The sequence below is a fragment of the Plecotus auritus genome, assembly GCF_963455305.1.
Source record: "Plecotus auritus genome assembly, chromosome: 3".
NCBI classification, from domain to species: Eukaryota; Metazoa; Chordata; class Mammalia; order Chiroptera; family Vespertilionidae; genus Plecotus; species Plecotus auritus.
Window position 1 is genome coordinate 172,634,592 of NC_137772.1, and position 60,948 is coordinate 172,695,539.

The 60,948-nt window shown below is 53.3% G+C and overlaps 3 protein-coding genes across 9 annotated transcripts; all 3 read left to right on the forward strand.

Annotated features, from left to right (window-relative positions):
* Positions 1–7,310: 7,310 nt before the first annotated feature.
* On the forward strand, positions 7,311–29,267 carry ITGA5 (integrin subunit alpha 5). Its single transcript, XM_080659329.1, has 30 exons — positions 7,311–7,554; positions 15,001–15,131; positions 16,424–16,536; positions 16,671–16,791; positions 16,990–17,051; positions 17,142–17,187; positions 17,448–17,573; positions 17,807–17,851; positions 17,976–18,019; positions 20,134–20,190; positions 20,365–20,417; positions 20,708–20,916; positions 21,147–21,338; positions 21,563–21,608; positions 21,780–21,881; positions 22,077–22,132; positions 22,273–22,427; positions 22,715–22,852; positions 22,984–23,051; positions 23,415–23,565; positions 23,650–23,742; positions 23,885–23,964; positions 24,081–24,161; positions 24,269–24,374; positions 24,759–24,911; positions 25,820–25,903; positions 26,004–26,117; positions 26,734–26,835; positions 27,401–27,523; positions 28,167–29,267. Exons 1-30 carry the CDS (start codon positions 7,328–7,330, stop codon positions 28,248–28,250), a joined length of 3,162 nt encoding a protein of 1,053 aa, XP_080515455.1. The 5' UTR covers positions 7,311–7,327; the 3' UTR covers positions 28,251–29,267.
* Positions 29,268–32,983: 3,716 nt separating this feature from the next.
* On the forward strand, positions 32,984–54,113 carry ZNF385A (zinc finger protein 385A). Of its 7 annotated transcripts, none has more exons than XM_080661047.1 (8): positions 32,984–33,076; positions 39,242–39,378; positions 47,324–47,434; positions 49,046–49,208; positions 51,172–51,414; positions 52,175–52,344; positions 52,576–52,671; positions 52,812–54,113. In XM_080661047.1, the coding sequence occupies exons 1-8, from the start codon at positions 33,067–33,069 to the stop codon at positions 53,040–53,042; spliced, it is 1,161 nt and encodes a 386-aa protein (XP_080517173.1). In that variant the 5' UTR covers positions 32,984–33,066; the 3' UTR covers positions 53,043–54,113. The 7 variants fall into 7 exon arrangements, with proteins under 7 accessions (XP_080517173.1, XP_080517169.1, XP_080517167.1 ...); XM_080661041.1 differs by lacking the exon at positions 32,984–33,076 and adding an exon at positions 38,061–38,171; XM_080661042.1 differs by lacking the exon at positions 32,984–33,076 and adding an exon at positions 38,457–38,476.
* Positions 54,114–58,229: 4,116 nt separating this feature from the next.
* On the forward strand, positions 58,230–60,396 carry GPR84 (G protein-coupled receptor 84). Its single transcript, XM_080660836.1, has 2 exons — positions 58,230–58,356; positions 58,971–60,396. The coding sequence occupies exon 2, from the start codon at positions 58,979–58,981 to the stop codon at positions 60,185–60,187; it is 1,209 nt and encodes a 402-aa protein (XP_080516962.1). The 5' UTR covers positions 58,230–58,356; positions 58,971–58,978; the 3' UTR covers positions 60,188–60,396.
* The last annotated feature ends 552 nt before the right edge of the window (positions 60,397–60,948 follow it).

Genomic DNA, 60,948 nt, shown 5'->3' on the forward strand with positions numbered 1-60,948 from the left:
GGGAAAGAAACCTGGAGAAGAGGGACAAGGGAGACTGGCCTGCAGTGTGATGAGTGAGGAGGAAGTTGCCTTCAGAAATCTGTACACAAGAGGTGAAGCAAGGGAGGGCAGGGAACCAGAGAAGGAAGAGAGGCAATTCAAGGACCCAAAAAATGGCAAAGGGCACCGAAAGCTGCATCCTAAATGGGAAGGGGGTGGGGAGCAGACCCAGTGGCCTCCAGGCTTCCTGCTCACTTCAAACTGCCTCTCACTGGCCAGCAAAGAGTTCCCAACCCAGCAGGAAGAAAGGATTGCCCCCGGCCCATTTCTATCCATCTCCCACACTCCATGACCCCACACCTCTGCCTGCCCCTCTCTCTCCACACCCCCCTCTATCCCCCACTGAATTGGGTCAATGGTACTGATTATGTGCCTTGTGCAGGTCTAGGCACTTTGGAGTAGACAGAACTTTATTGGTTACAAAGGTTGGCGCCATGGAAGGTTTTGAGCTGAGAACATCATCAGAGCCTTGGTTTAAGATTAATTTGCCTGCACTGAGTAGGGTGAATTACAGAGAAAGCAAACCCTCTTTTTCATTTCTTCTCGCCCTCTCCAACTGTGTGTGGGGTTTTTAAAAACACATTTTTTATTGATTTCAGAGAAAGGAAGGGAGAGGGAAAGGGAGAGAGAAACATCAATGATGAGAGAATCATTGATCGGCTGCCTCCTGCACGCCCTATTCTGGGGATTGAGCCCAAAACTTGGACATGTGCCCTGACCAGGAATGGAACCATGACCTCCTGGTTCATAGGTCCACGCTCCTTGGCTGGGCCACACCAGCTGGGCATTCCTCTCCAACTGTTTATCTCCCACTCTTCATCTTCACAGGCTTGCCCACCTGCCCACCCTTCCATGAATCTCCCCCTCCTTCCTTCAGGTTTTCTTCCCTGTACCCTCTATCTCCCCTTTCTCCTTTCAGCCCCCACCCTTTTCCTCAGAACATCTGTAAGCAATCGGCTTGGGGGGTAGGGTTGAGAGCTCTTCCCAATGCAGGCTGGGTGTGAGGGTGTGGCCTAAAGAAAGGGCTGAGCTGGTAGTAAGGGTTTAGAGCTCCATCCCACCTTTCCCTCCCCCAGCCACTCAGCTCTCTACCCAAACCCCAAACTTCCCAGGCCAATCTCTACCACACATTTCTCCTCTATCTTAGAGACCTGAAGGCCACAGTCCTACAATTCTGTCAGCTGGGACCCTCTAGCCAAACCTATATAAGAGACTGGGACACAGAGGTCTGTGGTCTCTGAGCTGCTGGACAGCTATTGAAAAGGCTCTGAGCCAGAAGATCGGAAATCTCCTCCCCTTGGTGTCTCCCCTTGGGGTTTTTGAAATCCAATCAAGGATGAGGCCAGAGATGATAAGAGATGGAGGCTCAAAAGGCATAGCCATTAAACTTACACTGCAGGTAAGGCAGGAAACCCAATTTTGGTAAATTAGACCCAGCAATAAAACACTTGTGCCCACCCAGTGTGGCTCAGTGGTTGAACATCTACCTATGAACCAGGGGGTCACAGTTCAATTTGAGATCAGGGTACATTCCTGTGTTGCAGGCTCGATTCCCAGTAGGGGGCATGCAGGAGGCAACCAATTGATAATTCTTTCTCATCATTGATGTTTCTGTCTCTCTCTCCCTCTCCCTTCCTCTCTGAAATCAATGGGGATATATATATATATATATATATATATATATATATATATATATATATATATATATATATATATTTAAAGACTCTTTTAAGGTTTGGTTCCCCACCTCCTCAAGCCAAAGCTGTGGAAGAAAGAGAGAGAGCTTTGCTCCTCAAGAGTGCTCCATATCAGTAAGCCTGAATCTCAGCCCCAGAGACTTTCCATTTTACCCTGAGGGGCTGGCTGCTGGGGATCCCTGGGTCCCTTGCAGAGGTCACTGTACCCCCACTTACCTCCTAATTCTGCACTCCAAATGGCTAGATCTCCCTGAGGGGAAGGGCAAGAGGATGGACCTATTCTTAGCCCTGTGCATGATCCTGGAAAACGAAGTGCTCATTACAAGGTGCTGATGGACAGGGAGGAATGTGCAGCTGAGGAAGGAGTATGTGTATTTGTTTGTGGGTAGAAGGGTGAGAAGTGCCAGAGGTCGAGAGAACTCATGGGAACTCATCGGGAGGACTTAGGCCTTTTCATGAAAAGCAAGGGGGAACATGCTGGTTCCCATCCCCAACCATAGCAAATATATCATCGTGTTAAGGACAAATGGTACACTTAAGCTGTACACACACACACACACACACACACACACACACACACACACACACACCCTGGTCCCCACCTGATCAGAGATGCCGATCAGAGATGCCGTCACTTCTATAGTCAGAAAGAGATGAAGCTAGTGAAAAAGTATGTCTGGATTTGGGTGCAATCCCTGGCCCTCTTGCCATCCTCCTGGCCCTTTCCAATGCCCTAACTTCCTGTCTAGGATTGATAATCCTTCCTAAGAGAGGACTAGAAATGGCAGGCAAATTTGTGGGGGTGAGTGGGAATGCCTGTCTCATCCTCAGAGCCTCACAGCCTCGATCAGATGTGTATTGAGAATCCTGATGCTCCAGGTCCCTCCCTGATGGGCTCCAGATGTGCTTACATCTGTGAAGACAATCCCAGGAAACTGATGCTCCGGCCCACAGCTCCCACCCCGGAAGATCTCTCCTCCAGTTTCCAGGCCCTTGAGTCCAGAAGCTTCAGGCCCTCCTTTCCTCTCCAAAGGTAGGTACATGGCCGACAAGCGGAGAAAAAGAACAGAAAATAATGGGGGTGGGGTGGATGAGCAAATCAAATGATGTCAGCGTTAGGACACCCCAGAGAATCCTATTTCCCTTTTAACTTCCTATCTGGGGTTGTTACATTCTATTGCTGAATTCTATTGCCAAAAAGAAAAATAGAAAAACTGAAGAGGGTTTGGAAGAGCAGGCACTAGCTGGAGTAAGGAAAATTCCTTCTAATTGATCTGCTTGCTTTGGAGCCCTGGGTCTTATATTTTTTTACCCCAGTGTCCTCTTAGCCCTGCCCCGCTCCAGTCAGTGTCCTTCCCCTAATCCCTGTCCTTCCGTCCCTCCCTAGCCTAGCCCAGCCTGGTCCTTAGAGAGATATCAGAGTCCTGGAGCACCAAGTGAACCCAAGCATCTCATCCCCCAGGCCTGATCTTGTCACCCTGGCAAACATCCTTCATCCATCCCTCCTGTGCTCTGAGCAAAGTGGGGGGTGGGAAGGGGAGGGAGTTTGGGTTTATTTTAGGTCTGGGACATGGGGTCAGACAGGAAGTTTAAGTGCTGGGTGGTGACTCACATATGATGGAGACATCAGTTTCCCTAGACTGAGACCTTGAGTCAGGGCAGCAACAGAGCCCCAGGGTTCAAATGACCCACTCCTGTACTTTCCAATTTCTCTCTCTTAGGCACACACACACACACACACACACACACACACAGCACAGCCCCAGCTTTAGCTGGCTCTGGACCCAGACTCCTGGGATAACTGGGCTCTTGTTCTCCTTCCAGGAATCCCCTTGCAGCTCTATAATCTTCCATTAGTAGCCCTCCCTCCTTCCCTCTTCCCATTCATCACCCCACCACAGGGCAGGAGTGGGACCCCAGGCCCAAAGCCAGGAGCCACAAGCCAACAAGCCCCTCTGGCCCCTTTGTCCAGCGAACTCTTCCCAGTTTTTTTGCATCATATCATATTGACGTTATATTTGTACAGTCCTCTGGAATAAGCAAGAGAGGTCGCTCTGGCCAGAAGCCACCAGCCCGGGGTCTTTGGCCGGCTGCAGGGACTGAGGGGATTGACGGGATCTCAGCACACCTACACCCTATTTGTATAGCTACTACACCCCGGTTGGGAAGTTTAATTTCATGAAGATTTCACTCAGCTAATGCCACCCAGCCAGGCTTTTTACAGGCTCAACAAGGCTCAAGCCTATTCCTGAGATCAAGACATCCAGCCTTAGAATTTCCAGGCATTTAAGAATCTAAAAGAAGCAATCGAGTCTCACTCCAGAGAAATTACGTACACACACACACACATTTCCATCCAGTTTCAGAGGATGAGTGGATTGTGCACCCAATCTTCCCTCCACCCCACACTAGGAATAATGGACCTGGGTTAAAAATCTCTGCTCCACAATCTTCCCCCTGTAGAAACCCAGCCTAGTTTAGAGGACTAAACTAACAGTGCATTGGGAAAAGCAATAGGCTTTGGAAGCAACTGGGAATGAATTTGGATTCCACCTCTGCACCTTTACTTCTATTGATCTTGGCTAGTCACTTCATTCTCCGGGACTCAGTTTCTTCACGGTAAAATGAAGATCATAATATTTTTAGTGCTAGATAGTTGGGAAGATTAAATGAGATTAAAGGCAGGTTACATGTAAAGGCCAGAGCCAGGCATATGGCATATGCTAAATAACATTATTAATACTCCCACCCTGTTGAAACTCAGCATGGCTCCTGGCTTTAGAATTTGCACCTCTATGGAAATCTGTATGGAAATTCACTCTTCTGGTTCTAAAGCTCCAGCCTTCTGGGCAGGCAGGCTGGTGACAGCAGGAGCCTGGTGAGTGTCCCACCCTTGCCCTTCACCCCTTCTGTTCCTCTGTCAAGCAGACCATGATTAATAATAGTCTGTCATCACAGCAAATCATTCCTACTGAGAGATGAAGAGACCGAGGATACCAGAGAGGTCATGTCCTAGAAAGAAAACAGAGATACTTGGAGACACACAGGCTGGGTCAGAGACAAGCTGAGAGATACACAAGACAGAAAAAAAACTGAGAAGATGGAGCATTTCGAGGGCAATGAGCTGAGAGGAGAAGGCATTGGGCTGAGTCAAAACACTTAGGTTCTAGACTAGCCACTAACTGGCTAGCCATGTGACCTTGGACAAGTCACTTAAACTTTCTACACCCACTTCCTCCTTCTGAAGCTGGGCTGATGACCTCTAGGGACCCTCCTGGCTGATGTTTCTAGGCCAGCTTCCAGACCTGGAGGGCTATGCTGAAGCAGCTCCAACTAGGAGGAAACCCCAAGTTCAGGCCTGGCCTGGAGCAGGCATGGTGAGAGGGAAGGCAAGAGGTGTTGGGGCAACTGGGAGAGGACTTATAAGGGCAGAGAGAGCCAGGAGAGGAGGGATAGTGGAGAGAGTGGAAAAGCCAGCCAGAGAATGACTAAGGGGCTACCCGTGTAAACAGGAGCAAGGAATGGACAGGGAGGGGGCCTGTTTGAGTTGGCCAAGGCTGGGGGGCGGTGGAGTTGGGAAGAGGACTGGAGTAGGACGCTATGTCCCCTGTTCCCCACCAAGGCTCCTGGGAGGGGCTGAGTCACACACCTCCCTTCTCGTACCCCTCCCCCCTCCACCCCAAGCTCCTAAATCCTGGGAAAATCCAAAGAGCTTGTGCCTATGCTGAAAAGGAAGAGAACTGGGCTCACACACATGCGCTTTGCTGGACTATACAGCAGTCAGGCCTCAGCCCCTCTCCTCCAAAGGGGGTTCTCAACCCGTGGCTTGAGTAGTTTTTGCCTAGAGGTTATCTTTGTGGTAGGGCTGTGCTTAAGATCCTGACCCAGCGGTTGCTTGGGTTCCTCACCTAAGCAAACATCAGGACCTGCAGATGTGAGAGTGGGCTGGGGGCCAGCATCATCCCACAGTCTAACCAGCTGGCTTCTCCCTTGGGCTGCAGCTGGCTCTAGAGATGGGCTTTTAAAAAGGGGGGTGGGGGGGAAGCTGGGTGATTTGGGACAGAAAGTAGAGTAGCAGAACAAAACTCAAAGCGAAAGAAAAAGCATTGATTATGGGCACTTTTATTCTGAGTCCCTGAGGCAGAGTGGGGCAGGGGCCTGAGGAACAGAGGGAGCAGGGCTTGATTCAGAGAATTATTTTCTTTTTATTTTTTTTAATTGATTTTTTACAGAGAGGAAGGGAGAGGGATAGAGAGTCAGAAACATCGATGAGAGAGAAACATCGATCAGCTGCCTCCTGCACACCTCCTACTGGGGATGTGCCCGCAACCAAGGTACATGCCCTTGACTGGAATCGAACCTGGGACCTTTCAGTCCGCAGGCTGACGCTCTATCCACTGAGCCAAACCGGTTTTGGCTGATTCAGAGAATTATTGTTCTGGAGGGAAAGAAGTCCTGGAGGGAAAAGGCAGGACGGGGGCTGGAAAGGAGAAGAGGTTAGGAGAGAATCTAGGCCCCTAGGTCCCCCTCCCCCAGACTAAGATAAAGATTAGAATCCTGAAAGGTGATCTCATTACACAGAGCCAGGGTTGGAGGAAGGGGTGGGCAGGGGATCACTGCCTTCCCTTGCTGCAGAGTTCCTTCCTCTACATCCCCAGGGCATCTGGGAAGAATGGGGTGGCCCCTCTGCAAGATAACACCCGCCCCCACTCCCCCGACCCCATGCTACAATTCTCCAGGTTTATAGGAGTCACGTGGGTTTTATCAAGAAGACACCGAGGGGCCATAACACCACTCTCCCTATCACTCCCAGGCTCTTGGTCAACTGCCAGATTCTAGGACTGAACTCAACAGAGGTTTCCATACCCTACAACCAAGAAGGCTGTGACTGGGAGCAGAACCCTCCTGGTGAGTGACCCCAAACTCCTTGGAGTGAGGGGCAGCAGAATTCCAGGAGCCTGTGGAGGCCCTCTATCAGATCGGGAGCACTCTGTCCCTCAACTCCTGAGTCCCAAATCCAGCTGGCAGGCACCCAGGCACCCGGTGGCCCCGGAAAGCAAGGGGGAATCCCAGTTGGCCAGATGCCAGAGGTGTCTCCTGTCTCTTTCGACCCAAAAGTCTCCTCCCTGAAGAAGTGAGGGCGACCCCACACACATACCCAGGCTCCCTCCGCCCTCCAGAGGTGATTCTTTTCCTCATTAGGAAATTCTCGGCTCCCTTTTTCCGACTCCTTTTCCGAGCGTTTACGTTGTACATCTGGAAAGGAGGGGGGAGAAAGGAGGGGGAAGCGGAGAGAGGAGGGTGAAGAGCCCAATCCCGCCCAGTCTGACCCAGTACAAACTACCGGCCTCCAGCTGGGGCTGGGAGAGGGGAGTGGAGAGGTGCAGCCCCCCCACGCCCCTTCGGGGTGGGGGGCTCGGGTTCAGCGTTCCAAGGACCCAGGAATGCCCCCCCGCCCACCCCCTCGGCGGGCGGGGGGAGGGCTCAGCCGGGAGTTTGGCAAACTCCTCCCCGCGTTGAGTCATTCGCCTCTGGGAGGTTTAGGAAGCGGCTCCGGGTCGGTGGCCCCAGGACAGGGGAGAGCGGGCGCTATGGGGAGCCGGACACCAGGGTCCTCTCTCCACGCCGTGCAGCCACGCTGGGGCCCCCGGAACAGATCCGCGCCGCTGCCGCTGCTGCTGCCCCTGCTGCTGCTGCTGCCGCCGACACCCAGGGTCGGGGGCTTCAACTTAGACTCGGAGGCCCCAGCTGTGCTCTCTGGGCCCCCCGGTTCCTTCTTCGGCTTCTCCGTGGAGTTTTACCGGCCGGGAACAGACGGGTGAGTAAGGAGAGCTGGCGGCGGGATGGAGGGGGTGGGGGGGACGCCTGGAAAGTGGGGGCGCGGCTGAAGTCTGGAGGGGACCAAGGCTTGAGTTTGAGAGGCGGAGTTTGGAAGGACTGGGGCTGGAGTTGGGGGCCCACGCTAAAGTTGGGGGCCTGCGCAGGACTAGGGAGGAGACAGGGGCCGGCGTGGAGGGGGGCCTGGAGTTAAGAGATCAGTGGGGAGACATGTGTGGGGTGGGGAGAGGACACGAAGCTGGAACCTGGAGAAGTCTGGGCAGGGGACTCGGGGCCAAGGGAGAGGCGGGCGCGTGGATGGAGAGCAGAGGGTCTCCGGCTGAGACCTGTGAGCCGCCGGGACCCCGGCGGATGCGGGCGCAAAGGGGGCGCGGAGGCCGGGAAGGGCTTTTTGGAGCGCTGGTGGACCTCAGGTCCCCGAGGGCCATTGTGCGGAGAGAAAACCGGTCGAAGCAGAATGAACTGTGTGTAGTGAGAGGGGAGTCGGAGACTGAGAGGGCCCAGAGGTTACATGGGGGCCAGCCTCATCTTCCCCTCCCCCCTCAACTCAGACTGGGAAAGACCCGGGAGGGGACGGCGGCTCTCTTCCCTTTCTCCTCGGTCTCCTACTCCGCCTCCTCCCCCAATCTCTGTTCTGACGAGGGGATCCTGGAACTTGGGGAGAGTGCCGGAACCCTGGCAATGGGGGCGCCGGGGCTGGGGGTGGGCTCCGCCAAGGGCGGGTGCTCGGATGTGTCGGGAGGGGTGTGTGTGCGCGCATGAGGGGGGTGGGCGGTTTCCCTCTTCCTCTAGCTCTGGGGAGGAAGAGAAAAGCTGGTTTCCTGTAGCTTGTGGGCTGGAACTGAACTGAGACCGGAATTCTGGGGCTGGGGTCGGAAGCTGGAGAGGCGCGGGCTCGCTGGGCCCAGGAGCGACAGACTCGGGGCATCAGAGATGAGGGAAGGCTCAAAGGAGGACCCTCATTCCCAGCTCAGCAGGGCGACCATCAGACCGGACCCTGAGTGCCTGGAAAATGGGGAGGCATGGGGAAACCGAAGTTGGAGCTGAGGCAACACTGGAACTAGGGTTTTCATTTAAATGTCCGGGGTTGGGAAGAGGGAAGGTAGCTGTTCCTGGGCAGCATCCAGGGACTCCCAGATGCCAGATTCCTGATCCTCCTCAATTATCCTCTTTCCCCTGCCTCTCTGGGCTCTGAGCTTCCCACGGCCCCCCACCACCACACTCGGGGGTTTGATAGGACCTCTGCCGGAGGGGAGCTGTTTTTACACCTGATACAGTTAACTGATCACTACTCATTTTCTTTAATTTTTGGAGAAAAGGATTAATCTAGCTATTTCAGTTGTGTGTGTTGGGGGGGGGGGTAAGTTTCTCTATTGTCTAGAGGACGTGGGAATGGAAAAAAGATAGTTAGGCCCTAGCTGTTGGTTCTGGGCTATTCAAGGTCCCCACCCAGCCCCCACCCCACTCCCCTGGCCTCTTGCCCAAACCCCATTGCATCACCCTGGCCTGGAACCTCTGCCAGACCTGGCCTCCCCCAAGGCCCCCTTAAACTGCTGCTTACCACAACCCTAATGGAGTCAAGAAGAGGAAGGGAAGGAGAGGTGGGGATCCTCCCCCATATCTGGGTAACCTTCCTCTTACCCTGCCCCGCACTTAACAAGAGTGTCATCTCCCTTTTAAAAGAGTCCTCTCAAACATCTGGACTTGCACATACTTCTGGTTCACGAAAAGCAATGGGAAAAATATCCTTTGGTGAGGTTTTTAAAAGATCTGCCTCCTGACCAGTCTGTGTGGGCCCTAGTCTGATCCCGCAGTCCCTAAAGCCCTCTTCTAAAACAGGACCCAGCATTTTCATCCCTCCCCCTTCCCCTTCCCACCATCTTTCCTTCCAAGAGAGCCAGGTGTCTCACTTGCACGCCCCCTCTCACTTTCTCTTTACAATACCCTCTTAGAGGGGGACTCTGAACATTCCACCTCCCCAGTGACCTCCTTCCACTGCAGCGGGACCTTCAACCCCCTCCTCCACCCAGCGGACCAGCATAGCCCTCGCCTGGGGCCATGGCTGGAGAGGGAGGGCCTCTGTGTTCTTGGTCCCTCTGCATCACCTCTCACCCTGGACATCAAAACAGCATCAAAGGGCAGGGTGAACACAAGAGAGTTTGCATGGTAGGCAAGGGCCAAGCCTTTAGTCAGGCAGAACTGGGTGTGCACCCTGGCCCCAGCACTTGCTCTGTGTGTGACCTGGGGCCTGGTACTTAAGGTCTTCGAGCCTGGTGTTCTTATGAAAATCAGACACCTAACTTATGAGGCTGTTCTGAGGACTAAATGAGACGATATAGATAAACGGCACCTGGCCCATAGAGGGTGATAAATACCTGGCAGGCATGATTTGCATGAGGTAGCTGTTTTTCGGTCCCTGCTTCTCTCCTCCCTAGATACCACCTAGTTCTATTTCCAAGTTTTCCCCCATTTCTTACTTGCTTTTAATATTTGCTTATAGCAGTTTTAGTAATAATAGTCCCTCACATTCCTTAGCAGTTTCATATCAGTTTTTCCATTGGATCATTACAAGATCTTTGTATTAGGCAGAGGAGACATAATTGCTCCATTTTATTATATATATATATATATATATATATATATATATATATATATATATATAGTGAAGCTTCAGGAGTTATAGAAGTTTAGAACTAGAATTTATTTTAGGGACCATTCAAGGGCAACCCATCACTTTATGGGTAGAGAATCCAAGGCTTGGAGAGGGAAAGTGACTTGGCCTAGGACAGTGGTCGGCAAACAGGGGCTCACAAGCTACATGCGGCTCTTTGGCCCCTTGAGTGTGGCTCCTCCACAAAATACCACGGCCTGGGCGAGTCTATTTTGAAGAAGTGGCGTTAGAAGAAGTTTAAGTTTAAAAAATTTGGCTCTCCAAAGAAATTTCAATCGTCGTACTGCTGATATTTGGCTCTGCTGACTAATGAGTTTGCCGACCACTGTCCTAGGACACAGACTTAAAAGGTGCACTAGCCTTAGTCCAGCTCTTTATTCCCTTCCGATACTTAGTTGGCATAGGTAGAGGCAACTCTCCCTCCTGGCCAGCCAGGCATTTTCTTTGGGAATACACTGTAGGACCCAGAGCTAGGTGTCCTCCTCTGGCCTGGCCAGGGCTGCTGTAGGACCTGCAGGGACTGGGCCCTGGTCCCCTTGCTTCTGTCCGCCCCTGACCTTGTCAGGCCAACAGAGTCAAACAGTAACCATATATTGAACAGGATCTTGGTTAATCAGAAGCCTGGCTGGGGAGATAGTGGAGAGGAGATAAATTGGCAACAGGGTAAGCCAGAACCCTGGCCTAGGAATCAGGATTCCTGGCTTCTGGTTCTTATGTGGAGAAGGATTCAGAGTGACCCTGGACATGTTACTTCACTTTTGTGGGACTTAGTTTTCCCATGGGACTCAGTCAGCAGGTATTTTTAATTAAAGTTTTTTTTCTTTATTTTTTTAAAAATTCAGATGATATCTTACCAGGACATTCTATACAAAAAGGGAAAAGAGGTTGTCCTAAAGGAAGATGAGGAGTGTCAGGACCAAACTGCCTTCCAACTCCATGTGGCAGCCCTGAGGCATCTACAAGAAAGTCCTCACACCAGTGGGTGCCCTCGGCCGTGCCTCCAGCGGTGGCATCTGTGTCTCCAAGAACCAGCTCTAGAGTTTCAGGGTTCTAAGGCTTCAAAATAAATTATGGCAATTATTTCTTCCCTTGAACTCTGTATTTTAGAAGGGATTATCTGCCCAACTGCATTTAGTAAGACATAATGAATTCCTTTTTCTCATTTTTTATCAGCTAGAAGTGAGAACAAGAAGACATCCATAGCTGCCAATCAGAGCTTGTGACCAACGTGAGATAGTCAGGCTCTCTGTATGAGTTGATATAATCCCAGCCAAAAGTAAATATACTTGAGGTTTTAATTAGCCTGGGCTGCCTTATCAGGTAAATGCATGTTTCCATTAGGCTTTCTGAAAAATTGAAAATAACCCAGAGTCCCTGGCCAGTGTGGGTCAGTGGTTACGGGGCACTGGCCCACGCACCAAAGGGTCTTGGGTTCAATTCTCGGTCAAGGGCACGTGCCTGGGTTGCAGGTTTGATCTCTGGCCCTGGTTGGGGCACATGCTAGAGGCGACCAATCGATGTGTCTCTCTCACATCAATGTTTCTCTGTCTCCCTCTTCCCCTCCCTCACTTCTACTCTTTCTGAAAAGCAATGGGAAAAATATCATTCGGTGAGGTTTTTAAAAGATAAAGAAAATAGCCCAGCTGAAACCGGTTTGGCTCAGTGGATAGAGCGTCAGCCTGCGGACTGAAGGGTCCCGGGTTCGATTCCGGTCAGGGGCATGTGCCTTGGTTGCGGGCACATCCCCAGTGGGAGGTGTGCAGGAGGCAGCTGATCGATGTTTCTCTCTCATCGGTGTTTCTAGCTCTCTGTCCCTCTCCCTTCCTCTCTGTGAAATATCAATAAAATATATATATATAAAAAAAAAAAAAAAGAAAGAAAATAGCCCAAGGACCTTCCATTGTTACCTTCTTGGACCCCTAAGGGGCCCCAACTGCTCCAGGATTTAGGAAGCAGGAACTAAAAGTGGGAGAATAAGGATAAGCTATGTGAAGTGCCATCCCTGACACCAGGTGCCTCCCTTGGCACATAGGCAGGGGCACTAGTTATTAGACTGACTCAGAGACACTGGGTTAGAAGGGCCACCGAACCCTTGGGTATAAGCCATGGGTGGCGGAGGCAGGTCTGGATCGGAGTCTGTGTCCCTTACCTGCAATGCCAGATCTGCTGAACCTTCATACAGCCACGCACATGCCCCTGGCCCATGAGCTCGTGGGGTTTACAATCTTTGTAAGGTCTCTCTCTCACCTTCCAACCCTGTCAGACAAACTCCAGGCTTCTTCCTTGGGCCATCCCAGGAGAACTCGGGCTCAGCTCCTCCTCCAGAGCCGGGCGTGTTGTAAAAATTGGGAGTGGGCCCTAGCAGGTTTGGCTCAATAGATAGAGCACCAGCCTGTGGACTGAAGGGTCCCAGGTTTGATTCTGGTCAAGGGCCCATGCCCAGGTTGGGTTGCAGGCTCGATCCCCAGTGGGGGGCATGCAGGAGGCAGCCAATCCATGATCCTCTCTCATCATTGATGTTTCTCTCTCTCTCTCCCTGTCCTTTCCTCTCTGAAATCAATATAAATATATTTTTTTTAAAAAATTGGGAGTGAGAACCTGGTCCCTTAGCCACAGCCTTGTGTTCTCCTGGAAATAGACTATCAGAGCTCCCCAAGACTTTGACATAATCTCTGCTCCCAGAGAGAGGGGAAGAGTATGGCTCAAGTCCACACGGAGCCAGTGCCTGCCCCTCAGCCAGTGCTGGCTCCTGGTCCAGTACTCTTTTCTTAAAAAAACTTTTTTTATTGATTTCAGAGAGAAAGGGAGAGGGAGAAAGAGATAGAAACATCAATGATGAGAGAGAATCACTGATCTCCTGCCTCCTGAACACTTCATACAGGATCAAGCCTGTAGCCTGGGCATGTGCCCTGACCAGGAATCAAACTGTGACCTCCTGGTTCATAGGTCAATGCTCAGCCACTGAGCCACACCAGCCAAGCCGGTCCAGTGCTCTTTTGACTGCCTCCTGTACCACAACTTTTCTGGGGCTGCCCCAGCTAGGGGAGGGTTGTACCCCTCTCTCCTCGCCCAGCCTAGGACAATGCAACCTCACCCCACCACCTACCTTACCTCCTGGGCCTGGTAACTGACCAGGTCACCATCCATCGCCCACCCCCCAGCTGTATGTAGTGCCTGAGTGAAAAGGGTGGGGCCCAGCTGGTGGGAGACAAACGGAGAAGTGAGAGGTTGGAAACAGACAGGAAGCCACAGGCTGTAAACATTTCCTGTCCCCAGAGTAACTAAGGCTGGCACCCCACCCCCCATCACTCCAGGAACTCTCTCACTCTCGGCACCCCCCCATTCCCCTGGACCCTGGCCTCTCCCTCCATTCTCATCCTCTGGACTGCTCACTCCCCACTCCAGTCCCTTGGAGCTGTTTCCTCTGTGGTTGCCATCCCCTATTTCTCTTGGACCCCACCCCTTTCACTCCTTCCCCACCCGGTCCTCTTGGAAGGCAAACCCAGCGTTTGTGACCTCTAACATAATCCCGCACTTGGATGCTCTTTCCGGGTAAGAAAGGCTGAAGAAGGTATCCTAAAACAGGAAGGAGTGGGTACTGGGAATGCTGAGGCTGAAAGAGGACAGGAATCAACAGATATGGAGAAGCCTAAGTTCTGAGATCCAGAGAGAGAAAACTCAAATATTGAAACCAAGAGAGCAAGCAGTCATAGGGGCAGAGGATCAGAGGTTGAGAAGCAGGAACAGAGGCAGGTATGGGAGGAGAGCAGAGGCCAAGGTTTGCAGGGACACTGGCCCAGGGCCAGGGCCAGCCCTGGTTGTCAGATGCAGTCCTCATGGAAGATCCTGGAGGAGAAAGCCAAGAAGACTGACTGCTGTGCAGAAGCCTCAGAGGCAAGGGACCAAGAAATGGCAGAGACAGAGCCCAAGATGGGAGGATTATCCAGGACCTTAACTATGACCACCCCATCACATAGGCCCCCCAGCAAAGGCAATCTTCTCCTCGTGGTTTCAGGGGGGACTGAGGGACGGTGTCTGGAACTAAGACTCCAGTGCAGCAGGGTCTGAATTCAGACTCCTAGAGATGGTGTGTGGAAAAGGGTTCAGGGGCTGAGAGAAAGACCCAGCCCCGGTGGGGAAGTCCACACCAGAGCCCAAGGAGAAGGCGGGCCCAAGCCCAGGGGAACGCTCTGTTTTCACCACCATCCAGCTCTTCTCTCCACTTCTACGGCCTGATTTCCAAGACTCACATTTTCCTCCTACACGCCCCAGGGCTGGGCAGCTGGACAGCAGGGCAGCCGGATGCCTGGGTCTTGGCCCAGAGAAAGGCTTTGGCTTGGGACAAGAGGGTACGGGCTAGGTGAGAGGACCCTGGCTTCCAGAGGCTGCACATCCAACCTTGGCAGGTCCGTAGAGGGATGGAGGCGCTGAGGCCAGAACCTCTGGCCCCTCTTTCCCTTCCCAGAACTGACTCTGGCTCCTCCTCTCTTTAATAACAGGGGAAGAAGGTAGGAGAGGAAGGAGAGTGATGGGAGGAGGGGAGGGGTTGTGTTAGTGACAGCGGCACATGGGGACCGCCTGACTCCAGCCTGTGCCTCTGGCATCTGTGGCATCTTTTGAGATATAAATACAACTCAGGGGGCATCCACCCCACCCCCAGCCAGCCCCTGGCCCAGAGGCCTGGGTCCTTCCTGCCTTGGGAAACCGAAGAAGGGCTAGGAACCTCCCTGAACTGCTTCTCCATTCCCCTCACAGGGTCAGCGTGCTGGTGGGAGCACCCAAGGCTAACACCAGCCAGCCAGGAGTGCTGCAGGGTGGTGCTGTCTACCTCTGTCCCTGGGGCACCAGCCTGGCACAGTGCACCCCTATTGAGTTTGACAGCAAAGGTAACCAACCCCCTTGGTAGGCCTGGGAAGGTCAAGGAGGGACTGGGGGTGGGGCCCGGGTGGGGCCTGGAGTGAAGGGGAGAGCCTGCCCAGTTCCCTGGCCACGTGCCCTCCCAGCTCTGATGGTGGTGCTCCAGTTCTGTGCAGCGAGCAGCGGCTCCCCGTGGCACTCACACCACGTTCCCAGTCCAGCCCAAGGAGGGCGGGCATGATTCAGAAACATGTGGCTCTCATTTCCCCTGAATCACCCACAACTCAGGGAGGCCAGGCCAATAACACAAAGACAGGGAGAGTCACACAGGCTATTTGATGCATTTAACTGAGCACTGACTAAGTGATAGTGCTTGCCAGGCACTGTGCTTGGGCTGCGGGGGGTCGAAGCATGATTTAGCCACTGCCCTCAAAGAGCTCAAGGCCCAGGGTAGATGCAGGGATAGAGCGGGGAAGACAGACAGAGACCAGAGATAAACAGTAACAACAGCTAACATTTCAAGAGCACTTGCTCTGTGCCCAGCACTGCTATAAGCACTTTATAAATATTAACTCACTTAATCCTTTCAACAACTGTATGAGATATTATTATCCCCATTTTATAGCTGAGGAAATAGAGGTTAAGTAACTTGCTCAAGGTCACACAACTAGTAAATGGTGGAGTAAGGATATGCGCTGCTGAGCTATATCTGGCTTCAGAGATAAGGACGGGGTGAGGGGACAAAAAGAGGAGCGAGTGCATAAACAGATGGAGACCGTGGGGGGTGGGAGATAAGATCATGAAACAGATGGGTTTGTGTGTGTTTTTAACCTGAAAGACAGGTAAGAATCAGAGGAATAAAAAAGGATGTCCTGTATGATGTATATATCCATACCCCATGGACACAGACAATGGTGTGGGGAAGGCGGTGGATAGAAGGGGTCCATGGGGCAGCAATCCAGAGATGTGAGAAAGATCAAGAAAAGAACAAGGTGCTTAGAGATACGGCCCAGGTACAGACAGAGAAGCGCAGCCAGAGGGTTACCATTCTTCCCCCACTACCTCCTGCCCCGACCTCACTGCAAGCACCCTTGGCCCAGCTGGACCAGAGCGAGGCAACTCCAGAACCCCAGGAGTGTGCCTAGAGGAGGGGTGAGTCAGGCTACACAAAGTAGAGTCTGAAGACCCTTTGTCATTCCCCTCCCAGTTAAGTCCTGGGCTTTAGGCTTGCAAGTGCTTGGGCGCCCCCAAGCTGAGAATAGGGGCTGTGCTGGGCTCGGGTGCCCACTACCCGCATGACTCCCTTTCTCCCTTCCCCAAGGCTCTCGGATCCTGGAGTCCTCACTCTCCAACCCAGAGGGAGAGGAACCTGTGGAGTACAAGTCCTTTCAGTGGTTCGGAGCCACAGTTCGAGCCCATGGCTCCTCCATCTTGGTGAGGGGCCAGCAGGCTGGGGTGGTGGTGGCCAGGGTAGGGGCGTGGTCGGGCACAATGGAACACAGGCCTGGAGGGCGGAGAGGGTTTCTGTTGGTCTAAACCTAAGGCTGCCTCCTCCCGGGCCTTCCCAGGCCTGTGCTCCGCTGTACAGTTGGCGCACAGAGAAGGAGCCACTGAGCGATCCCGTGGGCACCTGCTACCTCTCCACAGACAACTTCACCCGGATGCTGGAGTATGCCCCTTGCCGCTCAGGTAGGGCAAGAGCGGGCCTGCGCCTTGTCTGCCTTCTCCGTATGAGTCGCTAAACCCGCACCTTATTCGTCTTGTGCTTACTGTCCGGTTCAGGGCGGCCCTTCCTCAGGGTCCTCTCCCACCTCCTTCCCCAACCTCTCTTCTTTCCTGCTTGGCCCATCTGCGTGGGCCTCCTTCCCACCACCTTCTCCCTCACAGATTTCAGCTGGGCAGCAGGCCAGGGTTACTGCCAAGGTGGCTTCAGTGCTGAGTTCACCAAGGTGAGAGGGTGACCTGGGAGGGACGTGGCTGTGAGGGGTGGACACAGGGGGATCAGGACCATAGGTAAACTCACCTCCTTCCCCCAACAGACTGGGCGTGTGGTCCTGGGTGGACCAGGGAGCTATTTCTGGCAAGGTAAGTCCTGCTGTGCTGACTCCTAGGCCCCTGGCACAGGCCTGTCATCCCGCTCCCAGCCTGAGGTCACCATCTCCCCTCCTGCTGGCCATCCAGTTCTCCTCTCCCTTTGTTGAGACTTATGTGTCCTCCTCCACCACCCTGCACAAGCTTGCCTTCCTTGAGCCAGACTTCTGAAATCCTACCCAGTCACACCCACCCCCAGTTCTCTCCTCCCTGCCCGTCCTCCTCCATCCCTCTCCTCCTCATCCCCTTCCCAGGCCAGATCCTGTCGGCCACCCAGGAGCAGATTGCAGGGTCCTATTACCCTGAGTACCTCATCAACCTGGTTCAGGGGCAGCTGCAGACGCGCCAGGCCAGTTCCTTCTACGATGACAGCTATCTGGGTGAGTGAGCAGGTGGGAGGAAACGAGGGGGCAATCTCAGGCGCTCTTGTCCTGTCCTCACACATTCCCCTGCCTCCTCTTTTCCCACTCGGGCATCCCCAGCCCCGCTGTCATGCTTGTCGTCTGCAGGCTGACTGTGAAGGCCTGCAGGGGTGGGGGACGGACTGGAGATGGGCCTGGGCAGATGGGTCCCCGAAGCAAGAATACTAATACCCACCCACCCTGTCCCCCAGGTTACTCTGTGGCTGTGGGTGAATTCAGTGGTGATGACACAGAAGGTGAGTGTGTCCCTAGGCTAGGGCCAAGGGAGGGAGTGGATGGAAACCCAGGAACTGAGACACTTACATTCTTGTGACTCCTTGTTTCCCACCCTTAGTCCACAACTTTCTCTTCTCTTTGCAGACTATGTTGCTGGCGTGCCAAAAGGGAACCTCACCTACGGTTATGTAAGACCCTGCTTGACACTCCCTCCCTTTCCTCCCCACACCCCCCCACCCCCGCTGGGGGCCTTCGACCGGCTGATCACAAAAAAAAATGTGCCCTAGATGGTTTGGCTCAGTGTATAGAGCGTGGGCCCCATACTGCAGGGTCCCGGGTTCCATTCTGGCACTGATCCGGGAGCATGCGGGAGGCAAGCGATCGATGTGTCTCACATTGAAGTTTCTCTCTCTCTGTTTCTCCCCCTCCCTTCCACTCTCTCTAAAAATCAATGAGAAAATATCCTCGGGTGAAGATAAAAAAACAAAAACATGCAGGGCAGTTTGTGAGAATTCCGAAAGTGGATCAGAACACGGGCTCTGGGGTCAGACCTGTGTTCAAGTTCTGGCACTTACTCTAGATGCATCCTTCTGTTATTTTTATTTATTCATATTCTACTTCATTCTGTAAATCCTTGGGCCTTCTTAACCCCTCTGCTCCTCATTCTTCTCTGCAGAATGGGATAATAATAGTTCTGACTCCAGGGCTCTTGTAAGGATGAAATGAGGTAATGCATGTGAAAGTGCTTAGTGAACTGTTGAGCAGTGTACAACTGGTAGCTGTTATTATTAGACCATGACAAGTGCTTTAAAAAGGTTACAGATAAGAGTGCCATAGGAGTTTGTTCAATTAACATTTATTAAAGCAAGGTAAGAGATAAGATGAATGAGACATCACACCTCATCTCATAAGGTGCCTCTGATCAACTATGTAGGATAAGACACATATAATTACTACCTAAGGGACAGCTACTGTTCAGGAGCCCCTCAGTGTGTCAGGCACAGTACACTCATGATTCTATTCAAGCCGGTGGGAGTAGATGTTACCATAAGTTGTTTAAGGTCACACGGTTAGTAAGTGGCTGGATAGAGATTTAAAAGCAGGTCTGTCTTATTCCAAAATTGGCGTCCTTCTTGCACTACGGTCAATTTCAGGAAGTGGGTAGGATGGTTATCAGTTTAGGGAGAGGAATAACCTCCTTTCCAGGCAGGGGTGGATCAGAGAAGGTTCTGTGAAGGGTCAGTGGAGATGAGGCGAGAGAGTATCCGATGCGGGAGCATGAAGAAAGGCATGGGGAAAGGGAAAAAATCAGGCCTGTTTAGCAGGCTCGTGGGCTGAGGATGAGGAGAAGGAGGAAGGGCTGAGCAGAAGCAGACAGGCTGGGGCCAGATATCCAGAGCCTCACAGAACCAGCGAATAAGTCGAGGCTTGGATAGTGGCTGCAGGGAAACACTGTGGGTTGTTTTTTATGTGTGTGTGTTTTTTAACCCTCACCCAAGGATATGTGTTTATTGATTTTTAAAGAGAGAGGAAGGAGCGGGGAGGGGAGAGAGAGAGAGAGAGAGAGAGAGAGAGAGAGAGAGAGAGAGAGAGAGAACATAAGTCAGTAGCCTGGACTGGGGATCAAACCCACTACCTTTTGGTGTATGGGACGATGCTCCAACCACCTGAGCCACCAGCCAGGACACTACTGTGGGTTTTCAAGCCGGTGGGGGTGGGGGGTCCCTCCTAGGCTCTGCTGCAATGGGGAGAGTGCTGAGAGGAAGAGACAGCCTGAGGCAGGGAGGCGGGCAGGAGGCTCTCCCGCAGTCCTGTGAGAGGACTCTCAGCAGAGAGCGGGGAAGAGAGCAAGGAGTCAAAAGACTTGGTGACTGACAGGACCAGCCACTCAGAGGGGAAGATGTGAGTGTGGTTTGGGAGGGCTGGAGGATGAAGAATGAGTGTGGTCATTCAGTTAATAATCATTGAGCCTCTACTACTTTAGGCTCTGGGGAAAAAAGCAAAGAACAAAACCAAGCTCCTGCCTGCATTGATCTTGCACTCTAGTGGGTAGACATGGGTAATAGACAGATAAATATTCGATCTGACAGTCATTGATAAGTGATACGGAGAAGAACAATGTTGCTGTGGGACTGAGCTACTGGCATAGAAGTAGGGATGTGAGGGCAAAGCTCAGGAGGGAATTAGGGGACAAGTAGTCTGTGTCTCCAGGGAATGCCTGCCTTTGGGTAGTCTGTACATATCTGCCCTCCGTCCAGGGGCTGGGAGTCCAGGACCCATGGGCATCTCTCCTCATTCCTAGGTCACCATCCTTAATGGCTCAGACATTCGATCCCTCTACAACTTCTCAGGGGAACAGGTGAGGACACCCCCAACCCCAACCCAGTTTGGCCCTCCGCCCACCAAGCCCCAGCTTTGACCCAATAAGCTCAGCCCCCTTCTCCCTGGAGTCTCTGACCTCCCCCATAGCCCCTGTTGATTCTGTTGATTGAGCCCCTAGTTCTGACCCAGAGCTGCTCCTCTGTCCTCCCAGATGGCCTCCTACTATGGCTATGCAGTGGCTGCCACAGACATCAATGGGGACGGGTGAGTAGTGGGAAGAGGCACACCATGATGCCCCTCCCAGGAAGGAAGAACGGGGACAGAAAAACACAAGGAGTGTTTTTCTCCAGGCTTCTCCCCTGAGTTCTCCTCACTGTCCCCACATCCCTTCGCCCTCGGGCAAGGAGAGAGCTGAGCACCGAGACCTCAGCTCTTCTCGCTCGGGTGGGAGGGAGCCCAGGATCCAGGATGCCCGGAAGTTCCTGGCACTGGACTGGGCAGGGGCGGTGGCCAGGCAGGGTGTCAGGATGCCGGGATTGTTCCCCTGCCCCCAGGCTGGATGACTTGCTGGTGGGAGCACCGCTGCTCATGGAGCGGACAGCGGATGGGCGGCTCCAGGAGGTAGGCAGGGTCTACCTCTACCTGCAGCAGCCAGCCGGCATGGAGCCCACACCCTCCCTCACCCTCACTGGCCATGATGAGTTTGGCCGATTTGGAAGCTCCTTGACCCCCCTGGGGGACCTGGACCAAGATGGCTACAATGGTAAGTACAGAGAGCTGAGGAGGAGTCGAGAGTCAGAAGGGGTTTAAAAAGAGAGTGGCTAAGATACCCAGACCCCCAGTGTCTTCCCAAGATGTGTAGGTCTTGAGGCTTCGAAGAAATTAGAATATTGGGGATGACAGCTGGGAAAAATAGGATCCTGGGTTTTGGTGGTAAAGATTTGGACTCTTGGATCTGGGCCTGCTGACTGGTGTGTGTTGTGTGTCTTGCAGATGTGGCCATTGGGGCTCCCTTTGGTGGGGAGACCCAGCAGGGAGTGGTGTTTGTATTCCCTGGGAGCCCAGTGGGGCTGGGCTCTAAGCCTTCCCAGGTGCTGTTGCCCCTCTGGGCAACTGGCCACACTCCAGACTTCTTTGGCTCTGCCCTTCGAGGAGGCCGAGACCTGGATGGCAACGGATACCCTGGTGAGTTGTTCCCTAAGCCCTGTTCCACTTACAATCCCCTGGGCTCTGGCCCCTTAACCCCTCTCTGCACGTTCCTGAGGTCCTTGGGTGCAGTTCTGGGATACTGCCACCAGGTGGCGATGTTCCCTCACTTCGGCCTCCTCGAGCAATGAAACTAGAAGGGTTAGAAAGGAAGGATCCTAATTTGGGGCTTGCTGTAAAGGATAGTTTCTTACTTCTTGCAGATCTGATTGTGGGGTCCTTCGGTGTGGACAAGGCTGTGGTATACAGGTATGAACTCCAGGATGGGCAGCCTGGGAGAAGTGGAAACTGGGGCGTTCCTCAGTAGGGCTGACGTTGGGAAAGTGTACAAAGGATGGGGATCCTGGGGCTTGAGCATCAGCTTCTTGCCTGGGTTCCCCAGGGTCTTAGTTCTATTGTCCCCACATCCACTCTTGGCAGGGGTCGCCCCATCGTGTCTGCCAGTGCCTCCCTCACCATCTTCCCTGCCATGTTCAACCCAGAGGAGCGCAGCTGCAGCTTGGAGGGGAACCCTGTGGCCTGGTGAGCTGGGGCCCAGGAGATTGCAGGGGCCAGTCTGGGTGACCTTGGTCTGTGCCTTGGAGGAAGGCAGGGAGGCCAGGTCTGCAGCAGGGGGCAAGTGAGGGTGTCCTAGTCTGGGTCTGTCTGGGAGATAGGCAGAGGACATAGGATCCCTGTCCAGTGGGTACATCAGCTCTCCCCTTGGTCTTCCTCCAGCATCAACCTTAGCTTCTGCCTCAACGCCTCTGGAAAACACGTTCCTGATTCCATCGGTAAAGGAGATTCCCTGAATCGCTCGGGCACTGGGAGGGGAAGGAGGGACTGGGGACGTGGGCACTGCCCTTCTCTCTGAATAGATGGAGAGGGAGAGGCAGAATCTCCTAACAACCCCCCCCCCCGCCCCCCACTGCAGGCTTCACGGTGGAGCTCCAGTTGGACTGGCAGAAGCAGAAGGGAGGAGTACGGCGCGCGCTGTTCCTGGCCTCCAGGCAGGCAACCCTGACCCAGACCCTGCTCATCCAAAATGGGGCCCGGGAGGACTGCAGCGAGATGAAGATCTACCTCAGGGTACGGCCTCCAGGGCAGGTCTGGATGGGCCTGGGGAGGGTGGCCATGGAGAACTGGGGCCTCTCCTGAAGGGAGAGAGATTGGGAGGTTCCAGGCAAAGGCTCGGGACTTTGGTGGAGCTGAGGAGGGGGACCCTTCTGTCAGAGCTGGGAGCCAGGCTGCCAGGGCCTCTGAAGCAATGAGGATGGTCACATTTGGACCCCTGAATTCTCGAAGGCCTTGAGTGGACAGAAGGAAACATGAGAAGCACTGTCCCCTGACTTTGTGAACCCTCTCCCCTGCCCCAGAACGAGTCAGAGTTCCGAGACAAACTCTCCCCGATTCACATCTCCCTCAACTTCTCCCTGGACCCCCAAGCCCCCGTGGACAGCCACGGCCTCCGGCCAGTCTTACATTACCAGAGCAAGAGCCGCATCGAGGACAAGGTGAGGACAGGGTGGGGGGAAGCCAGGAGGAGAGGGGCCTGGGCACCTTCGGCAGGACCCTGTGGGGGGAGCCGACCTACAGCCCAGGAGAGGTTCTAAACTCCCTCTCTGACGGCCTCCCTGCTTCCCAGGCTCAGATCTTACTGGACTGTGGAGAAGACAACATCTGTGTGCCAGACCTGCAGCTGGAAGTGTTTGGGTAAGTGAAGACGAACATCGGGCTGAGGGTTCCAGATGCCACGGTCTGGAAGCAGGACACATGGAACCTGGAAGGCCCTGGCACCTGAAAAAGCACAACAGGGACATACTAGCTAGCTGTGTGACCTTGGGAAGTTACTCAAATTCTCTGAGTTTCCGCTGCTTCATCCGTGTAGTGGGAATAATAGCATCTATTTCCCTCGCCTTTTGGAAGAAGTAAATGAAACAATTTACAAAAAGCAGCTAGTCTAGTGCCTGCCATAGAGTTGGAACTCAGTAAATGGTGTCTGTTATTATTATATCATATTGTTGTCCTGGTTTGGAGATGAATTCCCATGTCCCTTACCTTGTGTGCCCCCTCCAGGGAGCAGAACCACGTGTACCTGGGTGACAAGAACTCTCTGAACCTAACTTTCCACGCCCAGAATGTGGGTGAGGGTGGTGCCTATGAGGCTGAGCTTCGGGTCACGGCTCCTCCAGAGGCTGAGTACTCAGGACTCGTCAGACATCCAGGGGTATGAACGGGACTGTCGGGGGTTGGGGAGCAGCCCTGCCAGAGGGGCACCAAAGCCTTACCCGCGCACCCGCCCCACCTCCAGAACTTCTCCAGCCTGAGCTGTGACTACTTTGCCGTGAACCAGAGCCGCCTGCTGGTGTGTGACCTGGGCAACCCCATGAAGGCAGGAGCCAGTGTAAGTCGGGCAGGAGAGAGGACCTGAGGGGCAGTGGCCAGCCCGCTCAGAGCAGTGCTGTGGGGCAGGGAAGGAGGGCTGGGACTGGGATAAGGCAAAGGCCCGACCTAACAGCCTTCCTGACCTCCTGCCTGTCCCGCAGCTCTGGAGTGGCCTTCGGTTCACAGTTCCTCACCTCCGGGACACGAAGAAAACGATCCAGTTTGACTTCCAGATCCTCAGGTAGGGTGCTGGGGCGGGAGGTGGGGGGGCGGGGGGGGTGTTGGGAAGCGGGGCCTGTGCCAGCGGACTCCTCTCTGGCTGGGCTCCAGCACCAGCTCAGTCTCTCCATCCCACAGCAAGAACCTCAACAACTCGCAGAGCGAAGTGGTTTCCTTCCGGCTATCGGTGGAGGCTCAAGCCCAGGTCTCCCTTAACGGGTCAGTGCCCAGGGGGCAGGGGGCCTCACTGGGAGTGGGGAGACTTCTAGGAAAGTATGCATACAGCGTCCCTTCCACTGTCCTCTAAAAACCACCTTCCTTCTTAGTGTCTCCAAACCTGAAGCAGTGCTATTCCCAGTGAGCGACTGGCATCCCCCAGACCAGCCTCAGAAGGAGGGGGACCTGGGCCCTGCTGTCCACCATGTTTATGAGGTGAGGAGGGATAGAGGCAGGGAAGACAGGGACCAGGAGGGGTGGGGCCACAGTGCATGATCGGGAAGGAGGAGCTGGGATAAGTGACAGATGGCTGGGAGCAGAATGAGAGAAGGAAAGGTGCGTGGAGGGAGGAGGAGTGCTATGTAAGGCCTGGGCAGGGTCAGCTGGAGATACAGAGAGGAGGGACGGGCCAGTTGAGTGACTTGGGAGGGATTATGGAGCTACCTCGAAGGATATTGGTTGGAGAGGATTTCGTCTCTGCCCACTGCTTTCCTCTTTAACTCTTGAGACCGGAGACTCGCAGCAGGTATGGGGCCAGGGTCTCGATGGAGCAGGGTTGTTCCCTTCCTTCTCGCGATGACTGTGCTCTCCTCTCCTCAGCTCGTCAACTGGGGCCCCAGCTCCATTAGCCGGGGCGTGCTGGAGCTCAGCTGTCCCCAGAGCCTGGAAGGCCAGCAGCTCCTCTACATGACCAGGTTCACAGGGCTCAGCAACTGTACCTCCAGCCACCTCCCCAACTCGGAGCACCTGGAGGTGAGGCCTGGAGACAGGTGGGGGGTGGGGAACCAAGGCTGAGAGGTTTGGGGAAGGTCACCAGGGGCCTGGAAGAGCGGGATGAGGATGTGCCTGAAGCTAGGACTGAGGCCATGGGAAGGGCGTCCAAAGGCCACAGACACCTCGAGGCCCTAGGCAGGAAAAAGACTCTGTTATGCACCGCACTTCTGTCATTCTACCTGAAATCTCCCCCCTTATTTCAGCCCTGGCACGCTCTGAGAACCTAGCTCCAAGCCACCTCCTCTGGGAAGCCTTCCAGTTCTGTTCCTCTGGGCTCCAGAGGAACAGTCTCGCTGTCCTCCTGCATCAGAACCTGAACCAGATCGTGGGGAGCCTTATGTTTACTCATTAACAATATTTAATTAATTGAGTGCCTTCCATGAACCCTGTTATAGGCTCAGGAAATATCACACTGAACAAAATTAACAAGGTCTCCACTCCCATGGAGCTTACATTTTAGTGGAAATAAAAATTAAAGAGAGAGATTAACCGGTATTGAAACGTGATAAAAGCACAGCGCTAACTTTCTGAGTGGGAAGCGAACTGGAGACTGACCCATCAGGAAAAAAACCTGGAGGCCTGAAAGATAAGGATGAACCTATTTGTGAAGACTTTGGGGAAGAGCATTCCAGGAAGGAACAGCCAATGCAAAGGCCCTAAGGCAGGGACAGGGACCTAAGTATTTATTTACACATCTCTTCCCTGTAAACTCCAAGGACCAAGTTCATTTCCATGTTTCACACTGAGCTGAGCTTGGTGATTGCCACCGGAGGTGGTCAGTGGAATGAATAAAAGAACAAATGAAGCTGTTCTGGGCCCAGGTGCAGGCTGACCTAGATGCTGTAATGAGGTGGAAGAGGCAGCTAACAGTCCCTTTCCTCTTCCAGCTGGATCCCGAGGGCTCCCAGAACCACAGGCTGCAAAGACGCGAAGCTCCAGGCCAGAGCCCTGCCTCTGGGCCTCAGATCCTGGTAAGTCGCCCTGGGAATGAGGTCTGGGCCCAAGCGCTGAGCACCTGTTTGAGTTCTCAAAGGGCAGAATTCCAGGTTCAGGCTTCCTCGTTCTTCCCAGAAATGTCCAGAGGCGGAGTGTTTCAGGCTGCGCTGTGAGCTTGGGCCACTCCACCGGCAAGAAAGCCGAAGTCTGCAACTGCATTTCCGAGTCCGGGCCCAGACCTTCCTGCAGGTAAGGGAGCTTTTCCTCAGCCCTGAACCCGCCTTTGGATCTGCCTGGACTGACCCTCCCTTTCCCCACTGTCCTAGCCGCATCCTTTGGGAAAGGGGCCCCGGGCATTCCCCTCCCCTCCTGCCCTTGTTTAAACAGAGCAGTGTCCTTGGCGCCACCTAGTGGCCACACTGAGAAGAGTGACAGCTTCCCTTTCCTGGCCCATTCAAAGAAGGTGGTAGGGCTGGAGGGTGATCCGTGTGCAGAGAAGGTAGGAAAACAGAGATGGAAGATGAATCTCTAGGGAGAGACAAGCAGATGTAAGAGTAGTAAATAAAGAGCAGTCATTTATGAAGTGCACACTAGGGGCCAGGTATTGTCCTGGGTGCTTAACCCACATGAATAATGATTTTTTAAAATTATTTTTTATACTCAATCATCTAATTATGTATTATTTCGTTATAACTATTCAATTACACATTTATTATCTCACGTAAGGGACACAGAGATTCAGGAGAGAATGAGCCCAAAATAGAGCAAGATCAGACCTGAACCAGACCATGGGGAGCCTTATGTCCTCTATATCCCAAGGAGAGGGGTGGGGGGACTGCCCTGAACACCTTTCCTCCACCCACAGCGAGAGCACCAGCCATTTAGCCTGCAGTGTGAAGCTGTGTACGAAGCTCTGAAGATGCCCTACCGAATCCTGCCTCGGCAGCTTCCCCGAAAGGAACTTCTGGTGGGTCCAGGGCCAGAGGTCTGGGCCAAGGAAAATGGGGTCAGAGTGCTGGGCCGGGCACTAGGACTGGGACATCGATGGGGGATGGCCTTATGATTGTAACAAATATTTGTTGAGCATCTACTATGTCCTGTTCCAGGGATATAATGATAAGCCAGATGGACAGGGCATCTTTACTCCTAGAGTTCATGGCCTCGCAGGCACTAAGAATACAGTGTGTGAGTGCCAGGATATTTGTGGGAACACATCATAGGGACACTAGAACACAGTATTGCAGGGTCAGGAAAGGCTTCCTGAAAGAAGTGATGTTTCAGCTGAGGCCTGAACTACCAGGCTAACCACTCAGGAAAGAAATGTTCCCTGGAGAGAGGAAACTAGCAAGTGCAAAGGCCCAAAAGTCAGCGACAATAACGCGCTTTTTAAGAATTTAAATTTTGAAGTTCAGAATTCTGTTAGCCCAAGATGGGAGGTGAGAGGTGGGTCTAGGTCCAATGGCAAGTGGGAACCAAGTGTAGGTGGGAAGGGCTAATGGCTTTCCAGTGACCTCGCCTGCCTTGCTCCCTAGGTGGCCACAGCTGTGCAATGGACCAAGGCAGAAGGCAGCCACGGTGTCCCACTGTGGATTATTATCCTCGCCATCCTCATCGGCCTCCTGCTCCTCGGTCTGCTCATCTACATCCTCTACAAGGTCCGACACATCCTACCCTCTCATCAGGTTCTTCCCTTGACCCAGCACAATCCCAAGCATCTACCTCCAAACCAATGCTCTAGCCACATGCCCCACCTGTGCACTGGCCACAGGCATCCCATCCTGACCCTGCCTGCAGGACCCTTCCCTTCATTCTACAGCCCCTGTCTTAGAAAGAGTCTCTTGAATCAACCTGATAAGTTTGCCTCTACTTGCAAAATCAGTGTTACTCGCAGGTGGCAAATTTGGCATTTGTGCTGTCACTTCCTCCAAACACCCATGGTAGCTATCACCAATTGGTCAGACCCTAGCAGTGGCCTCAGAATCCTCCTCCAGAGGCAGCCAATGCTAGGCAGTCAGACTTGGAACTTGAATTCAAACGTATTTGCTATTCCTGGCTCACCTGGGGGCACTTTTATGGCACTGATGAAAGATCCCTTTATACCAAAGCACCCCCAGCTTTAGCCCTCCTGGCCCATTGGACCTCTTGGAGAGGTAGACATGACAGCTTGAATTTAGGCCACTTTTGCAAGATAGGGAGATTGGAAGCACTAGAGAGTCCTCTTCATTCCCCCTTGGCATAAGATCTGGGGAGAAATGGGAGCCACAGTATCTAAACTCTCCCTCCTTTCCCCATCATTAGCTTGGATTCTTCAAACGCTCCCTCCCTTATGGCACCGCCATGGAAAAAGCTCAGCTCAAGCCTCCAGCCACCTCAGATGCCTGACGCCTAATCCCAGACTCCAATTCTGAAGGCTCAGTCCCCCCACCCTCAGTCTACTGACGGGGAGGGGGCTGGGTGCTTCCTGAAGGTGCTGAGGGCCAGGGAGACGCTCCTCTCCCAGCCCAGAGACATACTTGAAGGGCCAGAGCCGAGGGGTGAGGAGCTGAGGATCCCCACCCCCCATGCACTGTGAAGGACCCTCGTTTACACATGCCCTCCCCATGGATGGGGGAACTTCGATCCAGGGACAGAGGCCTAGCCTCCCTGCAGCCTTTGCATTTTGGAGAGAGTTTCCTGAAAACAACTTGGAACCAGAACTGGGGAATCCACTCCCAGTTCTCTGGGCCAGACTTGCCACCAGGACTTCCTGTCCAGCTCCAGCCTGCAAAGATCTGTCCTCAGCCTTGCCAGAGTTCCACAGGAGGCCCCAGCTAAGAACCTGGAACCTGGGGAGTGAGACCTGGCAGCTCTGGACAGCCCCCACCTCGGTGGGCAAATTAGGAACACTAACTGTGGATGGTGCCCAGGACCAGCTCAGGACAGATCCCAAACAAGGATCAAGGCTGGCCCAGAACCAGCTCCAAGGAGAATCAGAACTCTAATAGGGCCAGATTGAACCTGGGGCCTGGGGTTGATCTGGGACCCAGACTCAGCCATTGATAACCTAACCAGGCAGATTCAAGACAACATTTGAACCTGCACCGGACACCTGGGCCTGGAGGCCCAATCCACCTCTGACTCGGGAGAAGTCAGGAATTGCCCAGGACTCTGAAGGGGCCATGATGGCAACAGATCTGGAACCTCAGCCTGGCCAACGGCAGGCCCTCCCAGTCCCCCAGAGAAAGGGAGCCCACTCTCTCGGGCCTGCAGGATTTGGCTTCTGCCCGCCAGCTGCACTGACGCTGCCCTTCCTCTCTTTGCCCAACCCTCCTCACCCCTCCCCTCGGCTCGGGACACCCGGGACTTATTTAAACTCTGTTGCAGTGCAATAAACCCGGCCCGGTGCCCCCACTGACCACAGCTGGAATCTCTTTTATACTTTTTCCAAACCCATCCTGGAACCAGACAGCTTGGTGGGTAGGAAAAGCCTGTGTTTCTCACAGCTTCTTTCCCCGGGGGGCCAGGATTATAGCCCCCAGGAACTGGGTAACTTGTTTTGGGGTTCCCTTCTCTTAGGTGAAAGAAATGATGGAAGGAAGACTTGACCCCTGCCCATCTCTCAGCCCCACATACCTGGTCCCTAACACCTCCAAGAGAGAAGGAAAGAAACCCCTTCTCCTTGAGGGTTAGGGAAGAATGCAAAGGGGGAGGTCCAGGTTGAAGGTAGGAGAAGATGGTCCAGAAGATTCACTTGGGCTTCCCTAAATCAGAATAATGAAATGGGTTGAGAGAAAAAGCCACAAAACTAAATCAGAAGAAATCAGCTAGGATTTTGTTTTGTTTTTTTTATTGTTTATTGTATGGTGGTGGGTAGAGGGGGGGGTGTTAAATATTCTACATTACCCCTTTAATTTCTGTAAATAATCCTGTGAAGTAGGAACAATTAACCCCATTTACACAAGAGGAAATTGAGGTCCAGAGAGGTTATGTAACTTGCCCAACTCACACGGTGAGTGCCACAGCAGAGTCAAATTTAGCCTTGTCTGACTGTGAAAGCACTCCTCCTTAACCAACATGCCATAAGGTTCAGGTCTTTGAAGAGAAATGAAAGTGAGGGAGCCCCTCAAGGTCCTCTGTCTCCTTAAGGCCTGTGCTAACATGCAGCAAGAGAAAGGAGAGGCCTGTGCTAAAAGCTAATGGGATTGTCCATGTCATGCTAGACCAGAATTGAGCCACCAGAGGGCAGCAAAGCTACAAATTTATGGAAATTTGGGGAAGGGAGGCTATGAGGTCCATCTCGCCCTCTTCCCACACCACCAGGACTTTTTTTTACGGGAGAGAGAGAAACATCGATTTGTTGTTCCACTAATTTATGCATTCATTGGCTTCCTGTATGTGCCCTGGCCGGAAATCTAACCCATAACCAAGGTTCTAATCAACAGAGCTACCCGGCCAGGGCCAGGAATTAGTCTTATTACCTTGGGCTCCTGCCTAGCAATGCCAGCATCACCTCATAATCTCTCTCCTGAAAGACCAAGGTTGCTCCACACTCCGATCTGTGACTTCTCGATAATTCTGTACCTCAGGAACTTCTTCCCAGAGCCTATAAATGAAGAGGGACTAATGGGGAAGAAGAGACCTGATGAAGTAGAGCCACCCAGCATTTCCAAGAAGAGCAGCTGTGGCATAGCAAGGCACTGGGAATTCTCAAGGAAAGAAATCCCGTGCTCCCCCCTCTTGGGGGAGGGGTGGGAGTGGCATCAGTCAAACCTCATGGGTGAGATCTGAGACTTCTTACACTATTGTGAGAAGAAAGTGAGGAGGGGAAATGGGCTTTGAGTTTGGGGTTGGTGTCATGGGTGTGTCTGTGTCGTGCCTGTAGCTTCGAGTCTCAGAGAATGACAAGGTCTCTCACAATATAAGAAAGCAATTCCTTGGGCTCAGAAATGCTGCAGATGTAATCTAGCACCAGCCTCTCTGTCCCTGGACTGTCATTCTCAGGCTCTGGTCTGCTTCCCCTTCCCAATCTCCCAGCCCCTCCAGCTCTGTCTGCCTCCCACCATAGAGACTTGAGTGATCCACAGGGACTAGGGTGGGGGACTGGGAGGCCTGAGTCCTTTCTTTGTCTGTTGGTAGAGATGGAAAGGAGGCCCTGGGAAGGGAACAGAGCAGCTGGGGGTGCAGGGAGGGGGAGGGGCCCAGGAGAGGCAGCTGGCAGGCGGGAAGCTGATCTGGGGGTCTCAAGTTTCTTGACATCAATTAGAGCAGCCGGCCTGGGCTCATTAGTAGCCCGGGGTGCAGGGCTCATCAATAATGAATTCACCCCACACACTACACCCCCCCCCCAACCCCCAGCTGCCTGCAAGGTCACCCCGCCCTTTACCAGCTGCCTGCCCTTGGTAAGCTAAGACACCCCTGCAGAGACCTTCCTAACTCAGAGTCCCTAGGACAGTGTGGGAAGGTGGACAAGGCAAAGGGGTCTCTATCACCAATCAGCCACGCCTGGTTCTAGGAGTCCACCCAGGAGGAGAAAGAGTGGGAAGAGACAAGGAGGGGTAGATGTAGGGGGTGAGAAGCAGCCTTTGTGATGCTAGGGTTGGATGGCATAGTGGGAGGTCAGATCCAGAGCAAGAGGACCTCCTCTGATGGGCTCAGAGACCCACATTCTCCCCCAAGGCTAGACTTGAACAGCAGGGCCACAGTACCCTAAGATCTCTGGCATCTAGATCAGAACAAGCTCAAGGCATTGGCAACCCCAGTATTCTCGTGCCCTTGAGTTGGAGCATCTTGGCAGGTGCAGAAACCTCTTTCCTTCAAACCAACCAGATCAGCGCAGTGAGGGCAGGAGACTGCTAAGCCTCAGAAACAGGAACTTGAACTTCCTGTACTTTAATTAGCCATCTAGTCCCAGCTTCCCTGCAGAACCCAGGAATGCTGGTCCCCATTCTCCTCCCCTTGCTAGAGTCTTCTAAGATTCCAGTCCCACCACCTTTCCACCGACCTATTCCTTCCTGCTGCCACCCTCCCTAAATCTTACGTGTTCTGATTCCCAGTCACACCTCCTTTCCCTCCGTCTGGGGTTGGCCTGATGCTGGCTGCTTGGCATTGTGGGAAGGCCTCCTGCCACCCTCCTTCTTGGGGCAGGTACAGACAGGTCCAGGCTGCAGCAGCTGCATCTTCTCCAGACACCTCACAGACTCACAGACTCCAGTCTTATGATGGCGTCCCAGTTGTCTGCCTTCAGCCAAGTCCCTTTGTTGGTCTTTAGGGTACATCCAGTGTCCCATACTCCACCCTGCCTCTCTGGACATTGTCCCCAGCCCATACATTCTGTCCTTCCTCCGTCCTCCCCTCCACCTCACCAAACACCTCCCACCAGTCCTCTTCCATCCAATTCACCTTAGTGGGGAGGGCCCTGAGTTCAGGCCCTGGATAGATACTCCTATCCCCACCCCAACCCATGTCATCTCTACAAGGCTGAGCCTCAGTTCTGGATCTTCTGGTTCCCTAATGATCTCAGTTGCCAGCTTCTATTTCCACCTTTTTGGATCCATTGATTACAGTCTGTTCACTGGAACCTTCCCTAAGGACCTAGGCATTTGGATTCCAGTCACAGATCAACTTGGCAACCATCTTCAACCCCACAGTTCACCTGAGACCCAGCCCCCAGGTACCCTGTTCTGAGGTGAGAGAAACAAGTAGGACCCAGACATTCTCTGTGCCCCACCCCCGCCACCGCCCAGCCCATCATTTTGGAGAGGATCAAGGTGACCCACCCAACTCGGGGCCCATGCCTCCCCAGAGAACTTAGCCATCCTCCACCGCAGGTCAGCCCCATGACCAGACTTCCCGCCCTCAGACTCAGCCCTTCCCAAGGACTCGGGCATCTTAGTTTCCAGCTTCCTCCATCACCTCACACCGCCTTCCAGATGTCTTGTTCCCCAGCCCTGGCTGCAGTGACACCGCAAATCCAGGAGACCCGGGGGCAGCAAATAGGAAAGAAAGCGGGAGGGAGAGAGGAGCCGCCAGGACGCCCCCTCACGGAGCCCTGGGTGCCCGGATCCCCCCTCCTCCCGTCTTCACCTGCTGCGGGCTCCGCCCCCGCTCCGCCTAGACCGGCCTCTGCTCCTCCCCCGACTCCTCCCCCCGTACCCCCAGCCCGGCCAGAACGGCCCCCGGGACAGAGCGACGCGGAACCCCGGGCGCCTGGGTCCCCAGCATGATCCTCGGTGAGTGGGCTCTGCAGCTCCAGGCTCCAGGCTCCTGGGTCCCTCTCAGTAGGTCACCCCCCCACCCCCCAGCCAACCTCCCGGCACCGCGGTGACTGCGGCCGCCCGTCAGCGACCGGTGCCCCCTCCCCCTTCTTCGGGCTCCATATCTGGGGTCCCCTCTTCCCCTCTTCCTTAAGATGCTGCTTCTCCCGGTAATCTAGGGAATGCTAAAGGAGCAGACAGTTAGGTGAGACCCCCTCCCCATAATGAAACATTGCGTATTCATGAGGCTCATGAATATTATATGACCGTCTACAGGAGGCTGGGGGAGGGGGCTGGTCCCCGCTGGGGGAGTTGAAGGGAAGGTTCTGACCGCCCCCCCCTCCCCCCTTAGCTCTGGCCCTCCGACCTCCTTCTGGGCCCAGGGTTAGAGGAAAAGGAGGAAGTAGGGGGCAGGCGAGGGGAGAAGATGGTGGGTGTAGCTTCGAGGTGTGAGTGGTGGGAGGTGGAGATCAGGGGGCTGGGGAGAAGACGGGGTGGGAAACTGTCCATCCCAGGGCCCCTGCGGTTCAGATCCTGCCTCCGCAACCATCCTGCCCCAACACGCCAGGACCTGCCCCCTCTCTCCTGCGCTGGCTGCCTGGGCCCTTCCTTCCCGGCTCCCTCTTCCCTCTTCCCCTACCCCCACCCCCACCTGCCTCGGGGGGCTGGGGAGACCCGGAGAGGAAGGGGCAACGGAAGGGTACGGATGGGGGAGGGGAGCTCCCGCGGGGCTCTGACAGCCCTCAGCCACAGCCACCCCATCCTCATGACCTACATCGGAGGGAACCCCGAGGGGGAGAGGGGGGAGAGGGGCAGATGAGCTAGCTGTGTGCTGGACTCCTCATCAGCTGGGCTCCAGGCCCCTGCCTCCAAATAGTGTGCAGGCCTGCTCTGTCCTCTGACCTCTGACCTCTGCCCTGGCTAAGGCAGTTCCTGGGCCCTGCTTAGGGTGGGAGCCCTACTATCCAGGTCCAGACACCTGTGGTCTCCCTGCCCGCCCGCCGCTGGGGACACCTGGCTCCAAGTTGGTGCCCCAGGCTGGGCCTCAGCCCTCTGCTGTTTGTGTCCTTGGCTCTTTTGCTTTTCTTCTTCCATTTGACCCCTGTTGACTTCCCACTAACTGTCTTTGTTTCCTGCTTTGCATCTTCCTCCATCTCTTTCTCTCCCGCTCCTGAATCTCCTCACTCCCTCACCACTTTATCTGACCATCTCCACCTGGCCCTCCATCACAGCTATTAAATGAACGAGGGAAAGAGGGCATGGCGGACGGTCGCCTGCCTCCTTCCCACGGGTGTCCCCAGCAGGGAAGAGAGTCCCACCCATCTGTGACGACTATCCTAGAGTGGCCCTCACCACCACAGCTTGGACAGGTCCCCAGAGCACAGGCTCCACATTCCTGCGTCCTGTGCAATCCCTGTGCCCTGGCCCCACCCTGGGAACGAGCCCCACCCTAGGTGTGAGGCCAGGGGCAGCATCGTGTTTGTCCAGAGCAGGCCAGTGTGAGCCATACTCTCCCTGATCAATAGTTCCTAAAGAGGGCTTCCAGGACCTGCTCAAACCGGACAAGAGCCCACCACAGGAAGAATGCCTGGATCCACCAATGGGACCCCACCACATCTCCCTGGAGGACACTGTAATTAACTCCCTCCTTATGCCCACCCCACAGAGGGGCGGGAAGCCTGGTGGCCTGGGCCCATGCATCTTTGCCCTCTTTGAGGAAAGAAAGGGCTTGGGCTCAGGGCCTATACTGAGGTTTTCTCTGCATGTGGAGATCTGTGGAGTCAATGTGCAGCCGGTAAGGCCCAGCCTGCTGGGCCCAGGTTTAAGGTGGTGGTTCTGGGCTCAGTTCCCTGGTCCAGGTCTCTCTTACTGTCCTCTCCAGCTGCGCCCCTCGTGTGGTAGAGGGGGAGCCATTGAAAGAGGCCCTTTCCTGTCCGATTGGGAGGATGTCCCAGGGTTGTTTTTTCTCTCTTCCCTTCCTGGCCACCTTCTCCCTTTGGCCCTGCCCCCACCCACATCTACCCCGGGGTTATTAGGACTGATGTTTGAGTTATTGTTCATAACCATCCCCTTGTTGCTTTCATCTTCGACTTCAAAGCCTTTCCAGCCCTCAGCCTGCCTCTTGCCAAGATGGGGGAAATTGAGGCAAAAGGGAACATTTTTATGGGACTTGCTCAAGAAGGCAAGACCCAGGGTTTCAAGGCTCCTCTCGATCCCCAATATTAGGCATTTCTGGAGAAGAGGCCAAAAGGCCTGAAGAGAAAACGAGATGAATTAGAGAAAAAATACTAATTCAGACTCGAATCCAACTTCTCCTTGGCCCCAGAGTCTAATTCCTCTGCTTTTCTCCACCGTGGGCCCTAACACAACCTGCAGCCGTAACCCGGATACCTCTGACTAATCTGCATCTCCTCCTGGCCCATTCTCCAGACCAACACTAACCCAAGCCCTAGCACCTTCCCGGCTCCTGTTCCCACGCAGCCACGCCCTGCGCCAGCTCATGGCGGACACTCCCATTCTTTACCACAAGGGCTTCAAGCCCCAGACCCAACCTAAAATAGCCACGGCGCTGGGACTCGGACTAGGCCAGAACTTCTGGGGAGCAGAGGAAGGAAAAGATGAGATCTCAGTGGGACTGAAGGAGTCAGCTGTGGTTGGTGCTGGAGGGGAAACCTGAGCAGGATCCAAGTGCCTAGGGCAAGGTAGAGCACAGAAATGGACAGATGGACATCTGTCCAAGGGTCTGAGAGTTCACCCTCTAAAGTTCATTGGGAACTGTCTTGAATAAAGCATTTGGCAGTTCCCCACAGAGATGGGTGAGGCTCTATCCACAGGAGGTAATTATGTACTCTAATGAGCTAGGCTCTGGAGTGGCCTGCCCCAGCCAGGCCCCAGTTCTTCCCTGCCCTGCCTGAGGTGTGTGACACACACACACACACACACACACACACACACACACACTCCAATTTGCTCTCCACCCCCTTCCCCAAACCTGCCTGAAGCTCTCACCTAGCCGAATAGCAGAAGACCTAAATTTCCTACCTCATTTCCTGCTTCCCCAGTCCTTACTATCATTCCTGCCTTTCCCCCGTCCCATCCCTAGTCTACCCAGAAATGTGTCGTGCTTGAAAGCCAGACACACAGATTCAAATCCCTCACTAGTTGTGTGACCTTAGTCAAGTAACTCCCCTTCTCTGAGCTGTTTGTCATCATCTACAAAATAAGGGTTCATCTATTTAGCAAACATTTATTTATTGAGCTCCCTTGTGGCATGCCAGTACTTTCCATGAATTTGTTCAATCCTCTCAACAACTCCATGAGGCAGGTACTGCTGTTCTCTTTTGATAAATGAGAAATGAGTCCAAGAGAGTCCAAGGAACTAGCTAGTCACCCAGCCAGTGAGCAGTGGCTCCATCACAGAGAGACTATATACGTAAAGTGTCAGGCATATAGTGGCAACTCTATCCCTCCAAAAGTAGCAGCTATTCTTATTCTCCCAAAAGGGGTGGGGGAGGAACTGAATCTTGGACCACCTGAAACCAAGGGCCCTGCTTCTGCCCATTCGTCCTATCAGCTGCCATCTGCCCACCTTGTGTCCTTTCCTCACTCCATCCTCATTTCACCCCTTCCTCCCACTTCCCCATCCCTCTCTACTCCCTACCCCCAGGGCTCCTGTCAGTGGGAAAGATGAGTTGCTGGCTGTAGGAAACTGAGTGGCTGCAGCCTGTTTTCTTCCAATCCCAGCAAGTGCATGGAACTTGCTCTCGCCTTCCTCTCCTTGAACAAGATGGAAGGCAGCGCTCAGATCTCTGCTTCAGAGTTAGATGGAAGTCCTTTGGGGTTATGTAGCAGAGAAAGAATTTACAGAGCGCGACAGATCTTGATTTAAATCCCAGCTCTGATACTTATAAGCTGTGTGACATCAGTCAAGTTTTCAACTTCTCTGATCCTCCTTTTCCTCCTATGAAAAACGGGAAAAATAGGATCAACTACCTCTGTAGAACTGTCACTACCTCGGAGACTCAATGTGATAATACTCAACCGGAGAAAGGGTCAAGGAGCTGAGCTGCTGCCTCTGGTGCTCGGGCGGGCAAGTGCCAGCCCCAAACCAGCTGCTAAGGTGGCTGCTGGGTGCTGGGACTCTGGGAGTGCTCAGGTTTCTCTCACCATTCCTGATGCCACCCAGGCCTCGTTAAGGCTGCCCTGGCCTTGTGTGCCAGGCAGGAGGGTGGGGTATAGAGAAGAGAAGCTATGAGGGGACAGACTGGGAAGGGGAGATGGTTGAATTACCCCATCAGTCCGTCTGTCCCTGTCTGTCTCTCCCTGTCTCGCTGTGCTTTCTGTCCTTTGGCCTCTCTCCTAGTCTCTAGCTCTGTATCCAGCTTTTCAGCAGTGTCCCTGTTTTTCTCTCTCATTTCACTCTCTTCCATCTCTCTGTTGTTCTCGGTCCTTTTCTCGCTGTGTCTATGTTCCATTTCTCAGTCACTTATTCCTGCTTCTGTGTCTTTTCCATTCCCTCTTACTCATTCATGTCTGTCTGCCTCTCTCCCTCCCTCCTCTCCTCCTACCCCATCCCAACTGCAAGGGAAGGGACACAGGGTGTACAGAAAAAGAGGGAATGGACTCAGGGTATACAGACCCCTAGATGCCCGAGGGCTAAAGCCAAGCATCCTGCCCTTTCCTTCAACCTTTAGACACTGGAGTCCAAGCTTCCCGCAGTCTTGACCCCTCTCTGCCTCAGGCACCATGGCTACCCAGTCCTAGCTGTGGGTGGAAGAGACAGACCCCTCCAGCCCTTTCTGGACCAGCTCCCTGCCCCCAGCTGTGCCTGAGCCCTCCCCGCCCCCTCCCTCTCTTCCTCCTGATTCCCCTAATCCCTGCTCCCCCGCCCTCCCCTCTGCCCCACTTTTGCAGGACTCTGATTGGCTGATTCTACTGACTGGACTGGGGGGGTACTGGCAAGGGAGAGGGCAGGGGGCAGAACCAAGTGAAGGGGACGCTGTCAGGCCCGGGCCCCTGGGGGGCCAGGGGCAGGCCACTGCCTGGGGGCAGCGGGCACCAGAAACTGAAGGTATGAAAAGGGGCAGTCTCTATGGAGGGAGCAAGAAAGGATCTGAGGGACCCTGTGCCCCGTAGGTCAAGGGAGGACAGGGCCAAGCTCGCAGCCTACTGGGCGTGCCTTTGTTGCTGGGAACCCCTGCTGCTGACAGGGGCTTGCTCACGCACTGAAGAGCAGCCGGAGTTTCCCAACTGGTGGACAGGGCGGTCGAAGAAGGGAGCTGGGCCAGCGGAAGCCCAGAAGGGTCCTGAGGGCCTTTGGGCCACCCCTTTGGAGCCTGGCGGGGTTCCTCCCAGGGCTCTGGAGGGAGGAAGAAGGTTTGAGTGGGGGCTGGGGCCAGTGGAGTGGCTGGCCTGGACTTTCATTTCCCATTTGGGTTAGACCAAGGCATTCCCCTCCCAGAGGGCCTGGTTGTAGTTCCTCCTGCAGAGCGGGAGCGGAACACTCCCGGTTAGACCGAGGGCCATGGGAAGACAGGGGGGTTGGGAGAAGGGGCCGGAGAAGGACCCCAGCGAGTCCACCTCCCAGAGCCAATGCCACGCACCTATGACCCCCGGAGGTGTCGACAGTTCATTAAGAATTACGATTGGGACAAAATCATAACTGTTTGGATCTCCTGAAAGGTTCCGCGGCCTCCTTAAACCTAGGCCTCAGTATTCCGCTCTGGGCAGTGGGATGAATCACCCACGGGACTGTTCTCCCTGAGGTGAAACTCGCTTTTGGGATTCCCTGGGGAAAGCAAAACCAGAAGAAGGGAGTGGCCAGGGGCTCAGGGTTCCCAAGTCCTGCTGGTCCAGCAGGCAGTCTGCCGAGGTCTGCGCTCTCCCTGGTCTGTTTAATGCTGAATGGTCTTGGAGGAGGGAGGCTAGAGAAAGGGGAAGTGAAAACCACCCAGAAGGGAAGGACTGGTCTGCACCCTCCCCCAGACCCACAGGGACCGTGCTCCATTGCTCTGGAGCCAGCAAGCAGGGGAAGTGTGTGTGCATGGGCCTCACACTTCTGAGTATGGGGGCCCCAGCTGGGGAGTGGGACTGACAGGCTTCAATCTTCCTGCCTCACACAATGCTTTCTCTGCCCTTCAGGCAGCCTGAGCCGGGCGGGGCCCCTCCCTCTGCTTCGGCAGACCCCCATCATGCAGCCCCCGCTGGACCTCAAGCAAATCCTGCCTTTCCCACTGGAGCCGGCCCCCACCCTGGGCCTCTTTGGCAACTACAGCACTGTGAGTAGCAGCAGCCTGCCTCCCAACCCTCCAGTGACCTCAGCTCTCCCTCCACCCACCCTTGCTCTTTTCTCTTCTTCCCCTTGTATCCAATTCCTTCACTTTTTAGAATCCCATCTCCCTTGTCCTAGCTGGTTTGGCTCAGTGGACAGAGTGTTGGCCTGTGGACCGAAGGGTCCCAGGTTCGATTCTGGTCAAGGACAGATACCTTGGTTGCAGGCTCCTCCCAGGGCCAGGCAACCAATTGATGTGTTTCTCTCATATCAATCTTTCTCTCCGTCTCTCACTCTTTTCCACTCTCTCTAAAAAGCAATGGAAAAAAATGTCCTTGGGTGAGGATTAGGGTCCCATCTCCCTTACTTCTAGTCTATTACAAATATTGTTGGCTATCTGGTATATTATTTATACTAATAGCTAATATTTGCTGAGGTCTTGCTATGGGCTAGACATTGTGCTGGGTGTTTTATATGATTCATCTCGTCTAGTCTACCATCTAGAGAAGTATCAGTACTTAGATTGGTGGTAGTGATTACAAGGAGGTGGGAGGGATGATAGGCTATCCATAAAGACAGAAATATCCAGAGAGAGGAAAGAAGCAGGGACATAAGCATGCCTGTTTGTAAGTTCCATCTCTCTGGAGTCCACAGTTGGGAGGGTGTGGTCAGTGGGGTAGGTCTTGGAGGGCTGGCAAAGTTGTCTAGATTTAATACCATATGAAACAGCCATTATCCAGTCTTGAGCAGGAGAGTGACTTGGTAAGGGCAATGATTAAGGCCCCAGCCGTCCTGATACACCAAGATTGCAGGTTTGAACCCCCGACAGGGCACATACAAGAATCAATCAATGAATGAATAAATAAGTAAAACAATGAATCTCTCTCTCTCTCTCTCTCTCTCTCTCTCTCTCTCTCTAATTAGTCCATCAATAAAGAACAGTGTTTAGGAAGGTGAGTGGAACAGCTGGATGGAAGGTAGCAAGGCTAGAGGAGGGCGGCCAATTAGAAGGCTGTCCCAGCAATGTGGGCCTACAGGGAAGCCTAGAGCGCCAGACTAGTGGGTGTTTAATGACAGTGGCAGTGTGAGGAGAGAGGGGGGGAGATGGGCAAGGAAATATTGACAGACCATGGTGACCAACTGGTATTTGGGGATTGGGGAGAAGAGAGAGGATGAGTCAACGATGACTCTAGGGTTTGGGGTGCTGTGATTGGGAGGAAGAACTCACCTTGACAGGGGCAGGGGGTTGAAGGAGGAAGCTGATCCCGCATGGGGCTGCAGAACCCCCTTTAGGACATGGAGCCAAAAATTTGAACATTTAGAATTTGGGGCCTGGAGACTGGGCTAGAGCTAAAGGTTTAGGGGAAGTTAGCTTTATTCAATTCAAATAACCCACCATCAAACCATATTCAGCTATAAACATCTAATGAGCATCAACTATGCACCAGGCACTGTGGTTTCTATACATGCTTTCATTTAATCTTCACCACAACCCAACAAAGTAGGCATTATTATTCCTGTTAGACATATGAAAAACAGAAACTATGGCTCAGAAGGGTTTAGTAATTTATCTAAATTGACACAGTATGTGCCTAAGGTATGATTTGAACCCATAGCCTGTGACTCCAAATAGAGTTCTCTTAATACCAGCTGCTTCCTCCAAACTTCTCCCAAAGAATCCAAACCAACATTTGTATTGCACTTTGAAGTTTACAAAATGTTTTTCATATCTCAATCTTGATAGTAATCCTAAGGAGTAGCTGTGATTTTATTTTCATTTTACAGATGAGAAAACAGAGTAATTACTATAAGCAAGGTATGTTCTAGATATGATGGAGACGTGAGGATGAAATGATATGGTCCAATCTTGAAAGAGTTTATATTCAGGGGCGATACATAGACATGAATGCAGCAATCTGCAATACAAACCAGAGGAAGAGTTAATAAATATTGTGAAACAGACACTAACAATCCAAGTCTACAAAAAATGAATTTTTTTTTAGCATCTACTATGTGCCAGGCACTGTGCCTGGTGTCGAGGACACAAGACTCAGTTCGCCCTGTGGGATTCACAGTTTAGTAGGAAAGATAACAAGTTAACAGTTACCCTATAGTGTGAGAAGAGCTGTGTCAGAGGCATTTAGCTTGCATGGGAGCCCAAGAGGGTGTCAAGAAAAACTTACTGGCTGTGGTGGTCCCTGTGGGACCAACGTGAGCTAAGCTAAGCAGGAGAAAAAGAGAGAAGAGGAAAAATTTGCAGCAGGTGACATATTATTTGAACTTTGAAGAATTAGTAGTAGGATTTTAACAGGAGTCTTAGAGAACATTTCAGACAGAAGCAGATAGCATGATCAAGGTCTAGAAATGAGCACTTGAGAAAGTGCAACCGATTGTATGTAATTAGAGCAGAAAGTACTGGGAATACTTTCTCCCATGTAAATACCTGATTTTCACTTACCCTCAGATCACCCATCATTTCCCCCATTTTATTTTTTAAATATATTTTTATTTATTTCAGAGAGGAAGGGAGACAAAGAGAGAGACAGAAACATCAATGATGAGAGTGAATCACTGATCAGCTGCCTCCTGCACATCCCCCACTGGGAATCGAGCCTGCAACCGTGGCATGTGCCCTGACTGGGAATCGAACCGTGACCTCCTGGTTCATAGGTTGACACTTAACCACTGAACCACACCGGCTGGGCTCTCCCATTTTATAGATAAGGAAATAATGATCAAGAGATGTTAAATGACTTGTCCAATATCACAAAGCTACTTAGTGATTCCCGTGAATAATCCATTTTCTGACTTCCCATGGTTCATAGTTTCATCGCCTCTAGTGCGGAGTGAGGAATAGCAATATAAGCCAGAAGCAGAGCTTGGAGAGTGCAGCAGGGTATTTTGTATTTGATTGGCAGGATTTGAATTGATGTTATAAAAGCACTGGCTGTGTGGCCTTAGGCAAATTACTTAACCACTCTGAACCTCAGTTTTACCAGCTGTAAAATAAGATAGTAATAGTACTAGCTCACAAGGTTGTGAGGATCATATTATATAATCATAATGCCCAGCACAAAGTAAATATTCAATTAGTATTAGCTGCTATGATTATTATGTTATTGCTATTCTTTTTATTTAAGGGAGGATCAGAGAGAAAAAGATAGTATGGCCAAGGCCTCAGCCTTGGGGAATAAGCAGAATTAGGTAGTGGGAACCGGAGGGGACTACAGCAAAAGAAATGGAGGAGCCACTGAAGGGGGTGGAGTGGAGAGAGAACCAGGTTCCTGTAGAGTTGGAGAAGCCAAGAGAGTGAGTGTGGTGGGCTGCATCAATAGTGTCGGCTTCTGCAGGGGAACGAGGACTGCAGAAAAGCTGCAGACAGGCCTTTGGCAGCTCTGTGCAGCAGTTAAGAACATGGCTTTGCAGTCAGGCTGCCCAGGTTTAAATTCAAATCTCAGTTCAGCCACTTCCTAGTTTACGACCTTGAGCAAATTATTTAACCTCAGGTCCCTCATCTATAAAATAAAGATAATAATAGTACTTAGAATAGTGGTTGTGAAGATTAAATTAGATAATCCATGCAAAGAGTTCACAGTACAGAGGCTGGCACATTCCAAGGGCTCAACCAACATTAGATGGTGGTGGTAGTGGAATTATTATTATTTATGGCAGAGTCTCTCCCTTCCTGGACTAATACCTCCAGATCCATCTCCTAATTGGACAGTTCCTATCCCTTAGACTCCTCCCTGTATTATGTGTCCCTCTGCCCTTGGACATCCCTCCTGCCTCGTGTCTCCCAAAGACAGCCTCCCTCTCTCTCTCTCTCTCTCTCTCTCTCTCTCTCTCTCTCTCTCTCTCTCCATCCCTCTGCTTCACTAATCTCTCTGTCCTAGGTGGAATGGGAGGTGATGAGATCCAGAAGTGAGAGAGGGAATCCTAGAACCTGTCCAGAGAGGATGAGGAGGTGTCTAGGGGAGTGTGCTGCTTTCTCCTGCCACCTCCTCCGCCACATGCCCTCCCCCCCCACGCCACCCCCATCACCCAATGCTGCCCCACTGGACCGCCAGAGGGCAGCAAGTGCACGAAGCATAAACTCTTAGGAAACCTGGTTCTCCAGCAGGTGGCGGGCGAGGGAAGGAGGTAGGAAGAGGTAAGGCCTGAGGTCCCAGCCTGAGGCTGGTCCTGCCCTGGGTGCCCGCAGCTCCAGCCGTTGAGAGTCGCTGAGAGAGCAGTGCCTGACGCCTGGCTACCTGGGCTCGTTTCCCATCCCTAGTAGAGAAAGTGGCATGTAAAAGGGCACAGGGCCCGTGTGCAGAGGGAGCAAGGAAGGATCGTCTGGGAACTCGGAAGAGAGCCTGTCAGCAAGGGGGAGAGGGTCAGGGAGGTTAGGATGGAAAAAAAAGAGAAATGTCTGAGCTAGAGAAACAGGGTCGTCCATAGGATTGGTGGGAACACTAGACCCAGCAAGGGTCCCCAGTGGAGGAAAGCCAAGGTCATCTGGTCAATGCCCCATCTCCAGGCCGAGTGGCCCCTCACACCACGACTAGGTCTTCTCTGGAATTAGTATCAGCACATGGACTCTCCCTCTTTTCGCCCTAGCCCCTCTCCATGCCTCTTACACTCCCAATTCCCGCCCCTGCCCTCGGCCCGCCCTCGGCCCCGCCCCCGGGGCGGGGCCGGTGCCTACCGGCGCCGCCTCCCCTTCTCCCGGCCCGCCCGGCCGCACAGCCCCGAACCACCCGGGCAACGAGAGCCGCTTCCCTGGGCTGCCCAGCCCGGCCCGGCTCGAGGCCCCCGCCCGGGTCCGCCACCCCGGGCCATGGAGCCGCGGCCCCCAGGGTCCCGCAGGGTAAGCCACCCGTCCCCTCCTCTCTCCCTGGCTCCCGCAGCTGCCGCAGCGCCCCCCACCCCCACCCCATCCCCGCCCGCCCGCCCCTGCGGGGCTGGCTACCTCTCCCTCCGCCTGGTCCTCGGGTTATCCGGCCCATCCCCCACAAACGGCGGCGCGGCCCCAACCAATCTCTGGGTCCCAGCTAGTGCCCCCAGACTGCTGCCACCATACTGGATACCCCAGACTCGGCTTTTCAGGTCCTTGGAGTCCCCCAGATCTTCAAACATCCTGTCAGGTCCTACACCTACCCTAAAATTACCATGCCGCTCAGATCCAGATCCCTCTTACCCAGCCTGACCCCATCCAGTCTCTCCTTCTCAGCATCCTTCCCCCACAGCTTCCACCTGCTCTTCAGACACCCCCTGGCTCCTTCTCCTTCCTATTTCTATCTGTCCTGTCCCTCAGGTCTTCCCAGCGCTGAGGTTCCACCCCCTTCCCTTTTCACCTTTATTTTGGGGGATGGGGAAGTAGGGTGGTCAGACAAGGGGCAGCAGTTACCAGCAGATAAAGGGCAATGGAAGGAAATATAATCACAGCCCCCCCTCGTGTCCTGATCTGGTTTCCCCCTCCCCTCCCCCTTGCCCTTCCCAATTCATTGTGCCCCAGCTTCAGGGAGCAATTCCCCTTCATGTCTGCTGGTGGAGGGCAGGTGGGAGGGGATCATTCTGTGGACCTTCCTAGGCCAAAATCCCAGGGAAGGGGCTCTGGAGTGGAATGGGCTCTGGGAGACGTTGGCCTCCTCCCCTCCCCAGAGAGCCCTCATCTAGGTCACCAGGCCTCTTGACCTTGGCCTGAAGCAGCACTTCAGTGGCTCACATTCCACCTGCACAGGGATTGGGCCCAGCAGCCCTCATCTTCAGCCTGGTGTCTCCTCAGTTCTTGGAGGAGAGGGTGGCAAGGACACACCTGACTGATTGATGCCCTCTTCCCTGCCCGCGCCCACCCCTAGCTGGTATTTATGGACTTATACCTGAGGAGTGGGTTGTGCAATAGAAAAGGCTCTGACCCTAGAAGAAGGACTCAAGTAAGGCAGGGACCAGTCTCAGGGGATGGAGGCTGGGATAATGAGCCCACAGGTCATCCTCAGGGCACTGGGTCCTCAGCCACTCAGGGGAGCAGGCTGGAGTGGTGGGGTGGGGCATAGACAGAATCAGGGGCCTCCCCTCTCCCCTCTCCATCCTACTCCTCTCTCCCTATTATTTTAATCTACTTAAGTTTCCTAGCCCAGATTGGGTTTCTGTTTGGGCTGACTTCCATTCCCCACTCAGCATGTGAGGAAGCCCGGGGACTGAGAACCCTGGGGCAGAGTTGGGGAGTGGGTGTCTCTGGATAGGAAGGACCGAAGACTGGAGACTGGGAGCTGAGAGCAGTCATCTGTCTCCTTTTTCTGATTAAAGTCCGTCTCCAGTTTGGTCTGTCTTTCTTTCTGCCAAACACGTCATACATTCACACAGATAAACACCCAGCTGAAGATTACACAACCTGGCCACTCATGGTGTCAGCAGAACCCCCGACACAGAAATGTTGATACATAAATGATATACACACAGCACATGATACTCTTTCACACTCCACCCATGCACAGATTGATCACAGCCTGCCTAGACACACACACACAGACACACCCATTCTTCCCATTTGGCTATTCCTGGGCTTTCAGGAGGTAAAAGTGAGCCACTTAAAAAGGCTGCTTCCAGCCAATGGCAGGCAGGCCAAGAGATTGACACTTGTCAGTAAGACCAGTGACCTGAACCTGGTCATGGTCCTGCCTCTACCACTACCAATTGGGCAGCACATTTCACAGGGATGCTAGAGCCCCTTTCCTGACATTACCCACACAGCCGGGGAGACTACTAGGAGAGCAGAGGGAAGAAGACAGGATGTGTGGGCTTTCCAGACTTGAACCACCTTCCTCCCTCTGCTTCACATTCCTGCCTCTCTCTGGTGTCTTACTTGGCACCATGAAATCCTAGGCCCAAGGAGGGGCTCAGCTGAGGAGCTAAGGACCTTCCAAGTCCTCAGCAACTGTTTTTTACTTGATCCTTCCACCTGGAAGATAAGGTTTCAGCTCTAATTTGGTTCCCTTTTTATGAGAAGTCCAGAGGATCACCCAGCCCTCCTCAGCCTCAGCTGCATTCCAGTCTCCCCTTTCTCTGGCTGCCAGGGGCCAGAAGGGAGGAGGACTGTGCAGAGAGGCAGTTTTTTGCCTCTAGGCCCCTGGCTTTATCCCCTGATAGCAGAAAGCCTCAGAGAGAAACTCCCCTCCTCATGTGAACTGTTGGCAGGAGACTGCAAAGACATCTGCTGACCCGGGGTGGGGGCAGAGCCTGTTTCTAATCCTGCCCAGCCCCACAGCCCTGCCCCAGAAGCCTTGTGGTCAGGGAGAGTTCGGAAGATATATGGGCTGCCTCAAGCCAACCCAGCTTCTTAGGTTCCCCCACTTATTCCCCATTATTTGCTAGAGCCCCCTACTCTCTCCTGAGTGTTTACTCCTTCTAGAAGCTGTTGCCTTAGGTCCAGGGAGTGAGTATGTTAAGGTAACTTGGGGCCCAGAGATGGACTCTGGGATCATCTGTCTCCTGGGACCAGAAGCTTAGCTTAGTAGACAGTCTTGCCCCAGAGAGGAGGTAAAAAGGGCCTTAACCAAAGGCTCTAGGATCTGGGGTGCTTTGAAACTTCCTGTCGTGTACCTCTGGTGGGTCAGCCGAGCTGTAGGAGATAGGTGAGAGTGACAGAGTTGGATCTTCAGCGTATGAGGAACCAAGACAGGAGTCCAGGTTCAAGTTCCAGCTCTCCTGTTAACTCATGATGTGACCTTAGGCAAACTGCTCCCACTTTTTGTCAAATGGGAGTCCTGGGCCAGTCTATCCCTCAGGTCCCTTCCAGTGCTGTGAAGATTGGGCTGGGAGGAAATTAGAGGACTGAGACTCAGAGCCCCAGGATACTGAAGGATAAGGAAGAGGCCCTGGGGATTTTGGTTCAACCCAGCTCCTGCCACTGGGGGGATGATGGACATGAGCTTGTGCTGGGGCTCCTGGCTCACCCCAGCCTGCCTCCACAGATGGACCCTGTACAGAAGGCTGTGCTTTCCCACACTTTTGGGGGACCCTTGCTCAAGACTAAGAGGCCCATCATTTCCTGTAATGTCTGTCAGATCCGCTTCAATTCTCAGGTAAGAAGCCCAGCCACTCACCCACTCAATGGGTGGAGCAGGAGCAGCCAGGGGATCTTGGGAGAGGACATAGGCTGGGAGCTCTGGGTAAGGGGCAGGGATTAAGGGGCTATCAGGAAAAGAGCAGGGACTGGGGTACTGTAGGAGGGCATGAAATGACAGAAGGCACTTGAGATGTCCCAGAGATGACTCTATATTTCAACATAAAGTAGAGCAGTCTGCTAAGGCTGAGCCCTCCTCCCTTGAGGACTACTGTATCTCTGGCTCAGAACTTCTTGGAACACAGGTGGCCATCAGTGTCTGGGTGGGTATGTGGCCTCTGGCCCACTGGTCCTTGGGTGCAGAACTGAGTTAGGTTATTGGCTCCCCTGCGGAGCCTGTGCCCTCCTTGGCCTCTGCTGAACTCTTTCCCTGGCCCATACACTTCCCTTTAACCTCCTGGCTTCCTCCTTTCTCCCCCTCCTCCCTCCAAATCACACAAAGCCTGGCCCCCACTCCCTCCCATGGGACTTTCCGAGGGGGAGAAGCCACCAAGAACTCAGAACCTGGGTATCTGGCCTCCGGATTTCCTCCCTCCAAGGCTCCCTTGGGACTTCTGTGTGGGTTTAGAGGGGGCTTTGTGAGGTGCAGGTTCCAAGAGCTTTTGGAGAAAAACAGCAGAGCCTCATTCTGCTGAGTATGGGAAAATAAAGCATATTCTGTTTGTCTACCCAGCCCACACATGTACACACCATGCTGCCAGGCTCTGCACACCACTGCCCCACCCCTAGGCTGTTGGTCTTTTTTTCTGCCTATCCACGCTTTTTATTTCTGCTCTATGCCTGTCTGGGTGACCTTGTAGCTCCAGGATTGTGTGCTCTTAGCAGGGGGTACACATGGGGGTGCAGGGAGCCAGGACCAACCCAGCTTTAGGCCTCCCCTTCACCTCAACCCCAGGCATCCCCTCTCCCAACCCAGGCTCCACTCATTGGTGGAAGGTGAAAGACCAGAGGGGTGGGGGCCAATAGCAGGCAGCCCTCCCTTCTTTTTGCCCTCGCTATCCTTCCCCAACCAAGAGGCTCTGTTTTGACAGCTGTCTCTGCTGCTTTCTCTGTCTCCAGAGCTGGGCTTGGGGCCAGGGTCCTCCAGGGTGTCTGCAGAGGCTACAGGGAAAATGAGACCCAGGGGACAGTAGCCAGTGTAGAGCCCAGGTCCCAGAGCCTCTGGGATTCCCAGACTGAGGGTAGAAGCAGCAAAGGCTGGATCCCGGGACCAGGGGACACCGGCCCAGGGTCTAAGAGGATGCTAACTGGCCTGATTGCTAGGCCGCTCCCATTTAGGATTCTGTAGGTGTGATGTCCTCCCCTCTCACCTCAGGACTAGGTGGGAAGCTTGAATCAGCAACCAGGCCCTGGGTGTGGTAGTGGGTGGAGCCTGAGCTCAAACTTGAGAAGCTAGTCGGAGCCCCAGGAGTAAGCAGGTCTCCTTGGCATGGGGCTTTATATCTCACTGGTGTAGGGAGAGATTCCCTGCATCCTGTTGAGACCACCCCAGGACCTGAAAGAGCTCTGTGGGGAGAATTGTCAGATGAAAGGTGATCTCAGTTTCCATTTTCTTTCTCCATCCCTACAGAGCCAGGCTGAGGCACACTACAAGGGTAATCGCCACGCCCGAAGAGTCAAAGGCATTGAGGCTGCCAAGACCCGAGGCAGGGAGCCTGGCATGCGGGAACCTGGAGACACAGCTCCCACAGGCAGCACCCCCCCAAATGGAGAGGGTGTAGCCCCCCGCCCAGGTATGTCTGACTCTCCTACATTCTTTCAACTGATCTTGTCTCCCCTCTTCTTTCCCCACTTCCCAGAACTCTCCTCTGTTTTCATCTCTCTCTTTCTCAGCCCCCACCTCACCCCCACCCCCACCCAAGGTGAGTCCTGGAGCCAAGTACAGTGATGCAAAATTTCCATTCTGTCACCCCACCGCCAACCCCAGGTCCTCTTAACAGAGTTCCCACTGTCTATCCTCCCCACTGCCCAGTGACTCAGAGAGGGGCTAGGGTGAGGCCACCTAGCAAACTTCCTCAAGAAAAAGGGAACCACCAGATCCAGGGAGAGGCCTCTCATCTTGGGAAGAGGGGTAGAGGAGAGAGTCAGGATATCTGAGGACCTGCACATGAGGGCTGCTCTCAGGGGAAAGACTGAAAGTTCAGGACCCCCAGGCAATTTTATGGATAATCTTGTGTAGATCTTTTGACATCTCTGGGCCAGAGTTTTCTTTCCTGGGAAACAGGGGAGTGAAACATTAAGATCTGTGAGGTCTTTTCCGGGTTTACAGAAGGCAACTCTGAGATTCTTTCTCCCTCATGGCTAGTGGCCATCTTCAACCATATTCCCAGCCAAGAAACTGGGAAGAAGGAATATCATGACTGGAAGATATGAGCCACTCCCATCCTGGGATTACCACATCAGATGTCAGTCATGGCCAACTCCAGAGAGACCCAGCAGCCTATTTCCTCCTTATCCTTGCCTGTCCTTCCTGCCCCACTAAGCAGAATGAGAAACAAGCATCTGTACCACCAGCTTGGGAACCAGGCCCCCACTCTCCGCATGCTCCTGTGCACGCACACACCCCCCTCGCACACCCCGCCTCGGGGACGCACAGATAGGGTTGGGCAGGTAAGCTGAGTTTTAACTGCTCTGGTGCTTCTTAGACTAACCACGATTCCCAGCTCATGGAGAGTGAGTGAGCCAGGCCGCAGTCTCCTCTTGTTAATTTGATAACATCTCAGTAAAGGGGGGATGATGGTGGTGGTAGGTAACATTTCTTCAATAGCACTGTTCTAGGTGTTTTATGCATATTACCTCACTTAATTCCTATGGTAATTTCTCTAAAGAGATCTGGATACCTGCCCTGCTTTTGTAAGCCATTAAGTCCTAACCAGACTGAGATGTGCTGTCTGGATCGAGATTGAGATAAAGGATGTCAGAAATGAATAAGTGAAATAAAGGGAAATACCACACTGTGCAAAAGACACCTGCAGGGGTCAGGAGGTCCCCTCCCATCAGCTTCCCACCCCCACCGCCAGCCTCCTCAGGAGCCAGCCTCCTCATGACCCGGAAACTGGATCAGCTACTGGAGCAAGAATGGGAGTGCTAGAGTTTCCCCTGTACAGAGGCCAGAACCCAGTGCTGAGGCCTAGGCCTGTGCATCTTTAATCGAGTCATGAATTATAGAGCAGCCCGCATCCTTGTCTCTATCCTCTCCGGTTCTGCTGTTTCTGTTTCCCTTTTGCTATGTCTATGTCTGTCTCTCCCAACCTCTCCTTGCTCATCCCGCCTCTGTGCCTTCCTAGAGTTCTTGGGCATATGCCTCCCTGGGTACTGGGCAGGACTCTGGGAAGGGGACTGGCCAGGCAGGAAGCCCAGGCTGGCTGGCAGGCCATTGAGGGGTGAATCCTTGTTCCATGCCTCTCCCCCTGGCGAGGCTGGCTACCAGCTTCACCCTGAAGGGGACACCAGTGGAGCTAGACCCCCCACGATTCCCAGCTTATGGAGAGTGAGCCAGGCCTCACAGTCTCACACCCAGCCTGCAGCAGCTGGACCACATCTGGCTCTGGCCCAGGGCATGAGAGCATGCATGTTGTCACAGGGTGGGGACTCCTGGGCTCTTGTCCTCCAGGAAATGGGGTGGGTCTCCTCCACATAAAGAGTCTTCTCCAAAAGCCACCTGGAGTGATCCCTATGTCTCTCGCCCAACAACAGTTTCCATGGAGAATGGACAGGGTCCAGCCCCAGGATCCCCAGAGAAACAGCCTGGCTCCCCATCCCCTCCCAGCATTCCGGAGACTGGTCAGAGTGCAACCAAAGGTGAAGCGGGGACTCCAGCTTCAGCTTCCCTGCCTGGGGGTAGCAAGGAAGAGGAGGAAAAGGCCAAGCGGCTGCTCTACTGTGCTCTATGCAAGGTGGCAGTGAACTCCCTGTCCCAGCTTGAGGCACATAACAAAGGTATGGACGCCCCTGCCCCCACCCCAGGTCCCCTGTCCGCAGCCCACTCCTGCTTCCTACATCCTAACTCCCCTAGCTTTGAATACCCATGTACCCTCTAACCCAGTGATTCTCAACCTTCCTAATGCCACGACCCTTTAATACAGTTCCTCATGTTGTGGTGACCCCCAACCATAAAATTATTTTCGTTGCTACTTCATAACTGTAATTTTGCTACTGTTATGAATCGTAATGTAAATATCTGTTTTCCAATGGTCTTAGGCGACCCTGCTAACGGTTCTCAACCTGTGGGTTGCAACATTAGAAAGGGTGTAGAGCCTAAGACCATCGGAAAACACAGATATTTACATTGCGATTCATAACAGTAGCAAAATTACAGTTATGAAGTAGCAATGAAAATAATTTTATGGTTGGGGGTCACCACAACATGAGGAACTGTATTAAAGGGTCGTGGCATTAGGAAGGTTGAGAACCACTGCTCTAAGATCTACCAGCCTCCCTCCCTCCCAAATCATCTCCACCATTCCTTAGTCCCTTACTTCCTCAGTCCTTCTCCCCACCTTACTTCTTTCACCTATGACTCTCCCCTGACCCACCCTTTGTTTGCTTGGGTAGGAGGATCCTAAGGGACTTGGACCCCCCCTCCCCCCACGTACACTTGATGCTTCCCATATTGTATTGGGAATGTGGGTACTTGAGGCCTAGTAGTCCCAGAGAACTTTTCCTTCACTCCTTACTTTCTGCTCTCTGTGGGTTTCAGGTACTAAGCACAAGACAATTCTAGAGGCCCGAAGTGGGCTGGGCCCCATCAAAGCTTACCCTCGACTGGGGCCTACCACTCCTGGGGAACCAGAGGCCCCTGCCCAGGACCGAACCTTCCACTGTGAGATCTGCAATGTCAAGGTCAACTCAGAGGTCCAACTGAAACAGGTGGGTCCAAGGCCCTTCCCAGGAATTCTGGGGAGTTCCACCCTCTAAGAGGGAAGGGAGAATCGGGGATTTGAGTGAGGGCTCTTGTACAGGGTCTGCCCTTGGTGCTGCAGAAGGGGTGGGGCCAGGCACGTGGGCTGTGATTACCGGTCTTATGGCCCTGCCCCCCCACTCCCCCGTAGTTGCTCCTTTCCTGGGGGCTCACTGCCCCCTATCCACTCACCCCTGCAGCACATTTCCAGCCGCCGGCACCGAGATGGCGTGGCCGGGAAGCCCAACCCGCTACTGAGCCGCCACAAGAAGCCTAGGGGCGCAGCGGAGCTGGCGGTAAGGCCCTGGGGGCTGCAACATTCGGAACTGGGGAACCGGTGCAGGGAGAAGAAGGGGAACCCGGGGAAAGGTGGGGTTTACTGGGCCAAAGAATGACTTCTCCCTCTCTCTTCCCGCCTCCTCCCCCACCCCTGCAGAGCACGTTGACTTTCTCCAAGGAGCTGCCCAAGTCCCTGGCCGGCGGCCTGCTCCCCAGCCCCCTGGCGGTGGCTGCGGTAATGGCAGCGGCAGCAGGCTCCCCGCTGTCCCTGCGCCCAGCTCCAGCAGCTCCTCTTCTCCAGGGACCGCCCATCACCCACCCCTTACTCCACCCGGCCCCCGGGCCCATCCGAACGGCGCATGGACCCATTCTGTTCTCCCCCTACTGACCGGAACCCTGAACCCCCTCCCGCTCAATGCCCCCACCTACAGCCGGGACCCAGGCCTCCTCCTGGCACTCCCTGAATGATCTCTCTCCTCCCCCCCCCACCCCGAGGTACGGGGTTCCAGGAAAGGGGAGGGGTGGTGGGGGAGGGGGGCTTCAGAAGGGGGGGAACACCCCAGATCTCAGGGAACCCCGCCCCCTGCCCTTCCCTCTCCCCTAGAAAAGGGGGGGCCGTCTCACCCGGAGCCCCCTTGGAGACACCCCCCCTCCCAAAAGCCATGTCCATCCAGCCCTTCCCCCCAAACCTAGCACAAAACGGGGTTCACAAGCCATGGTCGGGGTCCGGGGGGCAGAAATGGATTTTCTTGGCAATAAGCGGACTCCGGGACTCCGGCCCCCTACCCCAAAATTGAAGCGCTTCCGTGAACACCCTCGTCCTCCACAGGGGGAGGGGAATAGGCGGGATCCCTCATAAGCACTTTGGTTTTACCGCCTGCAACCTCACTGTGCCCGCCCGCACCATGCTCCTGCCCCAGGTCTAGCTGGGCCCATCGCAGGGTGCAGCAACTGAAGGCATCTCTGGCACTTGGGTGGGACCAAGTAGATGCCCCTATAGACCCTTCCCTCACCTTCCTCCCCAGTCCGGGTTCCATTCTTTTCACCAGCACCCATCGCCCAAGGGGTACTGAGGGGGGCAAGGGGTGTCCAGTCCAAGCCCACCCCCGCCTCGCCTTCCGCAAAACTGTGAGCAAAAAGCAATAGAAGCCTCGCCCCCGCCCCCCCCCTCCCTTTCCGCAGGATTTGCAGTCTGTAGCCTCCCCCATCCCAGTCCCTAGACCTAATAGCTGTCCCCTCCCACCAGGCACCACAGTACGACTTGGGCGGGGGCGTGACCTCCCCCAACCCCCTGTGATTTCCGTATTGTCAGCCCTTACAAACACTGACCCGGGAGGGGGACGGCCCCCCACTGGCCTTCAACTCTTTCTGCTTGATAATGTAGCAACTCTCTCCCCCACCCATGTCTTTCCCTTTTCCTTCTCCCTGACAATAAAGTCTGGATTCGTTGCCCTCTGTTCTCCAGACTCAGACTCTCAATCTTTGCCCGCTGTTTTGGGGGAGCAACAACACCGGGATAGGAGACTGGCACACAGGAAATGGGATCAGAAGGACGGGGTTAGGGAAATGGGGGTGGAAGAAGGCAAGATCTGAGGCTTGTGCAAAGCGAGCAGGGGTTCCCCATCCCACTCCCCCCCCCCCCCCTTGGGTCCAGCTCAAGTGTAAACTTGGCCTTGGGGAATCCTTCGGAGCCCAGGTCTCAGATTGCAGCCACGGCTGTTGCGAATTCTCTGCAACTCCACCAGGCGGCGCCAACCACATGAAAAAGGAGTCTCCCCTAGCCTAAGACTCTCCTGCAGTGTGTATCACGAATCTAGAGAGACAGATTTAGACCCAGTCTCAGACAAAGGAAAGAATCAAGATTTTGTGCCTCTGGTGGGAAACCCACGCCAGAGACACGCGAGGCATGAGAAATGGGGGCAGGGAATGGGAATCTGAGCTCCATGCTCTGCTTGGCCCCATATAAATAGTTTCCTTGGGTTAGTCCTTCCCCTCTCTGGACCCCAATTTCCCTATCTGCAAAATAAGCAGGTTTGGGTATCTTGAAAATTTATTGAGACTTCATGTATCCAAGACCAAAAAAACCCTGGGATCATGCTATTTACAGATATGCTAGAATGAATACCTTCTCATCTGGTCTCCTAAATGGTCTATGGAACAGGAGAGCACACTCCTCTCTCATTGGGGACACAGGTGTCCTATTTCCAGAACCTCCAGAATTCAGTTCAACCACACACTCCCAAGAGTAGCTAGTGACTCTGTGACCCCTGCCTCTATCCTTGCTGGGCGAGAAAAAAAGATCAAACAAAAAAAGACCAGACCAGCCATGGCTCAGTTGGTTGGAGTGTCCTCCCGTACACAGAAAGGTCATGGGTTTGATTCCTGGTCAGGGCACATACCCAGGCTCAGGTTCAATGCCTGGTCTAGGTGCTACGAAAGGAAGGCAGCAGGTCTTTATCTCTGTCTCTCCCTCTCCCTTCCTCTCTCTCTGAAATCAGTAAGAACATCTCAGGTGAGGACTAAAAAAAAGGCCATGGGAGGGGTGGGTACAGGGTGGAGGGGGTCAATAGGAAATAAATGGGAGACATCTGTAATACTTTCAACAATAAAGATAAGTCTTTTTTTTAAAAAAGACCAGACTAGCCCTAGCTGGTTTTGCTCAGTGGATAGAGCATCAGCCTGTGGATTGAAGGGTCCTGGGTTCGATTCCAGTCAAGGACACATGCCTGGGTTGTGGGCTCGATTCTCAATGTGGGGCATGCAGGAGGCAGCCGATCAATGATTCTCTCTCATCAATCATTGTTGTTTCCTTCTCTCTCTCTCTGTCCCTTCCTTTCTGAAATCAATTTAAAAAATTTAAAAATTTAAAAAATAAAAAAGCCAGACCAGAACCCAGAATGGCCATGGGGTCCTCCTGAGTTTCATCTTTGCTCATTTCCCTCTTTACCCCTTTTCAGTCTTAGAGAAGAAAAGGAGGGCAGGTGATGGATCTTAAAGATGAAGAAAAGGGGAATAGGGGCTTCCTAAATTTGTCAACTGTGAAGTCAGGTTGGAGCTTACTGTGGGTTCAGAAATGGAACCCAACAAGTATTTTGGGGTTTGCTTGTTTGTGTTAGGTCTTTCTAGCTGAAAATAATCTATATAATAAAAGCCTAGCCCCAGCCCTGACCGGTTTGGCTCAGTGAATAGAGCGTTGGCCTGCAGACTGAAGGGTCCCAGGTTCGATTCCGGTCAAGGGCATGTACCTTGGTTGCGGGCACATCCCCAGTAGGGGGTGTGCAGGAGGCAGCTGATCGATGTTTCTGGTTCTCTATCCCTCTCCCTTTCTCTCTGTAGAAAGTCAATAAAATATATTTTTAAAAAAATAAAAATAAATAATAATAAAAGCCTAGCCCTAACCGGTTTGGCTCAGTGGATAGAGCGTCAGCCTGCAGACTCAAGGGTTCCAGGTTCGATTCTGGTCAAGGGCATGTACCTTGGTTGCAGGCACATACCCAGTAGGGAGTGTGCAGGAGGCAGCTGATGGTCGTTTCTCTCTCATCGATGTTTCTAACTCTCTATCCCTCTCCCTTCCTCTCTGTAAAAAATCAATAAAATATATATTTTTAAAAATAAAAATAAGTAAGAGCCTAAGCAACCGTTATGGCGGAACAACCAGAACAACCAGTCACTATTATGCACACTGACCACCAGGGGGCAGACGCTCAATGCAGGAGCTGTCCCCTGGTAGTCAGTGTGCTCCCACAGGGGGAGCGCTGCTCAGCCAGAAGCCAGGCTCACGGCTGGAGAGCACAGCAGCAGTGGCAGGAGTCTCTCCCACCTCCACTGCAGCGTTAAGGAGCAACAAGCTGAGCGTGGTAACGAGCCTGCTGCTAAGGAGCAGCGAGCCCAGCGTAAGGAGCCCAGCGTAAGGAGCGAGGGATCCTGGATTGCGAGAGGGATGTCCGCCGAGGGGTCCCGGACTGCGAGAGGGCACAGGCTGGGCTGAGGGACACCCCCCACCCCGCCCCGGCCCCAGTGCATGAGTTTCGTGCACTGAGCCTCTTGTAATAATAATAATTACAGGCAGAGACTGTATATCCAGAAGTCTTGCCCTGTATATCCAGAAAGGCAGGGTCCGGGTCACATGTGGGGAGAGATAAGGGTGCTGGAAATTGGGGTTAGAGGAGCTGGGATACTAGCATTGTCCACAACCACCTCAAACCTAGTCTAAAACTGACTTCATGATTTAACCCTACCCTAAAACTGTCACACTCCCCACATTCCCTATCTTATTAAGAGCACCACCACCCACCTGGAAAACTGGGATTCATCCTAGTCTTCCTTCTTTCCAACCCTTCATCAAAGGAGTCACTAAATAAGTCCTGTTTGACTTCTTAACAACCTACAGGTCCTGATCACTATTCTCTATCCCCACAACCACTGCCCTAACCAGAACTGGCCACATAATTTGTGGGGTCCAGTGCAAAATAAAAAAAAGCAGGACCCCATGTTCAAAAAATATCTCAAGACAGTGACTGCAGAACATTAAACCAAGCACTGGACCTTGGCCCAGTGCAATGAACAGGTAGCATGCTCATGAAGTTGACTCTGGCCCTAGTTCAGGCCCTGCCTGTCTTTTGTCGGAACTGTAGTGCCTCTACTGCTCTCTCTCATTTCTGGCCTGCATGCTTTCACTTCTTACTCGCAGTTATCTTAGTGCCAGTCTCTGCATCACCTTTGGATGGTACCCCAGCTGCTGCCCTGACTGGTGTGGCTCAGTTGGTTGAGCATCATCCCATGCACTGAGAGGTTGCCGGTTGGATTCCCAGTCAGGGCACATGCTTGGTTTGCAGGTTTGATGAGGGGCGAGTGGAGGACAGTTGATTGATGTTTCTCTCCTCTCCCTTTCTCTCTAAATTCAAGAAAAATATTAAAAACAACCACCACCAAAAACCAAAAAAACCCCACCCAGTTCCTCAGCATGATACACAAGGCCTTTCTTGATCTCAGCCTTGCTCATCTCTCCAGGATCTTCTCTGTTGCTTCTTACCTCACACTTTTCGTTCACCTCTACTTAAACCTCTGTGACTCTATGCACCTGTACCCTTTGTCTCAAATGTTCTACATGTGCTAGGATATCACATGGGACTCTGACTTGAATCATCGCCAAGTTGTAGGGTAGGGTTAAATTATGAAGTCAGTTTTAGACTAGGTTTGAGGTGGTTGTGGACAATGCTAGTACTCCCCAAAAACAAAGTCAAGGCCTCTGGGGTACCCAGAATGGCTCCTGGAACTTGGTCTTGTCTGTTGGCCCCTTGAGAAGTGGCCAGATGTCCTGGTGCTCTGTCTCCATGCCTCAACAATTCTTGGCAATGATCTTATGGGTGTTCTGCTATGCAAAGAGAGGAAGGAAACAGAGCATGGGCATGAGAAATGAGAAAGGAAGGAATTGATATGGCTTTGGGGTAAGTAGCAGGGGAATTTCAACAGAGAAGCCCAGATTTCACTAGCCAAAACAGAAAAAGTAGAACCAGCGACGAGGAAGGAAGTGGCTCAGGTTGGGTAAGTGAGGAGTTTCTTATTCTTTCAGTCTAGTATAAGAGACATGAAAGCAGGGTTCCTCCTATTTGAAGCCTGACTGCCCACTAGAAAGGACTGCCCTTTGAGTGAGTTTGATTTCTTCTCCCATTGGAGAGAGAATTGAAGGCTGGGAGACTCAGGTGAGTAATTTTGTGGTGGGTGTCCTTTTCTTTCTCTGTCTCTGCATCTCAGAGGTGGTAAAAACAGAAAAAAAAAAACAAAAACAAAAACTGAGGCCAGCATGTGTGTGTAGCAAAGCACAGCAGAGAGGACTATGGCAGTATCCTGGATACAGACAGGGGACTCCTGGTGATCTTAGAGGAAAGGGGAAGAATTAAAAATGTTGGAGGGCATGCTCGCTTCGGCAGCACATATACTAAAATTGGAACGATACAGAGAAGATTAGCATGGCCCCTGCGCAAGGATGACACGCAAATTCGTGAAGCATTCCATATTAAAAAAAAAAAAAATGGAGGGCACTGGGGTTACTAAGAGTATGTGGATAGATATTGAATAAGGCCTAAAGTTGGAAGTGTACAGAGATTGAGATATTTAGATAAGAACTTGGGAGAATCATTGAGAATGGGAAAGGACTAAGAGGGTTGGGAATCTTGAGATGAAGAGGCCTGGGAATGGCTCAAGGCTGGTGAGCTCCCAGAGCAGTTTAGGTGTCCAGGGAATCAGAGTAGTTCAAGAGATCTAAATTCAAAGTCAAGCTCTGACTCCCTCTTCCTCTTTCTCTCACTCCCTTCAGCCTCCATCATGTGGAACACCTCTGATGCCAACTTTTCCTGCTACCATGAGTCTGTGGTGGGCTATCGTTATGTGGCAGTTATCTGGGGGGTGGTGGTGGTTGTGACGGGCACCGTGGGCAACGTGCTCACCCTGCTGGCCTTGGCCATCCAGCCCAAGCTCCGTACCCACTTCAACCTGCTCATCGCCAACCTCACGGTAGCCGATCTGCTCTACTGCACCCTTCTCCAGCCCTTCTCCGTGGACACCTACCTCCACCTGCACTGGAGAACTGGCGCCACTTTCTGCAGGGTGTTTGGGTTCCTCCTCTTTACATCCAACTCTGTCTCCATTCTCACCCTCTGCCTCATCGCCCTGGGACGCTACCTCCTCATTGCCCACCCTAAGCTCTTTCCCCAAGTGTTCAGTACCAAGGGGATAGTGCTGGCTCTGGTGGGCACCTGGGTGGTGGGTATGGCCAGCTTTGCCCCGCTCTGGAATGTCTATATCTTGGTGCCCGTAGTCTGCACCTGCAGCTTTGACCGCATCCGAGGCCGACCCTACACCACCATCCTCTTGGGCATCTACTTTGTGCTTGGGCTCAGCAGTGTCGGCATCTTCTACTGCCTCATCCACCGCCAGGTGAAGCGAGCAGCACAGACGCTGGCTCAGTACAAGCTGCACCAGACAAGTGTCCGCTCCCACCATGTGGCTGGGACAGATGAAGCCGTGCCGGGTCGTTTCCAGGAGCTGGACAGCGGGGTGGCATCAGAAAGGCCCAGTGAGGGGATTTCATCTGAGCCAGCCAGTGCTGTCACCACCCGGACCTTGGAAGGAGACTCGTCAGAAGTGGGGGACCAGAGCAGCAGCAAGGTAGCTCAGCAGGTGGCAGAGAAAAGCCCTCCGGAGGCAGCTGCCAAGACCAGACCAACTAAAGGAGCCCCAAAAGCTCAGGACTCTCCATCAGAGTTTGGGAAGGTGACTCGGATGTGTTTTGCTGTGTTCATCTGCTTTACCCTGAGCTACATCCCTTTCTTGCTGCTCAACATCCTGGATGCCAAGGTCCGGGCTCCCCGGGTTGTCCACATGCTTGCTGCCAACTTCACCTGGCTCAATGCTTGCATCAACCCTGTGCTCTATGCAGCCATGAACCGCCAGTTCCGCCAAGCGTATGCCTCTGTCCTACAACGAGGACCCCAGAGTTTCCGTAGGCTCCAGAGTTTCCGTAAGCTCCGTTAGAACTGTGTTCGTCACCAGAATCTGAGACTGTTTTCATCCAGAACTAGAGTGACCAGCTGGTATGGAGTAGATGAAAGTAAAACGTGTGCGCATTTTCACGGACAACCTCCCCTTGACCCCCAAACCAGACATCTCCATCCCTTGCTCAGTGTTTCAGCCCCAGGCTGCCCAAGGTGCATTATTAATTATTAATAAATGAATTCCATCCTACTAATGTTCAGATGTGGTCTTTGGGGAAGAAGGAAATAGGCCAGTGTTGATTTGCAGCTGGAACTTAATAGTGGAGGGTTTGGGGGGACCCAGGTCAGAGCAGGAGCAGGAAGCAGTGGGCCTAGGACATAGCCTTCAGCTGAGGAGTTTCCAGGTAAAAAAAAAACAAACATGTGAGTTTGGTTTAAGAGGATTAGCCTGACTTTTTTGAACTTCTCAGAAATGGCTCCTACCCCTAACTACTGCTGCCAGGATCCCCCTCATCCCTGCAAACAGATGTTTTTCAGTTAAAAAAAAAAAATTCTTTTAAATTCAGCTTTGATAACCACTTCAAGTGAGGCTAGCCCCCTGACTCTTGATTTATCCAACGAGAATGGTCATGGGAGAGGACTCTCGCTCTGCAGACATGAAACTGAGCTGAGCAGAAGCAATGACAGACAGTTCTAGTTGCCCTAGCAGGGTCACACTGGTTGGAGCTAATTCACCTGACCACATCACTTCCCCCAGACTTGCTCTTGTCTACCTGGATTATGAAAGCAGAACAGAGACTC

Excerpts from the sequence above, each read along its gene's own strand:
- ZNF385A (XM_080661047.1), top strand. Across the intron at positions 49,209-51,171 it reads GGGTGTAGCCCCCCGCCCAG|TTTCCATGGAGAATGGACAG; the intron begins GTATGTCTGACT and ends GCCCAACAACAG. Across the intron at positions 51,415-52,174 it reads GCTTGAGGCACATAACAAAG|GTACTAAGCACAAGACAATT; the intron begins GTATGGACGCCC and ends TGTGGGTTTCAG.
- GPR84 (XM_080660836.1), top strand. The coding sequence starts at position 58,979 with ATGTGGAACACCTCTGATGCCAACTTTTCCTGCTACCATGAGTCTGTG.
- ITGA5 (XM_080659329.1), top strand. The coding sequence starts at position 7,328 with ATGGGGAGCCGGACACCAGGGTCCTCTCTCCACGCCGTGCAGCCACGC. Across the intron at positions 20,917-21,146 it reads GGACCAAGATGGCTACAATG|ATGTGGCCATTGGGGCTCCC; the intron begins GTAAGTACAGAG and ends TGTGTCTTGCAG. Across the intron at positions 27,524-28,166 it reads TCATCTACATCCTCTACAAG|CTTGGATTCTTCAAACGCTC; the intron begins GTCCGACACATC and ends CCCCATCATTAG.